Genomic DNA, 72,089 nt, shown 5'->3' with positions numbered 1-72,089 from the left:
GCAGCCAAGATGTCTTGGTCCTGCTTCGAGGACAGGGCCATGAATTGATGTGCAGTATTGCCTGTATGGACATTTTTCCCAGAACATAGTTATGGTTAAGAGGCCAAGGTCAAATCCAGCACCTATGATCTCATTTAGAACTACTTAATTTTTTTTTATAGTTCTGTAATTTTGATGTGGTTATTAACTTCAATATCTTATTGGTAGTGGTAACACGTTGCTTAATAACTTAAGCCAACCAAATATTTGACAGACATTTCCATTACAGTTCATAGAAATGTTGGCCCTCCTCTTTTGTAGACTATGTAGTTACTTTTAAAATGTTTGTGCAAAATCCAAGCACTGTTTGTAAGCTATGCCATGCTGTCATTGGTAGAAATTTTTCCAACTCATTGGATGGAAATATGGTTTCGTTGGAATGATTTATTGTGAACTATTGATTTTATGACTAATATACTAGCAATGGTATATTATTATTGATAGTAAATATATTAATAGAGAAACATCTGGTTGAATAGTGCTGTATACCAATAATACTATTTATTACCTACATAGTTGTAGTATTAATTTTAATATCATCTAATCTCACTTAAATATTACATAATAAAAATGATACAGTATAATGAATTAGTAAAGATATTTATCAAATCTATGCAGATCTTGTGATAAGCATGATAATGCAGTTAAATGTGTTCTCCTTAGCTGCACCTTTCACAAGTGCAATGGAAATTTGGTGAAGACTTTCCCCTAAATATGTTGTGTAAAACATTTAAATGCATATTTTGAATACCGGTACTGATAGCAATTTTGATGTAAAGAAGTTGAAAATAGTAAGCACAGTTCTGCATTACGGGGTAAATTAACTCTCAATTATCTGTCACAATATGTCTAGGGTACCTGATGTCACTGTAATTTGCAACTTGTCATTTCACGAGATTTAGAATTTTAAATTTGTTTAAACCGAGTGACCTAGAATACGTTAACTTTAGTTGGCACAGATTGTGATTGGATGTAGCCCACCTATTTTGTGGTCATATCTTTAAACATTATTGCCAGATCTTCACTGGTAACAAACTTTATTATTTTTAGTACCTATATATTAAGAAATAGACAATGCCAGTGGAGGTTAGTCTAGAAACAAGTTTCTGTCAGTCACAGTTGTACAAATTCCTGATTATTCAGAGGGCTGACTAATGTTTCTTTGATGCTCAGTATTATGGACTGTTTAAATAACTCAGACACACCTGAATGTTAACTGTCTTAATGCAAGTCACTGGTTTCCCTTACTTTTAGGTGTGGCTTTTTTGCAAGAGTTTATCATTAATTGTTTTCTTGTCAAATGTTATTCATAGGTTTTCTTGTCAGTATTTGTTTATTATTTAAAGAAGTTTGTTCAACCTTGCATAGTTGCATAATAAGTTCAAGCCCAAAAACATTATTTATATGAACTTTGAAAATATATGTCACTGGGATTCATTCATTCTTATGTGGAGTATGTACCAACAGCAGTTACGTCAGTTAGTTCACAAAGGCAATATTGTTTATTTGGTTTGAATTAATGTATTTGTAACTTTACTTGTAAAGTGAGTTTTAGTATTCGACTGTTGCTTCAAAGCCACTTGCCAATTTCTAAAGTATATCTAAATTGCAATTTTCTTATGAATAAATTGAATTATGATTTTCTCTTAGTACCGGTAATTCAAAGATTTTAAGAAATAGGTTTAAATCAATGCAGTATTCTTGGCTGCAAAATGAAAGATATCATCTTGAATACAGATCAGGGAGTTATTCTTGAAAAATTAACTTTTAAGTACTGGTACCGTATGATTTTAGTGTTCCTGTCAACTGATTGGTCAGTTACTAAAATTTATTTTAAATTTTGTTTCATTGTCTAATCTATAATACGATCTAAGCTTATAATTTGTAAATTCAGGATTTTATCTCATTTAAATTTTGAGAATAAGGCTCCATTATGATACAGACGTAATTTTGTGAACGAATGCTTTCATTATGAGGCATACACAAGCATAAAAAATGGTTATCTGCTGTAGCAAAGTACAAGGTTGTAGCAAGCTAATAAACATGTGAAATGGGTATCTTTGTTGACATCTTGTTAGTGGACAGTCTATACAAATGTGTAGTGGACCAGTTTGTATAGCCAGCTTCTCTTTTTGAGGTTTTGTTAGACAGTTTAATACAGGTAAACAACTTCTGGTCAACATGTAGAGAAAAGGTGGAGGCGAAAATGTAAATTTGCTGAAACAGTTTGTCAAATTAAAATAAAACTGATGAAAAGAACATAATGCTTTTATTGATGAAACACTGCCATTTTCTGCATGTTGATATGTAGCTTAAAATATTTGATAAAAATTACTGATTTCATACAAAAATATGGATGAGTTAGTGCAGGAAAGTAAAATCATGGTCTAGCTCAACTTCACAATGTCAGCTATAACGAATTGCTTCTTATACTTTAACTGCAATAGCCATCGGTAATGATGTACCAGTAACAATTTAGTTGAATTGTACACAGGTGAATACAGTTAACAAGAGCCTTCAACAGAAGGGCTGTAAACATTATGGCTTATGCTTTACAGACTTTCTGTCTATGACTTTGATAAGCCATATTCACGGCCATGCAATCCAATAGAATTGCTACAGTTACAAACATCTGTGATACAAGAAAGGAAAGGACCAGATAGAAAGTTTGTAAGAGCTTGACATTGTGAAAATGCTTGTAAAACTAAGAAGCCAGACTCCAAAATCTTCAAGCAAGTGTACTTTCTTGGTTCATTTATCCTGATCCTTATCCTGTAAAGCATACCTGACTTATCTATACAGTAGGCATACTGCTAATTAATTATGTTGAAATAAAGTAAAGGAGCCATTAGATATTATCAGGTCAGTAATTAGTCATTCCAGTAATTATTGAAAGATAACTGTTTAGGTTCCTGCCATTCTACTCATCAAGGAAACCATTATTGATGAGTATCAGTCGACACCTGACAACAATCATAGGTCAGTTGGTTTATACCATGTTATTGGTACTGGGAATGATGCTTATCAGTTGTTCGTGAAGTTGAAAATCCTGAATAAATATATTGAGATTTTTTGCTGATTTAGACCCATATTTACTTTCAAATTTTTGCATATCATAAGTTTGCAGTACCAAAATCATCAACATTGATTGCAAAATTTATTTTATGTGCTGACTTAATGTTGTGCTAGAACTCATGATTCTTTCATACACTTAACATTCAGAATTGAAAAGTTTACACTATGTCTACCTTTTATAATGAGGATCTTATATTCTGCTCTAAATGAGCTCTTTTCTATTAGAGATCAGTTATTGATTCAGATATATTATAGATCATACTGTAATGTTAATGTTTTTAAATTATATTATGAGCAAACTGTACTGCTGTGATTAAACCGTTATTATTATTTTTACTATTATTTAAATTTTTGTCTTTTATGTTACAGTTACAACTTATAAACCTTGACATTATCATCTTATTATACAGTTAACAGTCAAACATAGTAGTATTATAATAGCTATTTAAAGCTTGACTGAACAGTAGGGGTTCATGTTCAACTGGTTTGTTGAAGCAAGACTTAAAAGGTTCACTACTATAACATGTTTTTTCTTTGATGTGTAACAGCAAATAGATTACATACAAAAGTTTGTGACACCTCAGAAAGGTTACTTAGACTAAGCACCAAATTCTGATTCAGCTGTTGTAGTTCTATATTTTTCATACCTAGTGTTAGTTAAGCACTTCATAAACTGACCAATATTCCAAATGCATTAATGGATAATTCTGATATCATTTGGTAAGCTCTTATATGCTTTATAATGTTGTAGAACCTTAGAACAGAAAATTCAATTGATTCATTTCATTTTTGTTCAGACATGTAGGAGCCTACTTAGTTATAAGTTTGATTTAATCTTGGATTAACCTTTAAGAGCTTATAAAAGAATGTAAGGTTTTAACTGCACATTAACATTGATCACAAAACACTTAATGATGGAGGCAACTAAACTGTATTCTTAATATCTTCTTTGATGGCATTATCTTCTGACCAATTGACAATGTAAGGGTTGTTTAAACAATATTTATTGATAATTTACAAAATCATACATATGCTATAGATTAATGTTGGTTTCAGAAACAAGCCGAAGCTTATATAAATCTGTTACCAATACGAATATTTACAGATGATAAAAGTATAATTTACATAATATAGGAGTTGACAGCAGCGAAATGTACATTGGAAACAAAACAGGAAGTGACAAACATATTTACAAAAGGAAAGGGAATAGGGCCGAACAAATTCATTGGTGAATAAAATGTTATTGATAATGACAAATGAAAATAGTTGAGAGGGGATGAGGGTGTTTATCGTTAATCAAAATAAAATAATCTTCGTTTTAAAACGGAGGCCAAGGGTAATGTAAATGTAAGGGTGATATGAAAGGAAAATCACTGTAAAAAGAAGCCACGGCTTTGGTTGTGAAGTAATCGATACTGGTACAGAAAAAAATAAACGGTTCCGGTCCAGACACTGTGAGGACAAATTTGCTACTATTTGTTACTGTACCGGTATCGATAATTCTGCACTGTACACAGCATTTCATGTGAGCTCTTTCACTTATGGACACCTTTCAATGAATGAATAAGATGAGAATAAGTATGTAGATTAGCTTTGTACATATATATATGTATGATCTGATCTACATCAGTTAATATGGTCAAAGAGTCGAGCATGAACATTATGACTTTTTGACCCCAATATACATAATTCTATTACAAATAGCTCATTAGTGTACTGAATATAGTGTTGTTGTAGAATTATTGAACGGTCATCTATTGGTCATTCATTATAATAAAACTTAATCAGTGTATATTTAGTCATTCACTGTTAATTCTAGGTTATAAAACAATATATGTGGAACTTCTTTGCTTTTTCAGCAATATTGTTTTGAGATAAGATCTAGGTGACAGGATATGATGCAGCAGCAATTTCCTTCCAAAAATTTTCCTTTTAAACAGGCAGTTTTTTATTGAAAACTTGCTGTTGCAGATGGTAATGGCAGTGTCCATGGTCAAACCATTTTTACTCCATTCAGAATGTTAGTGGATTGTTTGTGTTGACAATTTGCTCTCTCCTTGACTTTTTGTTATAATGTATTCTTCTGAAGTTAGTAAAAACAGTTTCATTAAGAGACAGTGCAATAAAACCTTAAAACCTGTACTATTGGTCAGTTAGTAACTGACATAACTGATACATGTTACCTATTGCTATGTTTGATGTTAATATGTAGTTGACATTTGATGATTGATACATACATGCCATTTAGTATTAATGTAAAAAGCGGATATTTTTTTTTATTAGAATTATATTAATGGTTTCCTATAATCAGAAAGTAGAATAAGCTATATAAAAGTGCTGCCAGGTGTAGTTTAAATATTTTTAGTAACTATATTGATAGTAATAATAGTTACCTACATAGTAAGCTTACATTGATATTATATATTGATAGAACTAATCTATGCTGCCATTATTGGATCACATGGAGTATGCATTCTTCTGTCATCACAGAGCATCTGACTCAACTTCATCCACTACGCCCCTAGTAAAGCTGAAGGTACCGTAGCACAAAAACGTGTGTTGGGGGGTGGAGGAGGAGGGAAGTGGTTAACAATACAGTTCACAATATGGACCAAGCCTCATGTCGCAAAGGCTAAGTCAGAAAACTCCCTACAGTACCCTTTATGTATTATTTCCTAGCACTGCCTACTGTCTCAAGGCATATTACAGGTAAAAGGTTAATAAGAGATTATTTCTAAAGAGATTTAGTTAAAAAGGATATTGACATAAGATTTTATCACAGTAATAGGTCAATAGTTGAGATAAAAAAACATTGCCCTGACCTTCCTTATCACTCATATAGAATGAATGAATGAATGAATAGATATGAAATGAATAAAATTGGTTGTTAGTTAATTCTTATAAAAGTCTTTCCTTCTGTAACATTGACAAGCTCACACTCCCTCCTACACACAGCTTTCTTGAACTTTTGGAGGCATTTGGTAAATTTCCCTTGTTTGAATTTTGGTAAAGTGTGACAAGGGTACTAACACCAGTATCTGTGGAAATTTTATTGGGCTCTGATCTGGAATAAATATCCTATCTATTCGTAATTGTGATGTACCATGATCCTTTAAGACTATTTTGTTATTAAAGACCATCTAATCAAGATTCTTAACACAAACTCTTAGTGTTAGTCATACCTGAACAGTGTTTAGAATTCTAGAACTGTATACATTAAAGTATTTAAAATAGTCTTGATAAGTTAAAATAAGAATGTAAGATAGATAATATACTACATCTGGCAAGCTTCAATTTATCATCTTTTACTCTCAACAGTTTTTTTTTAACCTGTCATGTTACATGTACAGATTGTGTTTAATATGTTATTAAAATATTTTAACTTATGTCTATCTTTACTATGTCTAGATTTTGATATTTGAGACAAAAATGATGCCGTTTTCAACTTTTGCTGAAACCAGTTAGCATTTAGATTAATTACTATAAGTTGAGTCATATTAACTAGACTTGAGAACTGTATATTTTAAGATTTGCCAATAAGAACTCCTCTTCAGACTTTCATCTCCCATTTATATGTTGGCTTTATTTCTAAAGGGACACTACTATTTGTGTCTTTACAGACCACAAATAACTGTTATTTACATGGGATTAGAACTTAAAGTTGAATTCAAATGGATGGATATGATTTAAGGAGCTACAAACAAGCTCTAGTAACAAGCTGTAAAGTATTGTAAATAAAAAAAAGAATGGCAAATATATTTCATTGCACAGTGTGGTATTGCTGTCTTCATTTGTACCAACAGGAGATGATAAAATGAGCTCTGAGCTTAAATCATCACTGTTAACTAAAGCCTTCTGAAGACTAGATGTTCTGTTATGATGATTGATTGATAATCTGATGACAAACTTGAATAAACTGTTATTGAATTCCATTCTAAAAATATTCAGGTATAACAAATTCAGCTGTTATTGAATAGAGTAATATTTATCAATATAGACCAATATAGCCTACCTCTAACAGACAGCTGGAAAATATAGTAATAATAACTATAGAGGAAATATTTCAACATGTTAACTATTCCTTTTCAAATAACATTTATTTCATACCACAATGTTTTACAAACAGTTGTAAATTCTTTTGCTAATGGTGACACTATCTAATTTCATCAACATAACTTGGATATCTTGGTCACTTTGATGCACATGGATATCTGGATTGGGCAGAAAAGATGAATGATTAAAGAAGGGAATTGAGGAATAATAACAAACATGTGCATTCAACCTTGATAAGAAAATGTCTGACATAAGCTTAAATATTATAAAGAGTGCTGCAATTGAGGTAGAGCTTGCTCAAATCTGTTAACATTTGTCAGCTAAGCATTTCTTTGATAATGATTGCTTGGCCTACTTTTTCTTCTGAATTGACCTTGTCAACCCAGGGGTTCACATTGTTAGTGACATATTCTTGGTTAATTAAATAATAATTTGAAAGATATATTATGAGTTCTATAATGTACTAGTTATTTCTGCTACTTAATTTGGTTGTCCACCAACTTTCCATTATTCTGCTTGTCTAACTAGCCAATTGTGGACTAGAAATCAATGAGATAAATGGTATGTGATGAATCATGAAGTCAATATTAGTACAAGAGTTCTACAAACAACCCAGTCAGTGTGTTATACTAGTCTTTATTACAGCATTGATACCATTGTTTCATTTTCACTTCTACAGCCCTCAATATTGATCAGATAATGATAGAAATCAGTTTTATATTTCATTGTCACAAGATAGCTAAGCTACATCAACTCATCTACTTACCTACTGTCTGCCAAGAGATCATGTTACCAAGTTCCTCTCTTTTGTTTCCATGGTGGTTTATGACAGCGCCTTTTCCTTACAGACTCTTACTTGAACAAATTAATAATATGATTGAAATAAGGCGTTTAAGAACTAATGTTGTCTTTTTTATAACTATTTGGCTGATTGCTGTGCTGTGTAATGCTTATTGTCTTATAGTTATAAAGACATAAAAGATATAATATACACATCCAGTTTCCATTTGAATAGTTATTTTAATCTTTTTGTAATTTCTATCTATTCTCCATTGGAGTATAATTTGATCTTGCTGAACAACTGAATGTGCATAACTGTCTGACTAACATGCTGTAATGAAGCCCCTATGTTTACTTGTACCGGTATTGTATACAAAATAAGTCAATAAAACTTTTATATACCATATATACACATATACCAATATATTACACTATAGTATAGGGAGGAGCTATCTCTGCTGAACCAAAAAGGTCAGACCCACGCTTGCTTTATTCATAGCTATTTGAATAGAATTGGGGACAGCTTGGAGGTTTAACTGATAAATATATACTGTGTGAATACATATAACTCTAATACTGTTAATTAGGACTTATCAGCAGTTCAAAATGTCAGAAAGTTCTGTAAATGGACACAAGGTAAGGATCACTTGTCAATCTGAAGGGTTCATTGAGTAAAATTGGGGGACACTCTAATAAGGTGCAAGCTTGTACTTGCGGATTTCAAAAATGATATTCATGCTTAATAAAAGATTCTTATTTGATCTAGATTTTCTGAATCCTTTGGCCTCTTTGAAAAATACAGGCACAAAAAACTTTACATATTGATTGGGCATGATCCTGAAATTCAAAATTGTCAAAAACATTTTTAACCATTAATGCATATAATCTTATACCTTTACCTGTACAATGATTAAGATCAAAGGGTTTATAAAGAAAAGATGCAAAGCAAAAAAGGTCATTTTGTTGATTAAATTGTGTTTCAGTGCACAGGTTTTGGTCAAATATTTTGTTTGTTATGAAGAACATCTATTTTGATTGAAAAGGTAGCAATTATTTTGTGTAACGAATGTAGGATATGGGGCATGACACTGTATAAATAATTGGTCACAGTGAATAGTTTACCGGTATATCATTTATAACCTGTCCAGCCAGTAGGGCTTCTCTAGTGTTTAGATTAGACCATTTAAACCAACAATTCAACCTTGACCTTTCTTAACATAATAAAACTTTATGGTCAGCATTATTAACCTGCTCTTAAAGGTTGATTCCCGAATTCCAGTGAAATCCAGCTTAGTTATTGCCTGCTGTAAATTTATCATATTTAGATTGGTAAGTTCTGTACACATTGGTTGTTTCAGCATAATTTATATTGAAGGGACAGATCTGTTTGGCCAACCGTACCTTAGTCTCAGAAACGGGAATTTTAAGCTAATTAGTAATAGTAGTGTTCAAATTTCAAATTGGAACTTTTAAATCCATATAAGCTTATAGAACAGTCATGTATAGAAATGAAAAGTGAAATTCCTAGTTCGAGGTATTTAGGTACGCAAATCAGCTCCTAAAAATGGCTAAGCCTTCAAGCATGTAAGGTGCATTTAGAAGTGTCACAATGAAACTTTGAAAGCATTGGCTAAGGTGACAGATAAATTGTTAAATTTGCCTCTCCCGAAATCTTAAAGAAAACATTTGTGAAAACATTTGAATTACCGTCTGTTGAAGTTTGAATTTGAATGTTGACCTGATTGTTAAAACTTTACTTTATTTCTGGTAACAGCTGTTTGTACACTGCAGGTATTAGTAATTATATTGCATTAAATAATATTTGGTTATTAATAAACACAACAACAACAAATATACCAGGAAAGAATTCAAGTGAAAATTGATCTGTTTTCAAAATACATACATACATAATTATGATCTTCTTAATTTTCTCATTTACTAATATATCTTGGGTGTATAATACAATGTATAATATTGTAAACATCCATTGATCCATTCACATTTGGCTCATGCTCACTCTACAGGTAACAATTTTTATGGATTCTTTTGATTTTTATTTTGTAGGTCAATGTCATTATGAGGATGATTCCTATCAATTTTCATGATGAACTGATAATTTTTCTCTGAAATATTGTGTCCGACTTAAGGCTTTCACTCTATTAGCTATATTGTGTCTCCACTCAGTATGTCAGTCTGTCCATTCACATTTGGCCTGAGAACACAGACTTCTTGATGTATTCTTTTGATTTTTGTTTGTTTGTAAATATATCGAATTTCATCAAATGATTGATATTTGTTTAATGTTTTGCAGTGTGTTCAATATTCACAAATACACATATTAAATCTAAGTAAAAATAAAAATGCCAAAAACAATAAAGATTATCTTTGAACAGATGATGAAAGTGGACATGCAATGAAACTTTTGCTTGTTAAATTTCCCTGTTAACTTCAAGATTCTAAGTAACTTTAATACTAGGGTTATAATGGTACCATTATTAAATTTTTGAAGATGAAAGATAGTTATAACAGATTTAAAAGATAGTTACTGTATATAGTTAGTATTAATGGTTTATTATTATAGTAAGACCTAGAAGGAATGACTGTTCTAAATAAATAAAGTATAGTATGAACCTGGCTAGACTGTCTTTATTTCAATTTACTAGTATATTACTATTAGGACTTCATGCTGGGTAACAAATGCTGGAAATTATTCAGATCTTACTAAAAAATCAGAAATTCCAAGTGTTCGATAGCATGCCTCTTTGAGAAGTATTGAGATTTTTTTCTCATCCTAAAATCATCTTTAAATCATAACAAGGTCCAAATTATAGAAAATAAGAAACAACTATATTATTCAACTGAAGTTCACAAAGAATCCTTCTACCAGCTGGGCCTTGTCCAAACTTCTTGGCATTGATCTTTCCGTGTTTTTTTGTACCCATTAACAGCTAGGTCGACTGGAATTGACTTATTCAAGGTCATTGGTCAGGCACACACAGAACCCATAACCACCATTTGTTCAATGTAACCAAGCAAATGATGTCAGTTATAGGACCAATGCTCTAATCAATTACCCAATGTTCAAACACTGATAGTGAAAAACTTCATCTGAATTTAAAGTTTAAATAGGCATCTGTTGTTTGAGTTCATTGAGCAAGAAATGTCATTTCAGTAAGCTTCACTGCATCCTATATTTTCAACTTGTAGGCTTACTGTGTAGTGATATTTTAGAGCTGGTAAAAGTTTTTGTTAACAATTGATTATTAGTCATCATGAATCATTGTGTAATTCTCTATAATACACCCTTGCTTTTCTTCCTCACAGTATAAACACTAATAGTCTTATTTCATAGAAGAATACTTAGTACTTACTTATACATAACTGTATGTTACCGGCAAGTTCAATCTTAGTAAATGTCCAAAAAGTTGTAATGGGATACTCATATAAGTTTCACCTTTCATTTAAGACCTGAAGGGTCTTAAGTGGTGAAAAATCAGAGCAAGGGTTAAATTTGCAAATTCAAAAAAAAAATGTGGCTTAACATGTCCAATTGCACATATGCAGATGGTCTATGGTCTAATGTCATGCAATAAAAGTGCAGTTCCTTATGAAATGGCATTAAATTCTTTTAGCTTTTAACAAACATAAGAACAGTTGCATGGTAAATCAATTAACTTTGTTTTTTGGATGCCATACAAACTGTAGTACCCGGTTTTTATAGAGTCAAATGAAAATGATTGATTTTTTTTTAGAAAAGAGTAAAACCACATCTGTTACTATTACAATTGATTTTACTCTAATAATAAGGTCTACTATATTTCCATTGACATTTTTACACAGTCTGCAGATATTTGATGAATTGTAGAATTTATTATATTATTTTGGGGAATTGGTTATTTAAAGTCCTTATCTTGCTGTGTTCATTCCTGGATGAGACTGTCTTCATGATATCAAGCTATTACAAACTTCCTCCTATACTTTGACTGCAGTAGTCACTATTCTTGTATAATGGAGTTTTAAGTGAAGGATTGGATTGTACGCTAGCAAATACAAGAGGCCTTAATGTTTGCAGCCTATGAGTCAAGAGCTCTGATTGGCTTATTCGCTGGCTTAAAATCCAATTCATTTGCTACAATCTGTGATATTAGAATAGTGGCCATTGAAATCAAGGTATTAGACTAAGTTCGTAATATATATTGATATTGTGAAGAGGAGTGTAACTTGTAGGTTGTCTAGTTGTTGGGTTACAGGGATATAGTTCTTTAAATATTTGCCAATGAAATGTTTTTCAGATATCTGTTAGACATTTCAGAATCAAAATCTAATGCTAGCTTCACATACAATTATCCAGTGAGCTCTCTAGAATACATGTATACCAACATTTATACTGTTCCAGCTGAACTGAAATTTATCAAGTTTTATATGACCCACTGATAATAATTGATGCATTTAATGTTTTGATTACTCCTATAGGTAATACATACTATTAAATTTATACAACTTCTCAAGTATATCTTTCAAAATATACATTAAAAAGCTATTCTGCTTAAAATAACCTTTTTGGTGCATACTTAAAAAAATTTGGTTTTCATGGAATATTGGAAAATGCATGCGTTGCCTGAAACACATTTGAAATTGACACGAGATTCCATTTATTGAACTTATTTCATATTAATTGAAAATGCATGGTGGTTCAGATTGGCAGATGATATGGATGACCTTGATGACTATGCAATTTGAATAATAGGTTTAAAAATATATTTAAAAGAAATCATATTTGACAAATTGAATAAATGAAATTTCAATGACCTATGGTTATAATGATAATGCAAATAGATGTTTATAAATAAATATCAAATCTAACTGTACTGTAGAATATTGTTCAAAGTGAGAAACCAAATAGGGCTAGACATCTATTTAAAAACTTGAAATTGATTGTAGAGCCTAGAGCTGAATATTGATTTTTCAGAATGTAGAAATGATTCCTGAAAACCACTGAGGGAAGAAATATCAAGTATGTGGCTATAAGCCAACTATGTCACCTCTATTACTATTATATATTATATGTTTATAGGCTGGGTCTACAACATCAACTATTTCTTTAGTTTCTTGTTAACATCAAATATTGACAGCTTTCATCTTCTTTATCTCGAGAAAGCTTAAAGTAGTCATCCATGAGTATTCATAATTTAGGCCTTAAGAATGTTCATTCATACTCTTACAATATAAGCTTAAAAATAATGAAGATATCTTTACAGAGATGTAGTCTCCATCAATTACAGAAAAAATAGTTAATATAGTGTACTTAGTGCATAATTTATTTTTTGTGCATATTTACCTCATTTAAAAAAATTTTAAGAAACTTTTCTTTGAGTGTGCTTTATTATAAAACATATTAATGTATTTTCAGAGAAATCTTTAAATTAGCTTTTGAGGTTATATTTGAATCAACCATATTTGTTGCCAGGAAAATGTTATGTTGTAGGTCATCATTTTGACTTTGATTTTATCATGATGTCTATTTCGGTAGATCATGATATTTGGCAGTTAATAGTCGTTTTTTTTAAACAAACCATAATTGATTGCATTCATGAACTAAAGTACTATAAACAATAAAATGATTTTTCTGGGCTTTTATTTGTATTTTTGAAAATAGCATCTGGGGCAATCAGTTTATTTGTAAAATCGTATTAATAAAGAGAAGACTCATAGAAAATAACAGACCGATAGCTTGAGATGAAGAAACAGATTAAAGGGAGCTAACTGTTTTAGAATTTGCAAGATTTGTGTGGTTGTGTTTGTAAAGGGAAGGTGAAGCTGGATGCCAAGACTCTACCATCACTTTTTTTTAACTTTTTATAATTTACGGTCCAAAAAAATATAAGGTATTTTTGTAGCAGGTGAATCATGTAAAGAAGCCAAATTTAGGCCTCCTTATTAAATTATATTGGGGGATTGTAAAGAGATTTTTTTCTAAATCTTTTAAGTGTGTCTGGGACACCAATAGCATAAATTTGCACCATTCCAATTTTCAATCATAAGTCATATACAGCATATTTTGCGATTAGTGACCTCATAAAACGCTTAGTTTAGGTGGAATTGCAAGTACCACAGAAGTCTGAATGAAAATTGGAATGGTATAAATTGATGCTATCAGTGTCCCCTGATACACATATAAAATTTAGAAAACTTCTTAACAACCCCTTTAAGGTATTTTATCAAATTCAAAATGCTTGTCAGATGGTAAAGTAATTATTCATTCTGAATAGACTTATGTTTAGAAAGTAAAATATTCATCAAAATCTTTATAAAGACTTGAGTAAGATGTTGATTCAGTAATAACAAAAACAACGTTATGAAACTAAAGATTGATTCTATCTGTCAACATAAAGCCTTCATTATTCTTCAGTTTCCAATTATAATGTTCACTTCTGCTACAGATTACCCCATTCTTAAAGATATGGAATCTTAAGATTACCTTATTCTCTATTATCAATGTATTTAAAGTAGATACTTCTTACTTTAATTAAATACAGATGTTTCAATAGAAATTTCATCAAATTTGACTCATTGAAGATTAAATACAATTCAAAACTTCTTAACGCAAAAACTACCCTAAAGAATTAGATAAATTTGTAGGAAAAATTTAAGATAACAGAATGTCAAAATTTTAGATTTCTTGGAAACTTGAAATAAGTAGCATAAAGATAATTTATTTTCGGCAAAATTTCACACATTGCATGTCTGCATAACTCGAATTTGAATGAATGTACAATGTTATATTTCATTTCATGTGGACATCATGCATACTCAAGTGTTTTGAACGTGCTGTATCTTGGGATTGTTCAGAGGGTTCAGAAATGTTCAAGTATTAAACAGTATTTAGTCTGCTAGAATTAAATTTTACAATTCTATTTGTTTATAATTTCCAAGTGACTTCTGGCAAAATTTATACAAAATAATTGAGAATATCTGTACAGACCTGTCATCTGCTGTTGAAATAGATAAACAGATAGACCAGTAACTATTTCATTGTACCAATCCTCAATTGCAGATGTTGGCTTATTAGCTTGTGATACTGGTACTAGCTATTCAGGAATCAGAGCATGGCGTCTATTCTTTGGAACTTTGTCATGGATATGTAGAATTATCAGGAACTCTACAGAACTGTTATAGGTTGTGGCTTGATGCATTTCAGATAATTTCTGAATTCAATACCGCAGTATTATTGTTAATCCTATAAACAGGAATTTTTACATCAGTGAACAAACTGTAAAAATGAAGGTTTTATGGTGAAAATCTAAATGTTTTTGTTAACAATCATGTGCAAAGTTGTTAGACAGATCAGATACTTTAATCAAATTTTAGCATGAACTGTTCATCCACAGAAAATTAGTTGCATGAAAAACTCAGGATAATGGATGGATTATTTTATTACAATCATGATTTCATTTTGCACTAAGAATTTGGAAAAAATTAGTTATTTTCTGACAAAGACGAATTGAACCTATAATATGAACATGAGTGAATCAATTCAACACAATTATAATTAAATGTTTCAAGATCACCTTCAAAGTTCTTTAATCTCTTACATCTTGACTGAACTTTAGTTTGTCCCTTTAATATTTGATTTCTTATTAGATTTATCAGGGTTAATTTCAAACTAAGCCTAGAAAGTCCAATAACTTGCAACATCTGTGAGGTGAAATGAGCAATTCAAAGTACACTATAACATATACATGAATTTATGATGTTTTTCTGCCAGACGCCAATTTTAGATTTGATTTCTGAAGAGATATTGGTGGAGTTGATCTCTGAAAAAACATGCCAAAGAATTCACTGTTTTGTTGCAAGCTACATGTGCAGTTTGCAACCTACGGATTAGAGTCTTTAACTGTGTTAGATAACGTTAGGAAGTGAACATTTTTCAAGAATTTAAAAGATAATTCACCACAGGAATAAGAGATGGTTTGTGATTGAAAGTAGAAAACCATGAAAGTTTTATCTTCTGTATAAGAAGAGTATATTGTAAGAATTAGGTGTATAAAATGAGAGTTTATAATGTTTGTATGAAGGATCAGTGGTATTGTCAGTGTGTGGATCATATAGTAAGACTATGTTTTATTACTGGTATATTATTGTTTGAAATTAGCTTTAAGCTCTAAGATTTTAATATAATTGCATCTGCATGCAGCTTAATGCTTAAAAAGTGAGATTAATCCCAGTCTAGATTATTTGTTGAGTGTTTTTTTCAACTTACCATTCATGATCTAATGAAATTGTTATGCAACATCTTTTCGTGATCATAAAAGTATTTTACCTATTTCATTCTCCAAGGTTCAATTCTGGCATAGGTTGAGATGATACCTTTGGATTTTTCAACCCGGTTTCCCCCTGTCAGTGATGCAGGTAAGAGGGGCTGACATGGAAAAAAGCGTCTAGTCGTACAGATGGGACACACATGTGCCACGTTAAAGATCCTCGACAGTTGGAAATTGAAAAAGAACAGGCTAATGCCACTGTCCTGGCAAAATTTCCCTCATTATACAGTGTATGGCGTTGCATGTCTTCATTAGGTCACATGGTGCAGAAAAGTAGGACGTAAAATTGCATTCACTTCATTTCATTTATCACAAACCCAATATTATGGAATAAGCACGCTTCTTTAATAAAATATTAAACACAATGTTTCTACACAAATTACACATGTTGTGCTTATTCTTTCATATTGTCTTGTGTCTGTGATATGTACTCCTCACTTTCATTCAAGTCTTATAATTTCATTCTCTGTTCAATAAAAGATAAACTGATTATCGATGAGCAATTTTTTAATTCCAGTATTTATTGTTTATATTGTCAGCACCCTTTTACATTTGTTTCAAAAATTTGCCTTTTTTCTACTTGCACTTACAGAAGAGATGCCACTCTGCAATTGAGCTTTTCAAATAAGAATGTTTTATATTATATTTCAAGTTGATATAAGTGATAGGGAAGTAACAATATTGTAATGTTAATATGTGTCATGCTTCCTTGTATTTAGATTTGTTTTTATCACCATTATCAAGTGTATTACACCCATAAACAAAAGACTAATTTAATCATATCATTACTGTAAAAAAACTGTTTACTCCCTCTACATCTATATGTCAATTTTTAACACCTTACCAATCAGTGGTTAATAACTCATTAGTTAATTAATACCAGATATGATAATACCTCTTGTCTTGTTACTGTGACATCCTGAGTCATCTATATTCCTGTAAACCAATGATTGGTTAGGTCTCGATAGACTTTCCAGTCTGCCTGCCAGTACAACCTGGAATAGGTCGAGTAGACTTCATTGATCTAGTAATAATATAACCTCGCTGTGTCTGTTATTAAAACTGGTTGGAATCGTTCCTGACATTCTCGAGGTTAGGATCAGGATAACCTACCACTGTCTTAGGAATTATTCTGTGTCATTCCTGCAGTAAGTGTGGTCTACTGGTGGCTGGAATACAATTTGTTTGAGGATAAATTTTCAACATGGTATTATCTTATTTTATAGACTTTATTTTTTTTGCTGATCTTTCATTTTTTGAAGGTACAAAATTTTCCACGATGAAATGTCAGTATGGCTGTTTGATATAGGTTTTTCTACTCATTCAATGTAAAGGTTAATATCCTTATTGTAAAGTACATCAACATTGTGTAAACATTAATACTTGCCTCTGACTCTTGACTAGAACACTGTCTTTTTGTGGCAGTGGAATAGCTCAGTCAGTAGCGTGTTGGATTGTCGCCTGCCAGACGATTAGGTGCTGTGTGTTCAATTCCTCCTGTAGGTAAGAAAAATTCTAATTCTTGGCCAGTGCTTTCAAGAGTCCGCTAGGTGTAGGCTCTCACCCCCTAATACCACAAGACAATGCTGAAAAGGGTTAAAACTGCTCTATATGCAGACTTAAATGAAGCTTGACTTGACTTAATACGGAAGATTTTGTACTTTTCACTGGAAGGAACGTCTTAGATTGAATTGAAATATTTCTGGAATGTCATTTTCCCCAGACATTGAGCTTATATATCTAACCTTTCCTAGTCCTTGTCATTTGAGTGCTTATTCTAATTTCGATCTGACTCTGAGTCAAAAGTCTTAATGTTGGGCAGAGTCTGACTATAACCTGTTCTGGGTACCTGCATTGTTTATATAGTAGTTTATTAGGACTTCAGAACATGTTTGAAAATAATTTCTGCTACAATAACTACCGTACTAATGTCTACCTGCTTACTAACTAGTTGTTTACTATTTATTTGGTTTTATACATTGTATGATGCATTCAAAGGACTGTCATTGAAAATCCTTGAACTAAATCTAGACCCTCATTGTGAGGCTGAAGTATTATATTTGAGTCTATTATAGAATTATATAGTTATATACATAGCCTACATAGTAAATAGGATGCTGGATTTAGTATTGAGGCCATCATTAAAAACATATTTGTTTTAATGTCCAGTATTAGTATGAACAATTGTAATAATAGGCAATGGATTACATATATAAGTAATAGGTTAAGGTCACACAAAATTATGTTAGTATAGTAAACATGATTAAACATACTTTTGCTTACCATTGTGTTGAGTATGTATACAGAATACCAAATACCATCCTTCAATTAGTCAATGAGATGGGTGTTTGCTTAAAATATAATAATTGCATGAATAGAAGAGCTAAGACCTGGTATATCACATATTGTGCTCATTGGAAAACTGTTTGTCTTTTTCGTAAATTCACAAAAAATCGGTTGTCACAAAAACTCAAATGGTATAATTGTGTATCAGACCTGTGCTTCTGAAAGCCTAATATTGGATTTCACCAACTTTTGAAATGACTATTTAATGTAAAACACCAATTCATTTGATGAAAATCAAATAAGATATTAGCATGGCCTGTTTTGCCTTTTCAATCTCCACATTTCTATAAAAATAAGTAGAACAGCCTAACACATGGAATATTTCACAGTCTAACATTTACATTGATTACATTATACAGGAAATGCCTTTGGTAAGACTTGCAGAATTCCAGTAAAGTTCAAGTAATTCTATTTTGGAATATATTTTGTGAATACAGTTCTAATTGTGTGATATATTTGGATATTTTCAGAGTGCCCAGTCTCGACTCCTGCTGAAAGGTGGTAAAGTAGTCAATGATGACCAGTCATTTTATGCCGATATCTACATTGAAGATGGCATTATCAAGTAAGTAGAATTATAGTTGCATTTTTTGCTTGAGGTAGGTACAAGTACAACAATGGATCAACTCTTGGTCCACAGTAGCACACGTTTGGTAGTAATCCCCTAAACTTGTACTTGTGACCTAGGCCAGTGCTTCTATTCAGCAGAGTTATGTTACAATAATTGTATAGCTTGTTGGATTATACAATTCAAATTCAAATATTTGTTAGTATTATTATTGTTGTCACAGATGGTTAATGAATTTTTATCATTCTATATGAAATGAAATTGAGTTTTGATAATAGTGCCAATAGGAATAATTTGAAATATAACTTGGAATGGAAAAATTCTTAAATTTAATATATTATAATAGTTGATGGGAATTAAAAATCTCATAGAAACAATCAGTAAAATTTGATCTGTTGACAAAAGAAAGAAGACTATAGTAATGACAAAAAACTGATAAAGATTAGCTTGGTTTCAGCATTCGAGTGATAGATAACTTATTTCCTGTTAATTTAGAAAAAGAATTATGAGAATTGTTAAATATCTGTGTTCTATTAAACTCTTGATATATTATCACCATATGTATGTTATTAACATATATTTGATTAGTGGGCCAAATGTTAATCTAGACCAAGATCCAAGGATGGCTAGTAGCCAATCTGTACAGATAGCTTCAATTAAAATACTGTTTATTTGCCAACCTAGCATCACTATCTTTTCTTCAAAATCAAAGTCATAAGAGATTAAAAATACCATTAATTGATAAGAAAATTTCAGGATATTACACGCATTAGCAGGTTGATAAATTTGGCATTTTGTTAAGAATTTAAAAATCCTAGATTACAATATGCAGCTGCAGGTATCATTTAATTGTACAATGGCATTTTTTTGGTATTACACATGATAAAAGAGTAGGTTAATGCTGCAGTTCTGCCAAAATTTCAGTAATTGCACATCCTCATTAACCCAAACATGTCTTTTTTTATTAAGATTAATAAGAGTGCTGTATTGCAATGATACATCATGATATTAATACATTAAATTGGAAGAAGAGAACAGTTTTCCTTTTACATGTCTACATGAAAACCACCAGTTGATGGTATAACTAAAAGTCTGAGTTTTGTATAAAATACTTCAGAAATGTTGAATTGTGCTGAATAAATACAGTGAATAATCTTCGTATGGTTTTATATAGTTGAAATATTTGTTATTTTAAGACAAGTTGGTCAGAATTTGGTTATTCCTGGAGGAGCAAGAACAATTGATGCCCGAGGAAAACTTATCATACCTGGTTAGTATAATATATTATGTTGTATGGCAAAGATATTAACACATATAGAGGGAGACTGTCAGTCAGTTAAAGTAATAATGAAAGTTATTAAAACACAATATAGATTAAGCCATTTTTCTCATGAATTCCTTTTACTCACCTGTTGAAGCTGGAATATCTCTTCCACCAAATGCATTTCTTCAATAACAGTTGTCATTGTAAAATGTTCTTCATTACAGGTGGTATCGACCCCCATACTCACATGCAGTTACCCTTTATGGGAACACAAGCTGCAGATGATTTCTACAGTGGTACCAAAGCTGCCTTGGCTGGTGGAACTACTATGATCAGTAAGTATTTCATTGGACCATACTTAAAGCTGAATAGACAATATGACCTCAAGACTATCAGAAAAAAATGTAATCTTTGGATTGGTTAGTTCAATATATTATCTATAAATGGACAACTCAAATAGAAAATATGGATGAGAAATAAATACTATACATGTATTTAGATCTAAAAAGAATCTGTAATTATTTTGGATTATTCAAGCTAACACTAATATAATAATATTCTTTATTGACAGTTGATTTTGTGATGGATCAGAGAGGTGTATCATTATTAGATGCTTATGAGAAATGGAGGGGTTGGGCTGATGCTAAAGTATGTTGTGATTATGCTTTACATGTTGGTGTTACTTGGTGGAGTGATCAAGTAGCTAAAGATATGGAAGTTCTGTGTAAAGAAAAAGGTATGGTTGAATTGCTCATCATTTACCAAATATGTCTGAATGGAGATCCAAAATGACTAAATCTTTTAGAAATAGGATAGCACATTGGCCTGAATAAAACTTGTAGAACTATATGAGCATGATAGAGTCCTTAGCAAAACACAAAAATATACATGGTTTTAATTTGTTTATTTAAATTCATTTCAGGTGTTAACTCTTTTAAAGTATTTATGGCCTATAAAGATGTTTTTATGTTGGAAGATAATGAAATATACGAAGTTTTCCGAAAATGTAGTGAATTAGGAGCTTTACCTATGATACATGCTGAAAATGGTCATCTTATTGACATTGTAAGTATCAATTTAGTCATGAAGCCAATATAAGACAATTTTTGATGTTTTATGCTAGGACTTTTAATCTCAAATTGCCTTTGTGGTTACTGTTAAATATTAGAAGAATATATGTTAAAGAATTGATACTACATTTTTTGGGAGTGAATCAATCATGACCATGTTTTATCATATGTTTTATGTAATTTGATTTTAAAATTGGTATTAAAGTAACTGGAACCATCATGATTGTGTATTTGTAGAAATCTAAAGAATTGGTGAAGAATGGTATAACTGGACCTGAAGGTCATGAGATGTGCCGTCCTGAAGAAGTAAGTGTTGTCTTTGAATAGTTAGAATATCATATATTATCTTATTCAATGTTTCGAGGAATTTTTCATTCTTACATTTTTATCTAATCACATCTGACTGAAAATTGCATTGGTACAAACTCATCATATCAGTGTCACCATTATGTATAACAATTTAGAAAACGCCATTACAATCCTTTTACAACTGTTAAAAACATGAAATTCAACCATCTATATGAATATAAAGAAGATGATCTACATAGCTCATTGTATTTAACAATCAATGTATATCTAATGTGATTATTACAGGTTGAAGCTGAAGCGACACAGAGAGCTATAACAATAGCTAATCAAGCTAATTCACCACTCTATATTGTACATGTTATGAGTAAGAGTGCTGCTGATGTCGTTGCCAATGAAAGGAGAAAGGGTAAGGCCTGCACTTTTCTTAGTTATGTAAGATATTTACTTATCAAGGCTAATCCACTGTGCTTGTGGTTTTGTCAGTTCTGAAAAATTATACTGCTTTCTACCTCCCATTTAGTCTTATTATCTCTTTGTATGATAGATCTGTAGTGGAGGACAGTTGCTCACTGGACAGCCTCACCGGACAGATACTCACCAAATGAATGAGAAATAGGACAATTGACATTGTGTCCAGTAACCCACAAATCTGATAGCTGTTCCTCTATTTAATTTCACCAATTCTGTTATAGGAAGAGTAGTATTTGGAGAAACTCTAGCTGCTGGTCTAGGTACTGATGGTACACACTATTGGAATAAATGTTGGAGACATGCTTCAGGTCATGTTATGGGACCACCATTAAGACCTGACCCAACAACACCTGGATATCTCATGGATCTCTTATCGAAGTGAGTTGGTGCTTTTAATTATCTGCCCTCTCAAATTTTCCTATTTCCAATTTTTTGCTATTTATACAGCAATCCTACCTGAATATTTGATGCTAATGTATCCTACATGCAAATAGTTTATTTTGTACTGTTGTTACTAATTGTGCCTAGTTTTTTGGGTTTTTTTTATGTGAGGTTAATGACATATTAATAATTTGTTTAATGTTTTCAGCAATGATTTATCAACATCAGGATCAGATAACTGTACCTTCAATGCTGATCAGAAAGCTATTGGTAAAGATGATTTTAGAAGTATACCTAATGGTGTTAATGGTGTAGAAGATAGAATGTCTATTATTTGGGAGAAAGGAGTTGTACGTATATAACTTATATTTTTTGCTGCCCTTGTGACCATTCAAAGTGGTCAATATTATCTACTGATCATATACATTATCATATTTCATTATATTGAATTTTTATGTTCAACTAAAAGTGGTATTATATACCAATATTTGAAAGGTTTTTGGTTTTTTGAAGTTAGAATTAAATGCTATGCTAAAGAAAATGTGAAAAGTGGACTAGTATAATATTTCTAAAACATGGATTAATCCATCTATTGACATTAAAGATAAAATAATATTTGCAATATTGACAGATAAGTTTTATCTTTTTTTGTTTACTTGTAGAGAAGTGGTAAAATGGATCCATGTAGATTTGTAGCTGTAACTAGTACAAATACTGCCAAATTATTCAATCTTTACCCTCAAAAGGTTTGTTTATTTTTTTTTATCAATTTTTCTTGCTTACATCATATTTTCTACCAGAAAATAGTACAATAACCATTGTTTACCTTACAGTTCATACATTAGTGAAATGGAATGAATATCTTTCCTCTGTTGTTGCTAGGCTATTATGTGCTGTAGGTTTGAACCTGCCTTCAGATAAGAAAAATTCTGATGCCATTCAACTTTCAACTTCCAACTCTATATTTAATCAAATATTTCTTACCATTACAGGGTAGAATAGCAGTAGGCTCTGATGCTGATATTGTTATCTGGGATCCTAATGAGAAGAGAACTATTTCAGCTAAAACTCACCATCAAGCTGTAGATTTTAATATATTTGAAGGAATGACTGTACATGGTGTACCATTATTTGTTATAACTAATGGACAAGTTGTTTTAGATGAGGGGCAGGTAATTATTGTTTGAAATAAATGTAACACGAGAAATATACATCAACTATATAAAACTGAATATAACGCAGGCTGAAATGGATCAGTTGTGTGAGGATCACATAGCATGAAACTCTGAGTAACAACATATTTTTATATTGCTCTAGAATTGATGTATTGAGCACTATCTTAACAGTGAAAATATTGTAATATTTATATATTAGTATAAATTACCAGTTAAACTGGCTTGTTTGAACACTGCTGTAATTGGCAACCAATTATTGAATTGCATAGTAATTAGCATTCATTAGTTGCAAATGGATATTATCAGTACATTCTTTGAACTATCTTCAGGATGAGCAGTTTTAATGTCACATGATTACTGCAGTGTTCAACATAGCATCAGTCTGTATTTCACCATTTATATTTCTGACATGTTAAATGAGTATAATTCAGGTAGATCACAGTATGTATTTTCTATATATCTAGGCTAGTTTATATGTTAATATCATGTGTATTTTATATTGTAGTTAAAAGTAACTCAAGGTTTAGGAAGATTTATAGAAACACCATGTAATGCAGATTATGTTTATAATAAAATAAGAACTAGAGAACAGGTAAGATCATCATATTCTTTAGTTTTTTTATCTGTCCACCCATTAGTTGTCATGTTGATTCAAAAAAAGAAGAAACTCAATTGTGAATAAGATGCTTGTTAACGAATCATGATGTCATAACTGTGACTTTTTTTTAATTTGTTTCCCTCTGATGCAGCTAAAGGGGGCTGATATTGATAGAAATGTGGTTCATATCACTCAGCAGCTGGAAATCTTAGTTAAAATTCCTCATTGCACACTACAGAGTGTTGCATTTTTTCATTTCAGTTTTATGATCAGAAATACTCTCGGCTTTAATATTAGCTGATTATTATTGCATGAAATTTTCAAAATTAATGATTGATGTGTTTTATACTAAATCCAACATCACAACTGGTGTTTTGAGCTACAAGTTGAAATTCAACGTAAAGATTGATACAGTTTTCCAGGGAATAAAATATTGCTAGTAAACATAAGCCTTTGAAGACAAAGGTATCCATAACATAATATCTGTTATTTTGTAGGTTTGTCAACCACAGAAAGTTGAGAGAGAAGAATATACTGGCTCAGTAATAGAAGTTGTACAACAATCCTCAGTAAATAAACTACAATCTAATCCATTACAACCTACTGATTCTCAACAGACACCTCAGTTTACTAATCGTAGTAGAATTGATGGTGTCAGAAACATGCAGGATTCTAGCTTTAGTCTAAGTGGTGAGTTTTTTATTCTTTTTTCCTTGAGCTCCTTGTACTAAATGTCATACATTGTCTAAAGTTACATAGAAATTCTACTAGCTGGTCCTGGTTTATGATCATTATTGAAGTATCAGGTTAAAAATAAAGGCATTGGTTTGAATTTGAAAGAATTTTAATTGAAATTTAACAGAATAAAGGATAGCAAGGATAAGTTGGAAGCAATAAGAATTCATATAATAAAAATTCATTATTTTATTCCAGGTGCCCAATTTGATGATCAAAAGATACCAAGAGGGCATAGATCTTTAAATCCACCAGGAGGAAAATCAAGTGGTATATGGTAATTAATGGATCGATAGAAAATTTTAATTTAACCATCCTATTGTTTGGAGAATATTGATTCCGATGACACAAGGCTTTTGATGTTTTATATCTTCATTTTAAACAATAATAAATACGATTGTATACATTATATACACAGTAGATGTAGTGCTAAGGGAATCTCAAACTCAATGTAGTGCTCCTTACAGTAGTCTATCTTTCACATTTCTTGAAAACTTAATTTAAGATAATTTTTAAAGGAATCCAATCAATCAATGAAATTCGTATTTAAATTTTAGTTTTATTTACCAATCATATGACTGAAATTTATCTTAGTGAAGTTATTGTGAAATATTTCTCTAATGTCTTTATATTTTTTCAGAATCAGAATCTGATTTGAGTAATATTTTTATATCTGAATTCTAGAAATGACGATATCTGAATAGTTATCTTAATATTCAGAATCTGATTTGAATGATATTCTATTCTATTTGAATTCTAGAAATGATATCTAAAAAGTTATCTTAATATTAAGAATCTGATTTGAATGATATTCTTTTCTTTTTGAATTCTAGAAATGGTAATGTTTGATTAGTTATCTCAATATTCAGAATCTGATTTGAATGATAATTTACTATCTGAATTCTAGAAATGATATCTAAATAGTTTCTTAATAAACTCCTATTCTAAGCTGCTATGGTTATTTTGTACATGTACTTGTATCATTCCAATGTTGAATGATTTTACAATGGTCAAATTATTACCAAAGGCTTTTAATGTCCCTTTGTATAGTGTACATGTTTTTTCACTTAATTATTTGTCAAAGATCACTTTTGTTGATATAGTAATTGTCTAATGGAATAATTCATTTGAAATCCAAGCAAGTAATATGCGAGTAGAAGGTTTATTTTATATTTTCTGAATATAATTTATTTCAAGTTGAAATGATATAGTAGATGGTTTATGGTACAAGTAGATTTTTTATAGACATCTATTCATAATAGTCATATATTTCATTTTTGTAAAGATTTTCGTTTTATTACTAGATTCCTGTTTTAACATAGACATAATAAGGAACTGTTCAAGGTTAGTGGAAACGACAGATGTAAATTTACTCATTTAAGGGTATGGAATTCAAATACAAAGAATCTTTTCAAACTGTTGAAATGCTCGTTAGTAGCAAACTTAGTTTGATGAATATCCATTTTTGATGATGTGGTTTTTGTCTTAACGACATTGGCATCAACTGCTCCTTTCTCTTGAACAGTTCATCATTGTCTACCTCAATTTTAAAAGTTATGTTGGTCATTAGCTTAAAATACACAATAAAATTTTACCAGTCATAATCTAGAAATATTGTTTTAACCTTCAATAGAAGTGTATTGTCCGTTTCTATGTAAATGCGATTGATTTTAAACTTTTTTTTTGATATTTTAGAAACATTTGAGAATGCCTTACTTAAATATAGCATTTAATATTAATTATTTCTTGCATATTTTAAAACTTTGTACTTGCATTAATGTAGTCTGGAATTTTGGAACCTTGATTTTTAAATGTTCTGATTAAATTGTATTATTGAAATTGTTGCTTGTCTCTTTTCAAGTCAATAAAACATTTGTCTCGTATCAATTATTGTCTCTAATATGCTTTACAGTGTATATAACTATTATTACTAGTAACCTAAAAGCTCAGCTAGATTGAAAGAAGCTTTTTTGTGCTGAAATACTTTTTATGCTGGAGGTGCATTATTCAATGTACTTGATGTTAGTTTATATGCATATTAAGACTTTCATTTGTTAAATGTTTATATCTTATTCTCACAAAACAAAATGAGGAGAAATTATACTAAGATAAGCAACAGCCAGAATTTTTGTTGGCAAAGATGTAGCAAGTTATGTCGTCTTACTTTGTCCACTAAGCATAAAGTAAGGTTATGTACAATAAATCAGACCAGAGACAAATTCCTCATAAAAAGGTTTTTAATATGGTTTACCAATGAAAAAATATCCACAGTTCACATAATAATGAGCATACAAATATAAAATTTCTTAAAATGAGTTAACAATAAACAAATATATATCAACATAACAAGTCCCACAAAAAAACATTAAAAAATATTATGAATTCTTTCACTTTCCATCATATACATATCTTGTTTCATTTCTTCATCTCCTTTAGACAACTTTAAAAACCTTAATCCTGACAGCAAAGCTAAAAATAACAAGAAAACACAGATCACAAATATCATTCTGTTACCATGTTGGAACACATCCTCATGTAGCAACATTAAAACTGCACAAGATATTAAATTGAGTGGAATACGAAACCAGTTCATTATACTATAGCGAAAATTCTCAGGAATTATTTGAGTCCTTAGAAAACCCATTGCTGGGAAATAAACCCCAACACTAAACTGGAATAACAGGAATGCTAAATAAGATGAGATAATGTCTCTTTTATCAGGATGGCACGCTATAGCACAAATAATATTAGCCAATATGGCCAAACCTGTTGAACTTAACAACATGGTCACAACTGGTATTCTTCTGGACGCTAGGATATGAAACACAGCTTGACCAATCAATATACTGATCATAAAACTAGCAAAGATAAGTCCTAAAGCTGAATGACCAGTGTCCAGTATTGGTGTCCATAAAAATATGACAATGTAAATGACACTTTCAAACAGAGATTCAATAGCACCTATCATAAAAATCTTTTCACTTGATAAAATATTGCGTAGTCCTTCACAACATGATTTGCTAAAGTTTATTTTATGAGCTCCATAATTTTCATTCCAATGGGTAGAAATTATAATTCCCACAAAAATAAGAAAGGGTACAGCCATCATATAAGGTGCAACTGGACCTAAACCAAACCATTCTGAGAAGACATTGGTTGTCATTCCAGCTAAAACAGCTAACAATCCATTCCAAAATGATGCCTTTGCAAAAGTCACTGAAATCCATTCTTTAGGAAAGTCATGAGTTTCAATATGTTCATGGGCGTACCAAGCCTCAAAAGCTGAAAATAAAACCGAAGTGGCCACACCACCTAACACTCTTCCTATTATTAATAGACCATAGCTTCTAGATAACTTTAATAAACATGATAATGAATAGATCACAGTGAAAATAAGACAAAGTTTTTTTCGACCAAATTGATCAGCTGCTATTGGAGTCCATGTTCCTAATATAACAGTGGAGGCAAACCCAAAGACATATAAAATTGCTATTTGCTCTTCTTGGAATCCATAATAGCTATATAATTTGTACAAATATGGTCCTTGAAGCCAGTCAGCAAACATGGCAATGAGATAAACAATATAGTATCCTCGCTGAAATTTAAGAAATTGAGGATTGTTTCCAATAGCTTCATCCCGTCTTATTCTGTGAGCCCAGAACTGAAGAATTGCACACAGTATTGAGAATGCACCAAATATGGAGTAGACAATAGGCAGGAGATCTGGTACTTCTTTCTTGATGGCTGACATTTTCAGATCCTTTTCTGTACCTTTATATGATGAAACATCTACAAAAGAAATACAATAAAATACGTTTTGTCACCTGAGATCTATTGCATTGAGCTTTTGAGAATACAAAAGTATCTTTGGGCCTAATATTCTCCAGATTAAATCAGATTATCGGTTAAAAATGAAAAGAAAAGACATTATCTCCTTACTCTGTGTATATGCCATTGCATGATACTCATTTGACTTTATTATAAAAAAAATTAGCAAAAAAATTCCCCCTCCTCACCTCATATGCTCATTCCAAAAAATAAACTGACATTGCAATATTGATGTAACCCAATACAAATCAAGGAGCTAATATTTATCAAAACACAATGCCGTCGTCGTCAGTCAAACATACCTACTTAAAAATCAATAATTAATCGGAAAATTCTGATGAGTTTCTAAAATTCAGATTAACATCATAAAAATTGAAGCTGAGAAAAATTGTTTGACATGTCAACACCTAATCTCTAGTCCAATAAGTGTGATAATTTTTTACCAGAAATTAACATTGCCTAACATGTAGATTTGTAGAAATATATATTTACGGAATATAATCGTATTAGATCAAGTAGTTGGTCAATGTGCTGAGTTAATTAAGCTTGTGATTGATTAAATCTACACTTATTGGATTTAGTTAGAGAGTAGCAAGCACCTGCTTCCGGTTTGATAGTCTTGATTATTGAAACTGGAAAAAGTACGGATTTTCAAATGGGACAGATAAATCTGGATGATCACGTATCAAAACAAACATTATTACACATGTTCATTGAGTATTTCAAGTTACTGAACTATAAGATTTTACTTGATTAAAACGATGGAGGCAAAATTACCACAGAAAAAGTACTACAGGCAGAGGGCACATTCAAACCCGATTTCAGATCATAATTTGGATTAGTAAGTTATTTCCCCTTATTAAGGCTGCAGCATCAACTCTCAGCACTGGGCGGTGGCAAATAAAAAATGAGGGTGGCGAATATCCTCGGCACTGGCACTAAATCGGTGAATCAATTGACTTGTTTGAATTTCTCTTTCAGTTTCAGCTTTCACTGCATGTATGTGCTTTCAAATTGCAAAGGAAAGGCTATTCTTTTATTCCAGAATTCTTATTGAATCAATATTCTTAACAACAAAATTATTAGTATTACTCATAAGCTACTATATGCCTTTTATGGAGCCTTGTAAATAAGAAAAGTGTTTCTTATGCAGCTTAGGCCAAGTGTCTTCAATATGGTATATATAATCCAGTACTGCAGCATATATCATTCAGAGAAAACATTTGCAAAGAGATCAAAAAGGTTGCACTGCACCAAGGAATAAAGGATCAACTGAGAACTACATATATGTGTGTTCTTACAGAAGCTGACTTTTTGTTCCTTATTTTAGTTAATGAAATAAATTTTGTTTTCAGTCCTGTGCATCCTGATGCAATGGACTGGTCTGTTTATTATCCTCAGTTCTGTCAGCCTATCACATCAACTAATGATAAAGATAGGGAAGAAATAAAGACATCAAGTAGTAAACACCAAGTTAAATTTGCAGATATTGGTTGTGGCTATGGAGGCTTGTTAGGTAATTTCCATGGTTTATTTGATATTTTTTTTTGTTGAAAATCGACAAATGAGATGAAACATAATTGAAATTGTTAGGCCATCAATTTTTTCTGTTAGTGAGTCAAGGGCTGATATAGAAAAGTGTCTAGTCGTTCATATGGACTATAAAAACGAGACCCCATGTGCTAGGGGCTGTGCAATTTAAAGATCCTTCGACAGTTGGAAATCATAAAGGATTATTCAAATGCCGCTGTCTTTACCTCATTGACACTGAATTTGCTTAAAAAAAAAGTGCAGAAAAGTAGGATGTGAAACTCTATTTCAATGATTTTCAAATTTGAAATGTGAATGTTTTATATTTTCAGTTAAATTATCTCCCCTGTTTCCTGAAACTTTAATGTTAGGAATGGAGATCAGAGTAAAAGTATCAGATTTTGTAAAAGATAGAATAGAAGCCTTAAGACTACAACATCCTGGTGACTATCAGAATATAGCTTGTATTAGATCTAATGCCATGAAATATTTACCTAACTTCTTTCATAAAGGACAGGTAAGAATGCTTCTGTATTTCTTGATCTTGGGGCACACAAAGATATTTTTCGCCCCATCCTGGGGAATTGAAAATGGCTTAAAGGATTCACTACATGTGCCCCTTTACAAATGGGCTTAGAAATTGTTGGTAATTTTAATCGACATGATCAGGTTAAAAAACCTGTCTGACCCTAGCATTAGTTCTCTTCTATCCCCAGAATCTAACTAATTTCTTGAGCATGTTTATTTACATTGATAGACTACTGATTTTGGAACTTAAAACTTCATCACAGTGCTGTTCATTGAAATGGACATTTTCCTAATTGCTTCTTTATTGAATTTCAGTTGTCAAAGATGTTTTTCTTGTTCCCTGATCCACATTTTAAGAAAACTAAACATAAATGGAGGATTATCAGTACCACATTGTTAGCTGAATATGCTTATGTTTTACAAGAAGGGGTATGCTTGTTATTCATTTGAATCGGTCTCAGACTATTTCAATTTAATACAGGATTGTGATATGTGCTGCTTGCTTCGAAATGTTTAAAACAAAAAAGGTTTAGCCACAGACATTTTATAAGATTGTGGTTAAATTTTGAAACAGAAATTTGGCAGAAAATTAGAATTAACTGCCATAGGTAAGCTCTTTATGTTGGTCATGTTCTTCTGTTTTACATTATAAGAAGAATGTCTATATTTATAGGGTTTAGTTTATACTATAACTGATGTTAAAGATTTACATGATTGGATGGTAGAACATTTTATACAATTCCCCTTATTTCAACGAGTACCAGATGATGAGTTGGTAAGTTATTATTCCAAAATTTTATTCCAAACCTTTCCTCTGACTTCATAAAGTTATATTTATGATTATCTGTACAGTAAAAACAATCATTGAGGGATTTTATTAATGTTGAAGGATTTCAAAGTATTTTCCTATCTCTAATATCCTTTAACAATTTTCATATGAAATTCAGCTCATATAATTTCGTTTAGTAGAAATATTACCCAAAAGTTACATTGAGAATAAATATGAATATAACTGTGCTTAATTGATAATTGTCATTCAATGATAATTTCAGAGGACCTAGCGAGAAATTTGAAGTGTAGTCTTTAGAGCTCTTTTCTGTAGTGATAATATATAGCCAACATTAATTAATTTTTTTCTTCAGAAAAGTGACTTAGTGGTAGAGAAGCTTTATGATAGTACAGAGGAAGGACAGAAAGTAACAAGAAATAGTGGGGATAAATATTTAGCTGTATTTAAAAGATTGCCGGACAATTTTAATAGTCAAACTAGTTGATATTATTTCTTTAGTGGTATATTGTACAGTCTGTAAATAATTTAACAGTTTTAATGCACTTGCTTTTTTCACTGCAACAATTGAGAGAAAATACATATATATGTTTAAAGGGGAATTCCATTATTGTTTGGAAAAAGAATTTTGCTCAAATTTGTGAAAACTATACACCAAAATCAAGAGAAATGTATCCGAAAGTTAGAAAGTTGTAACTGTTAAAATCCAGCAGTTAATGCTTTTAAAACTTACGTAGCCAGTAATTAATAAAAAAAAATTGCAAACTGCCCCTTTAAGTACTGTTTGATCACTCTAAAATACTCCAATGAAATGAATCAAAAATTGAAATGAATTTTATGCTTATTGATTTAACAAATTCTCGAACACCAGCTGCGCATTGTTAAAACTTCTATATCGAACATTGTTCTGATTCTTCCTGGTTTATATATTTTATATAAATCTCTCCAGCTCATGGTGGGCAATAAGGTCAAACAAACAAAAAAGATTACATAGCAGTTTAATAATGTATATAGATAAATTTAAATAATTACAATTTTGATATTCCCACATCATTGCAAAATAGAAGTAAATAATATCTTGATTAAATAAACAAATACCAAGAAAAATTATTTAGAAAATACTGGTAATATACTATCATTTATTGTTATTATTTTAGATGGAAATTTTGTATAATTTGTGTTAGATACTGTCAAGTTATGAGATTAAAATGCACAAGACCTTTTTGAGGTACAAAATCTGTAAAAGGCGTTAGACATAGTATTGTATTGGCATGAACCATGAATACCAACAATTACAATGAAAATTACAAGACTGAGGTATGAGGACATAGATAGGATCAATTTGTACCATTCCAATCTGTGGTTCCTGTAATTCCACTAAAAACTAAGTGTTTGATGATGTCACTAATCGTGAAAGGGATATTTGATAAAGCATATTTTGCTATTAGTGACATCAAAGACTTAGTTTTAATGGAATTGCAGGAGCCAGAGATGTCTGACTGAAGATTCGAATAATGCAAATAGGTGCTATTATTGTCCCCAATACACATCATTATTTTTAACTAACCTCATAAACTATCTCTTTAACACACATCAACTGGTGTCCTGGATGAATAGACAAATGCTAGAAATGAAAATAGAATTACATAAATGTGGTTGTGGACACAAGAAATACAAGATTGAGATAATGGTAATGATTTAAGGCCCAATCATATATTGAGGTAGAGTGATTATAGTCCTTTCCTATCCACCATATCCACTTTTAATCTAAAAATGAATAGTTCATGACTATTCTTTGATCCACATCATGGCCCATATCTTTTACATTTTAAAATCTTAACAAGCAGTCATTCACAAAGAGTGAAATACCATGATTTGAATTTTTAATTCACTAGAAAATTGATGAGAGTTGAAAACTAAAAAAAAAGAATGATTCAGCAATCATGTAAATAGACAGAAAAAGAAAAATTGTATTGAAAATTGATTTAGAAACATCTTGGCAATTAAAATTGAAAATTGATAGGGAGCTGTTTAAAACAACTCTACAGATTGACATCTCAACAATCATCAGAAGATATAAATACTGTAGCTTCTAGTATGTTGACAAACAGATTTTAACATAGTCAAGTCACAAATTCAAAACTGTTACCACCATCTTATGTTGTGTAATGATCACACCAAATTAAGACAATTCAAAACTACTGTCCTCAAATACTCTAAATAGGCATTGAAACAAGGGTGAAAACCTCAAAACAATACTGTGGAATCATTTACATTTGTAGGCACCATTTTTCATTTATTTCAATTTTCTAATTTGCATACCTGAAATATGAATTCAAGGAAACGGAAATTGACTGCCCACAAATAATCATGTTTTCACCATACCAATGATCACAACTTTTACAAGGAATAATAAAAACTTATAAAGTTATATGTACATGATAATATTATATATAGGCACAATCTATTGAATATACAATTTAAAAACATAGATAAATCACCTCAATAAATTAACAAATAATCTTATATAACATTTCTATTTCAATCACATCCAAATTAATCTTAACAAACCTTGATTTCATATCTCAAAATAATAATAGATATATGTTGAAAGTTACATTTTTTAAACATGCTTCTGCCATTTCTGGTTTTAAATAAAAATGAAGACCCATATACCCTTCATAAAAAATCTAATGGGTAGCAATAAATGAATAGTTATCTTTCTTTGTTGAATTTAATTTCCAAATATACATTGATTAAAAAAAAATCAAAAATATTTAAATTCATGTACCTTATTAGATTAATAACAATTATGGAAAATGTTCAAGATTATAAAATAATGTATGATTGAACAAATTCACAAATACTAAGATTTCAGTTAAAAACAAAAACAAAATTATACTTCCTGTTCTCATCTTAGATTAAATATTTCAAAATAAATTTCAGAAAACCACAAAGAAATTTGCTGGAGGTAAAAATAAGGTAAAAAAATCAATCCAATACAATACAATGGTAAGAAACGAAAACAGAGTTTCTCAACTTACGGTGCTTACTATTCTAATGAGGAATCTTGCCTTAAAACATGGTACTAGACATTTGTGACTAGTAATGTATAAATATCAGTAGTTTACTGTCAGAAACATCTTCATTTTAAATTTATCATAAAGAAACAGTATATATATATATTATATATTTCTATAGAACACTGATTGGTTGATGTTATATTAACCGGTTTGTAGGAAACATTGTAAATTAGAAGGGTTGTAAACAAACAATTAGTTTGGGTGGAATTTCAAAATCCACCAGTTTCTGATTAGAAATTCAAATGGTGGAAATCAATTCCATTGGTGTCCCAGATACATAAAAAATGTTCAGAAAACCCATCTACAATCTCTTAATAATAATAATAAATGCACAAAAATAAGATTCAGATCTGTAGAAGTTACCTCAATATGTGAATCTAACGACAGATAAGTCATAACTGGCCGAATCCTTCAATACAATTCCAACTCAGTAAGGCTACGTATTGACTAAATAAGGCAATATAAGAGTGATATGAGAAATAATAACTGGAAATATTAGAATTAAAAATATGTTAGAGTCTATGTTGACTTTCAGCAATGTATTTTTCTTTTCTCGTGTAGAGGTTTGTTCAGTTGGAACCAAATACCAATTAGTTTACAATATTGCACACTGAAAATAGACATACAAATAATAACCATGAAAGGTTCTATTTTTTGGGGATTTCTTCATATGGGTGCAATTAATAACCCATTATTCTCATTAATAATAATAGCTCATAGACAGAAATTGACATGGAAGAGTCTAATTCTTCAAAAGAAACTCAAATCATGATTTGGGGTCCCACAGCTCATGCATTTTCAATATTCCTTGACAGCTAAAAACAAAAGGAGCAATATAGTCGCTGCTATCCTCGCCAACTTTTGCTCATTGATCACTGCATGATATTGTTCGTTGTCAAGACAAGATAAGCTCTTAATCAATAAGTCATCGAGCATATATATTATTCCCAGCAGTGGAAAAGCGAGGCAAAAATTAATTGACAGAAACTGTATTTCAACAGAAAAGACATATTATGATATGCAGGTTTACAGGATAAATATATCTTGTACTATACTTACACTGTCCTTATCTTTTGGTCTATCACGAGGTGAACGACGTGGAATGGAGGAGGAAGGAGAATGACTAGGATTAGAATGATTACTAGGTGCTGCTGCCCTCTGTTGAGAGTTTTCAGCTGCAGCTGCTGCCCTTCTATCTTCTTCTTCTTGTAGTCTTACAGCATACGCATGGCTGAAATTAATATACAGATATATTCATACTTTTCTCTTCATTATTCATACTTCTCTCTTCATTATATGTAGTGACAATTATTGCACTATATCCCTGGATGTGAACACTGATCAGACATCTAAATTTCCCCCTTAATATTAAACATGAATATCCTTATCAAAGAAATTACAAAAACATCATTCAATGGCAAAAATTGTTCAGAAAGCATAGGGAATATTCATTTTATACTTGTTAATACTATCAACATTGTACAGGTTTCCCAGGTCTTTGGAAAATGTCTGGTTGACAAATAAATAAACAGCCCTGCATTGTAGATTTATTCTCAAACTCCATTATTTTCAATTTATTTGACATGACACGTTAGGTCAGATATACTTACTCTGATTTAGCTATAGAAGCACTGTCTTTCTCATAACTATTCCATGCTGTACTCTCACTATCAACATTGGTAGCTTGTCCTTCTTGTTGTAATGATAGAGCTACTAGATAACTGTAAAATATATAGAAATTTGTTTTCTCAATGGCTGTAGCTTAGTGTGAAAAGTTTGAAATTTATAAATACAGTGTAACCTGCTAAATAACTATATGAACAATTTGAATACTAAACGTGGTTTGACTAATTTTTACATTTACTTTTTGGTCCAAACCTCCCAGGCCCTGTCTCTCACAGGGCAAAAGAGTACTATAAAACCAAGTTTGAAGTTTAAATATTGTTTTTCTTCGATTTCATGTTAATAAAGTGTAAATGTACATGGACTGACATGTAGCCAGTATTTGATTTTAACCAAGTTGATTTCTTCAACTTTACATAGGGAAGTTTTTTAATCCCAAATTATTTAAACTTATAGAAGAATGACAAACACACAACACGAGCCAAAAGTTGAAATGGATTTTTAGATTTTTTAGTGCAACCTGTTGATAGTCTTGTTCAAACAATGTCAAATTTTAGTTTGAGCAATTGTAGAGAAATATGTCTCCTACTTATTCTGAAAGTTTTAACTAATAAAATAGAACCAAACCTGAAATTTATGTCCAACTCCTAAATTAACAATTACTACACACCGTTTTTAATTAACCCTTAAAGTTTGATCAAGTAGATGCATAGATATAAATAGCATAGAAAAATCTTCAGGTATAATTTACGATTTTGCTAATGATAACTTTGCATACTGCCCCTTTAAATGAATTTTGTCAATTTGCGAAATCAAGTGATATGTTTAACAGAAGGACTATTTATTTAGTATTTTTAATCAATTGTAGCTGCTTAATTATATTTCTTCTACTTTGCCACTCTTTAAAAATAAAACATTTTCACGTTGGCTTGATTGTTGATTGTAAACAATGGTATTGAAGAAATGGTCATTTTCAACATTTTCTGTGTGTTTGTTGACTGGTCACCTTGAGAGATTAGTTTGTGGACGCTGGTCAAAACTTGAGATGTAAACGAAGAAGGAAAGGTCAATATTAGTACCTAGTCAATATATAATGGTGAAAATAGCACACAATCAATTCATACATTCTCTTACTAATAGGCTTTCTTTTAAATAACTGACAATTATTTTCCATTTCAAATCATCTACTTCACAAAATAACATGTTATATCTAAGCTCATAGTTAACTTTTCTTTTTTAAATATTGTAATACACCTCATCCTATCTTTCCAAGAAGGGCTGTAGCTCAAAGGGTTAAAGCGTTAGAATTGGTTGTCATAGGCCTGATCAGGTGTAAAAATGATGGTCGTACATCCTAATCTCACTCCACATGTGAAAGTCTGGTTGCTTTGAATAAGTCATCTTCTAACATTATTCTAGTCGGCCCAGCTATTAATGGGTACAGATAATCAGGGAAAGTTAAATGCCAAAAGGTTTGGTGAAGGATCAACTGGTGGACAGGATCCTTGTGAACCTTAGCTGATATTCTACAAAAGTGAATTGATACATCCTTTAAATATAAATCTCATCAAAACTCATTTCAGTTTTCAATTTATATGAGTTAAAAATATACACATAAATGTTAAGAAATTTGAAATCTTACTCATGATCTATCTGTTCTTCACTACCAATAGAGACATTGGTCGGGGGTGGAATGACATGAGTGGACGGTTCTGGTTTAGTATAGGTCCGAAAATTACCATCAACAAAATGACAGTCACCATCAACATTAGATAATGTCTCCCATACCACATTAGTTTCTGTTAAAAAACCTTGATCTGTTACCAGCAGGAATAATTCTTTCTAAAAAAATCAAAAATATAAAAATATGAAATATAATTTCATTTATTACAGCATATTCACAATGTCAAAAACCCGACATCATTTGGAATATTTTTTTAAATCACAGAAAATTGCAAATGCAGCCATTTGTTTGGTTTATATTCTAGCAAATACAGCCAATCAGCAGCCATGATCACACTCACAGTCATATTGTTTACAGTTTACCTAATCTAGGGCTCTGATTTGTTGTATTTGCTCGCGTACAATCCAATAAAATGTCAATATTTGAATATCTATGCCTTACAGTGATTACCTATACCTCCCACACATTTAAAGAATATGTCTCCAAAAAAAATATTAATAAATGTAAGCAAGATATCAAAGTCTATTGTTTAAAAAGGTGCCTTTAAGATAAAGGTTTGTTATTTGGTAATTGGCAACTCCCTCAGTCATATGATAACTTTTAAATAGGTTTAAGGAAAGTACTGAACGCCAACTGTTAAGATCATGGGCCAAAAACTGTTCTCAAAAAACAATGAATGGAAATAGCTACATAAAACCTATTTAGTCCCAGACAAAATTGCAGCCAAACATAGTTGAGATGAGAGAAATAACAGGAAATTTTAGACATAATATCAAACATTATTCTATTTTCAATCAATGAGAAAAGGAAAATATGGCTGCCAAATTGAATACATCTGTAACCTTGTCAACAAATCTTCTTAGAACATTTTATCTGTAATCAAATACATGGATTTAACAGAAAAACCAAAGAAAAACATCTACAATTGTTAGATGATTTCTGTTTAAGCTATATTCACTTTGTTTGTCTTAAACTGGATTCCTACTGTTTCTTCACTGGCTTAACTAGCTTTTATATATGAAGGTTGAAGAAAAGTCCTATGTCAATGTGACTTTCAAAATTTTGCTGAAGGATTTTGGCCATAGACAACTGCTGGAAGTCATAATGTATCGTAATTCCAATGAGCATTGTTGTCAAATTTTCAAGCAATTCTAAGTTTAACTTTTAGAATAAAAGAGAAAGCCGATAAGCTCTTGCAGTGATTTCCTTGTCCTGTCCTTAGCTGCCAACAAAATTAAAGGTCAAACTGGCCCTTTGATAAATTAAGTTATTCTTATAAAATATAAATCTTTTTCAGTTTTTTCTCAGACAGATAGACAATCATAAGTACCAATAATAACATATTGTTTTGGTTACTGATAAATAAAATGTTCTGTTATCTGTTTTTGGCCATTTCATCAATTAAACTAATTTACATCAATCATAACTTATATCAACAGACAGTCAGACAAATATGGCCACCAACTAAAATGGCCGACTACAAACATGGCTGCCTACAAAAATGTACTTTGATTACTGAGAAATTTGAATTCTAGTATTTGAAGATACTGACGACACTCCCAGACAATTTGATCTAAATATTGAATTAAATGTATTCCCAAAGATGAACCTAACATCTTCAATATTTATATTTGTGGTGCATCAACAATGTTGTCAATAAGTGTGGCCATTAATCATAAGATTACAATGGGAAAATAAAAGATACAACGCCTACAGACACAAGTACATGTACTTCAATGCACTTTTATAAAGATACCATCAATGATAGACAGTTCCATTTTGAAGGAAGGTAGTCCACAAGCTTTATGTAACTTGTAAGCAAAGAATCACAATACACAATACATTTGAAATTGAATTCAATTTTACAGCAGGCAGGAATGAATTTCTTGATGGAATTTTGGATTTTGAAATTGGATGGATTGGGAATTACTATATCAAGCTCCCTCTGTGTCCAAAATTTTAGAGGATGCCAGATAGACTACAGTGCAAAGTCCCCTAGTAAAGTACCCTTTGGATACCATTTGACATACTTCCAAGACATGAGAAATAGCTTCCTACACTCCTAAAATTTGATTAAAATGTAGCAGTTAGTTAGAACAGATTGATAATGACTATACGCAAATTAAAGACTTAAATTATGATCAGGTTTAGAATGAAAATCAAACAGCATATCAAATTAATTGATAGCAACATAATATACATGCAATAAAAATATAAAATACGCTACAGTGAGTTTACAGTTAGTGCCAATAAAAAATGTGTACTTAGATTGCCAGAAGAGAAATTGAATTTAAAGGAGAATATTTAATTAGGATAGCAGATGAAATGTGCCTGCTGGGTAATGATGCTGACATCTCTCTGAGGGTCAAGTACGCCAGACTATCAAATGTATCAATTTCTACTCCCTCAGTATATTCTACAAGTGCCAAATTTTGAAACTGCACTCGGGGAGTCTCAAATATGTACATTATCAGAAGTTGCTCTCATAAATTTGATGGGCAATGAGCGTATGACAGGATACATGCAATAAAGCTATCTATTTATTTTAAATTTATTAAGTACGACTAATGAATATATAACAGTTTAAAGTAATGTACTATTTTAGCTTCAACATGTAATAATATTTGCAATCTATATCAAAAGCAGGAAAATTCTAAACTAGCAAAATTAAATGTGACATAGTCCCTAAGTTGTGGTTTTTGAATAGGTCCCAACAATTTTTAAGTTTTGTTTCTAGTTACCAACAACCTTAAACACAGAAGATTATGAAATGAAGCATGTGTTTATGCTACTGAACATGGGCAAGGCGATGCAGTGTTCAATGAGGGAAAATATAATTTCTTTTTAATTTCCAACTGTCAAGGGATTTTTAAGGTGCATACTCTGTAGCGTATTTGGCCTCAGTTTACTGTACGTGTACGAATATCAATGATAAAAACAAAAATTTGATGGTAATAATAAGAATAGAAAATCATATCAAGTGCTTATTTAAATGGTTTGGGTTGTGTGGACAATATTGATCAGGCCAATATTTTAGATGTTGAACATCACACTGAGAGTGCAGCCATGATCTTAGGGTGTAAAATGGTCTAGATTTATTGAGGTATTTTGACATCCTCATTTTTTGTTGACAGTAATCTGTTTGATGACACACTATGTTTATGATTTTCCTACCTGCAAACAAACCACATCAATATTTATTTAGGCAGAATTCCATAAACTCAAAGATTTGTCAGGAAAAATCACAGAATAAAGAAAGTTTTAATCAATAAAGATTAAGCTGAGCAAAATTTAAATTCCATCAATTTTGAAAGTCTGATGAATGAGCAGCCATGTCTGTAGATTTCAAAGTTATTGGAATAAATTTAAAATATTTGCCTAAATAAAATCATCAATATATAATATAGCTCATTTAATTTATTATAGATGCTTCAAAATTCAGTAAGTTAATTTTATAATCATACTATCAAATTCTACAAATTCAGATATAGAGTTTAAAAAGAGACATAATTTGGATATGGTCCATTTAGTGCAACAACATGCAAAATTTAAAGTTGAATTTCTAAAAACGACATCCAATTTCAACAGTGAAATGTTTTTCTCTGTATATTTTTTCAAATATTCTTAACATTGTAAATTTCTTCATGGCAATGTGCCTTTAATTCAAATTTTTACTTTGATCAGATTTAAAATAAGTGCAGAAAAAATGTGCAAGAGGAAGAGTTACCTTCCTTTGAGTTTAAATTTAGCAGACGGGTTAGAAATGGGACAGTTGTATGTGAGTCAATAGACTGCTTGGCCAACCAACTAATCAACAGTCGACAGAGGGATTTTCTTCACCAAACTTAAGACTTACAAACATTCGACTTATTTCTAGGAGTAGCAGACTATCCAATCTTGCTCAACGAGGATTTTGGAGATTCTTAATGTAAATTTAAACTTATGTGATTACAAATAAGGAATATAATATTATAGAAGATGCGGATTACAGAGATAATGAAAGTTATAAGTGGAACTTGTTTTATATTTGTATGGATATTTACAGGTAAGCAGGATAATTTACTTCCAAAATTTAAAAATTAGTGCAAGCGTACCATGGTATGCAAATAATTGAATGAAATGAAGTTTAACATTCTTCTGTGTAGCATTTAGTTCAATCATTGAACATAGACAATATGATGATGTGTATAATGGCAGTAATTTTATAATGTACATAGCCAGTAGCTATGATCTAACACCAGAACTTTAGGTTAGTGAGTAAACATCTAAGCTACGACAGCAAATCAAAAATGAACACACACTACACAAGTCAATTTTCTGTATGATTTGTAGGCAAATGTAAACTTTAAACACTTTTTTTTATAGCCATCTTTTGAGATAACATGTATTTGAGGGCTGAGCGATCAGACACTTATCAATGTAGAACATTCAAAGAAATGTTAATTCTCAAAGTAAATCAAAAGATGTAGGAAAAACAGTTATCAGGCATAAAAAGTTAAAACAAAAATTAAACCCAATACCCAAATATTAAAAAAAATTATATAAAACAGTATAGACAGCCTTTAATGACCAATGTGAAGAGGCAAAAGTGTTTTACCAATGGTGATAACTTTCTGTCAAAGCACATCAACAATGAAAATTTGATGAAAAAAATTAATTCTAGTTTCAAGTGAAAAACTTTTCCAGCTTTCATTAAAATGCATACCAAGCACTGCCGATTACAGCTTCGTGTTTCCTTATCATAAGAGAATTCAATAGTGTCTGATTGTCAAGCAGAAAGCTCTACTACTGCTTACGGCCGCATTGAAAATTTGTAATTTTAAATTAGATGCAGTTTTGATCTGTTATAAAACTGTTATATATATTATAGATGTAGTCTATGGATGTGATGAAGAATCAGTATATGAAGCTTTACAAGCCTGTCAAAATCAACGTGAAGAATTATCAACAGCAAGTGGATCATCTTTCTCTGGAAATGAACCAAATTATGAACAATTATGCTTGTAAGTATCCTAATTGAACATGGTCAATTTTTGTAGTCATAAGATCTTTTTCATGTCAAAGTCACTAACCAGACTTCAAAAAGAAAGTTGAAAAACTGCAATGATTTGCTAAACAGACACAGAAATAGATTTTTTTTGTGGTAGCCTTTAAGGTATAAATCAAGAATTGACACAAAATTCTGTCTCTTTGGTACAGATATGTCTATTTTTTTTAACAATGTAACATTCTTGTTTTTTGCATGAAGTAAAATCAGAGTAAGCTTACTCATCGTTTTAAAAACTTGCTTGTAACTTTGCAAAAAATTATCCAATTTATTTCAAAAAAATGTTCAGATTTAATTCTGCTTTTGAACTATACTAAATATACTTTCAAATATATGTATACTAATGACTAACTAACTAACTTTAAATAGTTTTGAAATTAACCCTGTTATGTCTGTTATCCACTTCTACTTCAATTTACTCTCTGATGATGAAATATTGAACAATCTGGTAGCAAATTACTACTCTAGAAAGTTTCCATCCTTGAACATGAGTTAGCAAATTGCTACAAACTGTAGAACAGATGCTAGTTGTAAGTTAATGAGTGCAGTATCTATTTCATATTGAAACATTTGAAACAGATTGGATACTTGACAATTATAATTCAAATTCCTTTAGCACACCTTTATTCAATCTTTTTATAAAGAACTATCTTAATTGAATTAAAAGATGCAGCTAAGATTCTAGCATGGGGCAAAATAGTGTAGAAAAATATATTATAACTTCATTTAATAGTTTCCTATCAATGAATCTTGACTTTAATATGGACTTTGATCAATATCACTTTTAAGAAGCCATTGCTTCATTGTTACCACTTCAAAAACATTATGGCAATGAAATGATGAAATGTGGCCATCTATGCCGTGTCATGTAAAAGCTCAGTAACGATGTTTCTGCACATTAATTCACTCAATATAGCTTGCCTTGTTATTCTGTAATACAGAGATCTCTAATACCGGTAGTTTCAATCAGAACATCCTAATTTATCATCTTCTGATTTGAACTATGCAAAGAGGTCCTATTATTGTATTGTATTCTTGAACAACATAAGTGGGCTCAAAAATAGAACATCCACAGAATGTTTTAAATCTCCACAAATAGTTGACATGCTTTTGCCTCCATTAACTTCGTTTTAGCAGTCTGATGTTGAAAGACTCTTTCTCTCAGAATCAATATTGATTTGATTTTGACACCTCACCTTGACTGTTTATTTATTTATTTGTTGATTTTAGGGCCTTTGCTAACTATGTGAACTGTATGGATCCTCGTATAGGATATTGTAATGGTACAGCTACTTCAGCTTTCCAAATTATCAAGGACACTTATTCAGCTCATCCTTATAGTTGTGCAACAAATGGTAAACAACAGAATAAAACCGGTAAGTATCCTCATGACCACATTAGTAGGTTTTGTTTAACAATTTTGATGAGTAAATTCTGTACATTTCCACTCATTAAACCAGGCTAGCAAAAGACTAGGCTATTCAATTCCTCTATGAGACATTTATTTACCCAGTAAGGAAAAGTTATTCATGAAGACAAACAGCCACATTAAATTTTGGCCAAAAATCAAAATCGCCTGCCTAGTTTTTCTCTTAGTTGTTAAATTAAATTTGCTCAAATTAGACATTATTGAAAAGTGAAAATAAGAGATTATTGATACTAAATGATACTTAAACAACAAATCGTCTTGAAACTTCCAAACATTGAAAATATTGCAGAATTTAACATTACTCACTACAATGTTGCCAATGTTATAAAAGACTCCTTAAGATATTTTACTGGAAATCATAAAATGAGGAGTTGTTAGTTATATCAAAGACTGTTTGTAATAAAGTCAAGTAGCCATCTTTGATATTCTATAAACTATCTACTCATCTAGATGTAATTATATTTCAATTTTAATATAAAGACAGCCATAAGGAAAAGATACTAGAAATCATGGCAGACGTTTTTCCACTGATTAAATAAAATATATCTGATCATGAAATATATTACTTGAAATAAAATCCACAAAAAGAAACGGGGGATTATATCCTAAATCATCATCTTGGGTTAACAAAGGCATTCATCTCCATCTCCAAATTTCTCAGAATTACAACGAGAAGCATTGACTAAATGCTAAAAAAGGGACGAAATCACAAATATGCTTTTTGTTTACATTATTACAGGGATGTGTTTTTATATGGTCATATGCTAGATGTGATTGGTATATTTTTTAATGAAAATTGTATCACATTTGAATTAAGCCTGAATCATTTGTCAGATCATCATCAAAGTATATAAGATTCTGAATTGACTACCACCTACTTTGTATCCTGGGAAATTGAATATCATCCACACAACAATTTTGTGTATTAAACTTGTAAATATTGTTGTTTTTCAGAGAAACCTACAGAAGCAATATCAGTGAACATTCCAACTAAAACAACTAGAAATGATTATACAGTGAGAGATAATCCAGATAATTCATCAACTCAAAATATATTTCATATATTATCATTATTTATTTCATTGTTCATTTTTACACTATTACTATGAAACTATATCTCCTAAACTTTGCTAGTTTCAAAATAATACCATCCCTTGAAAATATTTTGTTTAGCAATGAATTTTCGTACAGAAAGGTACAACGATTGAGCCAAATACCCAAGCCATTACCAGTAATTGGATATTTGTGTAATTTCATTCAAATGTAGTCTGGTTTTTATAGTATTAATCATCAAATGTCTTATTAAGACATGGGTATAGACTATTCACTTAAAGACATAGTGATTTGCCATCTAACGACAGAAATAGAAAAAAATGTTGATATGTAGATAATTTTGAAGGGTCATTAGTTTATCAGTATAGTTATATTGTCAGTTATGTTACACACTTCAATCTAGTTGAAAAAACAGATTCAATGTTTTGTTTTCTTACCGTTCAAATGCTTTTACACTATAAACTTATTTTCAACAATTTATTTTGGCTACAATAAGTGTAAGTTATCTAAGGACCAAACTACCGGTACTCAAATAAGTTACTAGACCTACAGAAAAATATGTCACAAAATATCCAATGTAATCAGTCAGATTGAAGATAACCTTTTTCATTTTTATATAAACTACCTAATTGTGCCATGTATATTTTGTAAAATATAATTATTTTATATTGCATAGAAAGTTGATATATAACACACTAACAATTGATTCAAATGAAATTAATTCTAAATGGCATGTATTTTGAAAGTGATATCATTTTGTTAATCAAATTGGTCTAATCTCAACTTTAATAGTCTCATGCACAGAATTTTTTTGTAGTCTTATTCATGATAAATTAAGAATGGCATTTTGGAGGAACACTATTTTCAGAAACACTTAAACAAGTGCCACTTAATTTTCAGGGTAAAAAAACTCTTGTAATATATTGTAACTATTGACAACCCCATACTGAGTAGCACTTTGTTGCAGTAATACATTACAAATTATCTCCCCTTATCATGTTAAAAAAAACATGCCAGACACATGCATTATTTATACTAGATTTTCAGGATTGAACCATAAAATGAGTTGTACACAATATATATATTGTTAAGTTAGGATTTTGAGAAACCGGTCTGGTGTCTATGATTATTGAAATTTGAGAAAAGAAAATGAAAGAACCATATTGACAAGGTACTGAGCACACATTGGAAATGTATGGACAATTTCTATCAATGCTCTATCTATCTACTCACAGCTTCAGTATGCCTATGTATTTCATATAATGTATTGATTTTATTGATGTACAGAATTAGTCTGCTTATTTTATGTTATTTTTTCTAATATTTGAGGTAAAAAAATATAGAAGAGTATTGATATTTTTTCCACAGCAAAAGTGCAGAAACACACGAAGCTGATGTTAGCTACATGTTATACAACACCCCACAGTTTTATGCTATATAATATATTATGATCATATCCATGAATGATATGTTTAAGGCCCTGCAACAATCAAAGTGTTGCATAATCCTCATAAGCAAAGCTTGATTTCCATACATGTCTGAATCAAAGATACAAGATTTAAGCCTGCTTCTTAGGCTGCTTTGTAGGCACTGAGATGAGCGAAATCGCATTTGATTTGTCAGTTATCTATGTAACATAAACAGTCATGCATACTCATTAGGGGTTTGCACAAATTTAATATTGTGGTGCCAGTATTACTGTAAACATGTGTCTAAAAATCAGAGTTTAACACAAGGGACATAACTCATTAGCAAAAGGACTGCTTACATTGTCTGACATGGTTGATGAAACAACCCAGTCTCAAATTGCAATGATTATTTATATATCTAAGTATGAAGAATGCCAAAGTGAAGCAGGCATGTAAGAATTAGAATATTAATAAATTTACTCACATTGTGTTTATATAAAGTAGTAAAGTGGTTATTTCTGAAGAAAACACACAGTTCACCATCTTTAACTTTATGTCCTAATTCACACAAACCATGATATGTTAATTGAGAAGCTGTTCTATCTAGAAACTGTTCTGCGACTAAAGCTGAAATATAGAATTTTTCTTGCATCATTTTCACATGTAGTTTAAGTGTAGCATATCTATAAAGAAAGGATATATTGCAAATTTAAATTTACTTGAAGATATAGTTTAGCTTCAAAGCTTAATCAACTCTATAATAATTCTTTGGAGATCCGATTCAAATATAAACCTGCTGAAATTACAGAAAAAAAGCACAAAAGGATTGAAAAAAGCACAAGTGGACTAAGCTCAGAATAAGGTGGACTGGGTGCACGGACCATCGGATCCCTATTGAGTCAATCACCCTCACCTTACCTATGCTCATCTGATTTAAGCTTGTATATATGTAGTGTCCCTGACCTCTCAATCTGCATATGGTAATTAGAACATTTTTTGAATTAGTTACACAAATTTTTTTCTAAATTTTCAACCTTTTTCTATTTCTTACCTTCTCTTGCTGTCTCTTCATTATCTGAACTCTTCTGTGAGATTATCTTTTCAACAACTTGATTATAACTTAGTTTACCTAAAACAAATATAAACAGAAATCTAAATTACTAATGTAACTACCCAGTTTACATGCTATTTATGTATACCGGAACATGTAATTATGTAGAAGTAACTTATGAAGCAACTATTAGAAGTTTCTTTAAAACTGAATGGAATGAATACTTGTGTCTTCTGGTTTGAGACTGTTTCCTTTGACAGTTTACCCTCACTGTTCACATGAATATAGCTGTAGAGCCATTGGGAGATAATTCTTATTGCTATGCACTCAATGAGAAGTGGACAGTTCAGAAGTAACTATCTTAAATAGCCAAACTCTACCGAAAGTACAACTCATAATTTTTGAAGGAAAAGCTCAGGAGTCTGTATGCTCTTGACTTCAATTCTCCAAATCTCCAATGTCTAGGCTATATCAATTGTCAAATGATAACCATCTGCTTTAAAACTAAAAAAAAGCTCAAATATACTAACCTATGGCCTTTATACATTGTGAATCTTGGGGATCTATGAGCCAACCATGATATAGTGGTATTTCTAATAAATCAAATATAATACATTCTGGTGTATATTCAAAATCATCTACCCTACAATTGAATTGATTAACATTATGAAAGTGATTTTACATCTAATTTTCAGCTGTATGGGGATCTTAGAGATAAATGTACGATGCGAAAATTATTGTGAGAGTGCCAATATTTAAACACTTCAACCATTATCTTTTCAATACTTCTCCATGCAAAGACAGGAATAATGATGCAAACATATATAATGGGAGCTAACTCTTTTTAACAGAAGACTTCTCACATTCTGACTTGTGCTTAATTTTTACAATTTTGTATACTTTAAATCATTTTTGTTTTCATTAAACTATTTTAGGATCTGAGCTTACCCAGTAAATTTAACATTGACATCAAGACCAGTCTGTAATTTACACATAATATTAATACCATCTTGCATATTCTGTTCATAATTAGCTTGAATTGTTTCTGTTAAATTCTATAAGTACAAACAGAAGACACATTTAATGTCATCAATTGAAAACATAATAATTGGGTTGAGCAAAGATATTTAGCCATATCCTGGTCTTGTTCAAAACAAAACTTTTTATGATGGAAAGTTTCTAGGCACATTTATTAATACATGCAATCCGAATTTGGCTCGAATGCAGAAACAAGAACATGTATTTTAGTTAATTTTCAGTAACAGCTTGAAACTCTGGGCAACAACAAGTTGCAGGTTTTGTTTTAAGCAGATTGTATTATCAAATATTATTACAACTACAAAACATAGAATTACTAACCTTTGGTTTACTTTCTATGATATAATCCCCTAAATAGGTCATCAATTGTTCACTACTAATCATTTGAACCATTGACGCTAGCGTTAATTTACCTTTCAATAACAATACATTTACAATAGCTAACAACGGACATGGTCCATTTTCATTTTGAGTTATAATTGGCACTTGATTGTTTCCAAAATAGATCCATTTTATATAATAAGTATTCTGTCCATTTTCAGATTGAGATTTTTCAGCAGATGTACTTTCAGGTGCAGCAGTTGCACCCTCTGTCTCCATGGAAACAGGAGGAAGCTGTACTTGATTTGGTTGATCAAGGACAGAATCAGCAAGTTCAACTTTTATATCAGTCACATCACTTGCCTCTTTTGTTTCATTTGATTCACTTTGATGAGTGTCTGCCTTTTGTTCATTATCAACTAAAGGTTTACTGGTCTTGCTATTTGATGTAGTGTCAGCCATGTTGGTTTCTGAAGTTAAAACCAGTGATGCATTAGCAGACGTAGCACCATCCATACTAGGAATATCTTGGTCTTCTGTTAAACCTGGACTAGTTGTTTCTACATTATTGCCATTTGTACCTTGATTAACACTCTCAACTTCTTGTTCTGAAAAATATTGATAAATATTGATGAAGATGGATGTAAAATATTTTTTTTTTTCAAAAATAAGTGAAATAAGTTCTTTTGATACATAAAAATACACATCAGGTTTGCATGGTCTTAAAATGCACATACATTTACATGTATATTATTATGGCTTCATGATACATTCTGCTATCTCTTGTACCACCAAGACCATCATCCCATAATTTCACACTTCTAGGCATTGCACATCATCATAATATTCAAAAAGATGCAGAAAGCATAACCCTATTTCATTTCATACTACTGGACCCTTAACATTAATTCAAACACCTAAGACACCTAATGCTACTTTATTATTCAAAAGCTGAATAGAATTTTCCACATTCTCACAAGGTTTATTACATTATAGTTCATGGCATCCACATTCCATGCTAAATAACCATGATGATAACAGGAATTGAGCCAATTATTTCACATAAGAGTTTACCTTTACTGAAAGTTGACATATACATCAAAGATAACCTCAGTATATCAATAGGTAAGCTAATTGTAAACAGAAGATGTAATGATGATTTAAACGAACTATGACCTAATAATGACCTTTATACTGGGTGATCCATCAATAAATATCATCGAACTATCGGTCAGTCAATAATGGCTTAGACTAATTGTCTAGTATAGTATATATTATGATATATTGGCTTAGTCAGATATAAATATCTACCAATGACTCAAATCTTTCATAAGATACCTTAGGCCACAATAAAATGCATCATAATATCATAATTTTACTGTTCTCTCAACAAAACACAAGACCAAATCCAAAATAAAACACTGTCTATTAAATATGACTTTTATTTACACTATCACTAAACCAATTTCCATTATATGTCTGCATAATAATTGTATCATTTAAAATCCAGCTGTCCTCAGGCTACAAAATCCTATTGGCCTACCAGATTCTAGATGTCTTTTCACTACAGTTTACAGAAAATGATCAACTGTAATAGGTACCGCCAAGGAAATTCAAAATACATGTTACTGCCTATTCTTCCAAGATTGAGTGTCTTAACCTGATTTTCTAGCTGAGTTTGAAAATATTTTAGGCTAGTAGTAGTACAGCACTCCAATTTGAGACTTTAGGCCTACACAGTGTACACAAAAAGACTATTAATCATGAAAATGATAACTACTCAAAACTAAGATATCAAAATAAATACAGTCATCACTAACTAATATTCACGAGACATTGGTTGGGGTGACAAACCATCAGGCCTATCCAGGGTTTGAAAACTCTCCACAAAATGACTTCTTCATGATCATCAAATGATCACAGATTTTGTAAATTTACCCATTTTTTCCGATCCCTGAGCTTCAGTAGCCATTGGGGTGGTTTGAGTTGCAGGCTGATCCATATTGTCAGGTGACAACGACCATTACAGGCGACAAAATCAAATAAAATCTTCACACTTCACAGGATTGTTTTGATGACACCTTTCTTTCACTTCATTCTCAGATGAACCGGAAATGTCATGCCAAAATATGCGCATGAGCAGAACACTTATTCGCCATCTTGTTCGAAAATCGCGAATTTCCAAGGATTAAAGTTAGGAATTTCGATTTAAGATTATGTTACGCGAGTGTTTATTGTAATCCATATGTGCATTTCGTACCCAAACTATTTTTCTATGATATAGACTAGCTCACGTATAAACTGAACCTTTTGTATTGACTTTTTGAGGTCGGATTCCTTCACGGGTCTCGGTGATAATTTGTGATTTTCTTGCGAAGTTCTCAAAATAAGGACAACATCCATTCATATTATTTATTATCAGCTTTAAAAGTTCTGAAACGATTTGGTAAGTTTTATTTCATATGAAAAATTATTTCAAATAAAATGGTGATTCTGTCTAAATTCGGCAAAGATGAACCGTTATTAAAAAATAATAGATCTTGATCTAGTTGAATTAGTTTTCAGTAATTCAGACCAGTAAATATTCATAAACATTACAAACGAAAAAGCATTGGGAAAGCGTCTGTTCTGTTGTGAGCAGAATATTGCAATGAAATGAATGGGTTCCTAATAATTAGAAATAAATCAATTATCAACCACAAAGTTGATTTCATTGAATGTGATCTTTAGCCAGTTATACATGTATTTTAATGCAACATCTACTTTGCATTTTTATTCTTTGTTGTCGGCAAGTTTAATTGCGAAATAAAATGATCCTTTTTCCAGTTCAAAGTTATAGGCCTACTTCTGGTGATTTTTTTGCAGGAGCAATGCCCGATTGTCCTTGTGTCTGTTCAGTGGAGCAAGTCATTTGTCTGCTCGCTAACCGTGGGTCGTGGGAACACCTGCTAACCATATTTGGAAACTACCAATAAGCTTTGTCCCATAGTTGGTTTAATGGCTGTTCCCTTCTCCTCCTACGAGTTATATTTAAACATTTCGGGTAGAATAGCGTAATAAAGGACCGATATACGTCATTACTATGTATTAAAATGTTGCACAATGTCATAAGATTATATCAATATAGTTTTTTGGTTGTATTTGAGAATATTTTATATTTTCTCACACTGTGAATTGTAGGTTTATTTACGTTCAATTGTTGTAAGAGCCAAGCATCATTGTTCTCACGATGTCAGATGCAAATAGATTTTCCCACGAGTGCTCATTTCAAAGTCGGGAGTAAGACAGTGTTGCTCAATGTTTAAAACTTTGTAAAGGGTGGTGACTTTTTTTTCACAACATGTTCATGTGTATAATATGATTTAACTGTCACATTTGGATTGTATACTGTTAACAAATTTCTTTACAACTGATTGGAACTTCTTGTAGTCTTTCATCCCGCCGCCAATACAGTGGCGTAACTGCCGTGGGATTTGTTTTACGCACTGTGGTTTTTATATTTTAACAATGAATGAACATCACCTTTTTGGTTCCCAAGTAAGTAGAACAATAAAGAATAAACAAAGATTATGAATTTAAACCAAATTTTACAATATTTCTTGAAAATAAAGTCATATTTACGCATATACCGCCATGGGAAATATTACCGTTATATACTTGTTAATGGGAAATGATAAAAGGCCGTGAGAAAAGTTCCCACGCTCAGTATGTTTCTTTGTTTAAACCAACGGTCATTATTATTTCAACTGTGTCCACTTAATATTTAGACTGGTGGACAGCGTGAGTATCCTTGTGATTATAAAATACCAAGTTTTCCCAGTCACTTTAGAAACGATTCAAAGATTGTCTTATTTCAATAAAAAAAAAATCTGGCTAATCAAATAATGATTATTGACTTTTCTGTTGAATTGAAACAATTTACATTTCTTTGTTGAAGGAACAATATTTTCTCATATGAAAATATCATCTGAGACTTTTGACAGCAGTTTTTTTTAAACCAATGATTAATATTTTAATATAAAGATATGATTGTTTTCTTCTTTGTGAGTTTTGTATTTTAACTGTTTTTCTGAATTTTTAAGTTCCTGCTTGAAAACAGTTAATTCAATCAATTGTACTACATATTTGAATTATTTTAAAACTCAAATAATATTGACACCAGCTAATAAAGAAAAGACACTATTACAATAGTACAATAGTTTGTTGGTACTTCTGCAGTACATGCTAATTAATTATCATTTGCTGTTGTTCATTAATGATTACAGTAATAACTTAATTAGCAGTTTTGATGATATTATGTTAATATGTAATGACGTCACCTAATAACCTTGTAAAAGAGTTTAATTTGAATGTTGGATGTCATGGCCTCCAATAATTACCTAGTCTGTGATATCAGAGTCTGTTGGAACCTACCAACCTGTTATGACCTTTTGTTTAGCTGATGCAATTTGCTGTTCTCATCAACTTCACTTGTGCTTATTTTCATATTGAACTTTAGAAGAACTTGATGTCAGGTTTTCAGTTTGAAATGTGAGGCGAATGGTTTTTGATGAGCTCCAACTGCTTATAAAATACATTTTTAGGTGCAGTATGGACAATTTTCATAATAAAGCATGGGGTATATTATACTTGAAAAAATTTTTGCATCTATGTATTTTCTTGATCAAACTGAATTTGTTTGAAAAGGGTTAATTGAAAACAGAGTGTACTAGTTATTTAGTAAGCAGTAAACTAATTTGCAAAGAGAGATATTTTTCAGGACAGCAGCATTCACCTTCTCTGATTTCGATGAAATTTGTTGTGCAAATACAAGTTAAAAGTTGACTCTCAGATGAAGATTTTCTTTAAAATTTGCATCTTGTTTGAGGTTAAATTCATAGTCAAACAAATAATTTGCTGCCAAAAAAAACAATATCAATTCTGTACTGATGCTGTAAGTGTATGTTTCATTGTCTAGCAACTGCCAGGGCATCTGCTTGATAGATTGATGATAATATGTATATTAGCAATAAAACATTTTTTTACCAGCCATTTCTGAATTGTTGCCCTTGAGAGGTAAAAGTATTGAAAATGACTTAAGGAAGGCATTGTCCCTTTAAAGCCAATTAAAGCAATAGATATAATTTGTGTTGATGGGAAATAATTTGTGAGTATATAATATGTATGGGAAGGTTGTAGCAGGTTATCATATTATATAAGTAGTACAGAGATTAGAATTATTTAGATATATATTACTCAAGTAGTAGCATTCATATTATATTTCAACATTTCAAACCACTGTGAAGTATTTTTCCCATGGTTGGATTGAAGTTCTGTGAAAAAAAATTTAAAGAGGCATTAACCACTAAGTACTTTAAAACTACAAGTAATTTTCATAGAGGTTAGTATGGCTTAGCTAAATTTGATGCTTTCATTTCTTGGTACTCCCAAATAAATGAATTCCAAAAAGACAGAGCTTCTAAGGGTAAGAGTTTCACAAGGTCAGATTTGATGAAAATGAACTTTTGTGTCAAACTCGACTGTGAATCTCTTGAAAAAATAATTATGACATTTTGCGAACTTTTATATATGTTAATGTAGAATTTTGCACTTGTTCAATCTTAATTTTGTGAAGTTTGAACATGGTTTTCTAAGATGAAACAGAATTGCCTCTTAACAGGTGGGTCTGAAATGACCCTATTTTAAATTGACTCAAGGACTAATTGTAACTAAATGTAACTTTACCATATGTTATATTTCTGATAGCATTTCAAACATTAACAGGTGGCTGTTTCAAATTTTAAGTATCGTTTGATTACTTCTCCATGTTTTCTTTTATTTGTTTATCTTTCTCAATGACCACAAATAAATTTGTCTCAATAACTTTTTTATGTTGATACTTTTTTCTCACACTAAATTTTCTCATGAGATATCGTACTAGGCCAAGTTATAAAAACTACTTGTTACTCTACTTACATGGGATTGAACTCGGTAATGAGAATAATTTGAAATTCTAAAAAAAGAAAGAAAATTAAAATGAAAATTAAAATTTATTATTATCGATTCAAAATTTTATTGAAAATATTTTGATGAAACATTTATTCTTCATTTGGTAGATCATTGTGTTTAATTTGTATTTAAATTTTCTTATGGCCTGTGCGACTAAGATCATGCTGGCTAACTTAAATTTCATTTTAATTGAGAAAATAGTTGAAAATTAATGTCTCTTGATTTTTGTAAGAAAGTCCTTCACTTGATTTGAATTGAAGGAGACAAAGTTGACGTCAGGACAGACTCATTCACATTGTTTCTCATCACCATTGTTGTTCTGTTTAAAGTGAGTTTGAAAGGAAGTGATTGGCTAGATGAAGTGTCCGGCTGCTTCAATTGTATGTCTGCTGGTAAAGATTGTGACACTATATTTTAACTAAATCAGTTGGCCACTTGAACATGGTGAAACTTTCTCAGATCATGAGTGAAGAATAACCAAGAGCAGGTGGATTAGTTTGGAAAATAGAATTTAATTTTGATTTATACTTTGTGCCATCTGTGTTAGGACAATTTATGGACTATTTTAAGGAGAGTTTGTTTTGAAATGACAAGCTTTCAATGTTAATAGGATATCCTGATTCCTGAACCATAAACACTCATAACAAGGAGTGAAATGATCTTATTGGTATAATTCTGTAATGGTAAGAGGTCTTTTGTGTAATAATTCATATTTCTAAACTGGACTTTATCAGATATGAGGATTTGAGGTGGATGCTAGTTGCTTACTTACCTAGTGGTTGCAAGATTACAACTTGATTTTTTCAACCTAAAATCCCCTGCCAGTGATGCAGGTCTGGTTGACGTAGAAAGAGAGTCATGTCATCACATAGGATATCCAACTTCAAAGCTCTTTTCTGCAGGATGTCAAATGTTTGAAATCAACTAATGGGATAGACTATAGTCCTGTTGACATTAGGAAGCTACGAATTGTTCCGTTCTTGGACTTGACCTGGCCGCAATAAAATCACGAAATATTCCATGAAGGAGGTAATTATAGATATGAAGGCAATAACAATTTCTCTGGCAGCCATTTTATCTGCGCACAAAAACTGTGGGAAAAGAGCAAATCTCAGAACAGATAGCGTTACACTACAAAATGTTCTTTTATTCCGTTTTTAGAACTGTTCCAAGGTCATCTCGCCTCAGTACAGTCTCCGAACGCTCCACTGTTTATACTACTTTTTTCACATCCTTTTATTTCCATAATTGCACACTGCATGGCAAGCACATAAAAGCATATTGTATTGCATTGGACTTAATAAAAAAGTATTGTAAATTGACAATCGAATTTGTGCTAAATGCATTTTTTCATATTTTGAAGAAGTGTCAAATAATACTGATATTATGACTATTCTAATCAAACTGTCTAGTGATTAAAATGTAGGTTAGACCTAATGAATTTAACATATGTCATTAACTTTAAATATTTTCATGGTAATGGTGGACAAATAGTGCCAAATAATGCTTTATATTGAACATATTGGACTAGTTAATAGTTAGATTGGTCAAACAAAATGATTATTTAGCTCTATAAAAAAAACACACCCTGGTTCAGTAAATGTTCCCACGCAAGTTTTTTTTTTACAAAATAAAATGAAGGTTAAACATTTTGGTGGAAAATTAGTTGATCCATGAAATCTTTTTGTGGCTTTTAAATGTTTGTTGGTTTTATGTAATTGTCTTTTAAAGTATTTATTGCAAATATTTATTTAAAATGGCTAACTGTTAAAATAATTAAAGCTTTTCAAATTGGGTCAAGGTTTTGAAAAAGAAAATTGCCTTCAATTTGCATTGTACATTAAAGAAACCCTTTGAGACCAGTACTAGTAAGTGGGAAACCAAAGAAATGTGTGAAATAGGGTTTCAGTTGTGTCAAAATTTCCCTCATTGCACACTGCCCATCCTTGTCAGCCCACTCAGGTGCGAAAAGGAAAAACATAATTAAATTTTTTCTTAAGATAATCGAAATATGATTCTTGTATTTGTATTTTAGAAATTTTTAACTGATATAGTTAAGTTGTCCACTTTGATATTTGATCAGATTTCAACTACTCTGTTATTTATTTCAAATCTATAATCACTGGACTTGAAATCTAATTATAAACACATTTACATCAATAATCAAGCCTGAGAAACTGAAATCTCTCACAGGACAATGGTCACTTAGTCATGGCTATTTTATTTTCCCACAAATATGTTTGGGTGACCCAAAAAATGATTAACAAAATCAATGTTGTGGTAGTAGTGGTAGACTGACATAAGAAAGAGTTTGAAAGAAGTACTAGATATAATTATATTATATTATTAATTTGATTACTTAATTATGAGCTTTAATTTATATCTTGAGTTATAAAATGATAATAGCAAAATAATATTATAAGTTATATTGACTTTCTGTTAGAGATGCTAGGTGGATAGGTCTAATCATTGTATGCAGTAAGATTTTTCTGCTGGGTAAGCATTCCCCAACTGGCATAGACACTAAGTTCTTAGTGAAAAGCTCTAGACTGAACTCACCAGCCTATCTTTTGATAATTTTATGATCATATTGGGACATTATAAATAGTTTTTATGGTATGGTATTTATATCTGAAATTTGTTGACATTGAAAAATTTGAAAGTTTGCAAAATAAATTCACATATATTTTATTGTTTATTTATGATGAGAAAAGTGGCATATGCTAAGTTTTTAACACTTGGAAAATTTTTAATCAATCTTAAAAAGTGTCAAATATTTTATCTTCTTACCCTGAAAAAACTTTCAAATATTTGATAAAATCTGAGCTATTGTCAATCACCAAACTTGATTTCATTTTAACACTTTCATTTATTAGGAGATTTTAAATAGTTAAAATTTGTACATGAAGATTATCAAGGCTATCAGTGTCAAGAGAAAGTATTGAGGATCAAATGTAATAAGGGTTAAGGGTCAAGTCAGAGTTGAGAAAAGGTCAGTTAAATGTTGTGAGAATTTGTGTCTACCCATGACCTACATGGAAACTGGCGTAACTAGATTCTACCAGCCTATCTCATACAAAATGATTACCTTGGCTGTTTTTCTCACAGTTTTTTACACCCCCATTGATCCTGTCAGATACAGGGGAAAGATTTCGTGGTTGAATGACCACTGAAGAGAAGGGGGTAACTGAAATATGGGAAGTCTCGACCTCACCCTGACCTTGTCTTCTCCCCTGGATAAGAAAGGGCAGCCCCTTTCTTTCAGACACAAGAGACAATGTGAAAAGAAAGATTTTCAAGCCGTCTTCTTACAATATCTGCATGACCGATTTCATATTTTTATGGGCTTTTATTTGAATAGTGGCTGTGGTAAAGGTGTCTATTGTGCTGTTGAACAAGTCTGAATGAACTGGGGTCTATATAGAAATCAACCTCAAATGTTTTTACATATCCACCCTATACTTGCCTTATATATAGACCTGTTCTCCACTTGTTCAAATCTTTAAGCTAAATAGTTCTAGGGGCTGTTTTACATGTCTCTTTCGGTGTAGACGACATACTTTTATGTCTGAATGTTGGAAAAGGATTTTAAATACCTAGATTTTTTTTGGCAAGGCTTATTTTGAATGTTATAAATGGATTAGTAGTAGTGACAGGTAGGAAAAAGAGATTAAGACGATAAAAAAACTATTTCACCGTCATTATTAATTTAACATTTTTCTCACAGGTGTATAAGTGTATAGAAGGAAATTAAGGTGTTTTCAAACATCAATTATAGAAAATCATTGATAATGTGATAATAGTTTTATTGTGATTAATATCTCACTTATTTTAATTAGTGATCTCTTTATCAATATATACCTACCAATAAGAGGAGTGTTTAGATATATTTATTTCTTGAAATCAATGTGTGTGTGTCCATTTTGAATCATCTAGTTATTTGCTGTGTAAATGTGGATAAGAACACATGATTCCACTCTGTGATAGCTGTGATGAACTTGGATTTTCTGTAAAAGAAATCTATAAGATTTCTGTTAGCAAGCTTGTGAATTTTTCCTGAATATTTAAAGAAATTTACAAGAGTTTTCTGGTGTCTTAATGTGACTAATGGGCTGTTATTACTTCAGTTGTCCTGTCTTTTGTCTGTGGTTCCTGTTATTACAGAAAAATGTGATGTAAAAAAAACCTCTCTTGTGTCCATTTAAGGTGTTAGCTATCTTGTAGATTGTAACCGACATGAAATTTTTATGTCAGTTATTATGGTTAATACCTGTAAATTAAAAGATCACTTAAAATCAGAAATATAATCACATTCTTTACATTTTTTCTCTTTTCAGGATGGATATGGTGTTAATTTAGACGGTGCAAATTTATCACATCATGGAGTTCACTATGCTATACATAGTAACGGTAACTTTGTTAGTTCACAGCAAGGTCGTGGAATTAAAAGAACGAACCATGAATTGCCGCCACACTTAAATACTGTGCACTACCTCATAAATGGCCACATGGCTCAAGCTGGAGTTGAGAATCCTGTGGACTTATCAAATGGACGAATATCCATGACTGGATTGTCGAGTGATAGTGACAACCAATATGAACGACATAGTGACGATAGACAATCATCACAACAACAACAATCTCAATATAGACATAGTGGTGTGCGTGTAGGCATTCCAGATCAATCACATGGTAATATACCTTTACGTACGTACATTTTCTATTACAGTACAGTCTTTAATTTTGCATTTTTTTCATGTACTTTTTGACAGTTGTCAATTTTCAGTGAGACATTTTGTTTATCAGACAAACTTTTCGTATATTTCACCCCTTGTGTTATCTTTAGACAAATGATTTTCAAAACAGTCTCTTAACCAGTGTTAAGTCAGGAGAAACTATCCTCAGATTTTAGATTTTAGATTTTAGTTCTGATTTTTAAGAATAATTGATTCATTAAAATGAATTGTCACTTGTAGTTGTACATGGTAATTTTACATCCACTTGTAAATAGCTGTCATGGATGATTGAATCCTTATTTAAAATCTGTTTAGTTATTTATTGAAATTGTTATTGTGATATATATGAATCTGTTAAATGCCCATATTTAGACTTTTTGTAACATTCATATTATCGTTATCTGGATTTATCAGCTAGTGTTCAACATCAATTCTTATGTCAAGACTGACAGCATACATTATTATTTTTTTAATTTAAACTGGGGCCAATAAAGAACTGAAGTCAAGGCAAGATTTTCAGAAATACAGTAATCTGATTGGTTGATGTGACACAAGTTAAAGTTGATTTAAAGATTGATTGGAATCTTAAAATTACTCAGTCAGGGACTTAGTTCTCATGACCCAATTATAGTTTAGCCAATCTGCATTCCCTTATTCTGTGATCAACAAATCTTGCACTCAGAACGATTGTGTAACTGGAACAAGAAAATTGATTGATTTTGTTTGAATCAAGTCCAAGTAAATTGATAGATTATATTTATAATTGATCTTATTAGAGTTTGATTGATTGAAATAAGTTGTAGAGCAGGTTTGACTTGTCTTGGATTATAGAACATTAAATAGGTTATCTGTTTTAACGTACAACAACCTGAAATCCAATAACTCTTTTTATGTTTTTAATTTTGATTTGAAATCCAATACTTTATTTTTTCAATTTTTAATCTAATTATGTGAAGAAAAAATATTTCAGTTTATCAAGGGCACCTAGAAATTTTCCTTAGAAAAATTTCACCTCAACATTATCAGTTCATAAGTTCATTTAAACATATTTTTGTTGTCATCATCTTTTTATAAATCTTTTGTATTCATGTTGCTTTTCAAATGTCCCTGATCAGAAAAAAAATATTTAAAAAAAAAATGTTTTGTATTAAGCAGAAAAAAAGTTTGTTCAAATTTGCTGATATGGACATTTTTGTGTTTGATCATATATTATTCATGCTCTTATTACTAAACCTATAAAGATCCATCATCATCAAACTTGACAATCTTATCCTGCTGTAGGATCTTTTCTTACTTTCTACTGTGAGTAAACAATTTAAAATCAGAATACAGGTTCAGTATATAGTGTCTTTGCTTAATCATTTCATTTTTTAACCTTATGTCTGCTCAATTCTTAAAATGTGACAACAAACTTAATAAAGATAAGTTTAGATTCTTATATAAATTATAGAACCAATCAGTGGCTCACTCAATAGTAATTTTGAAAACTGTGCAAAATAAAACAAAAATTACTTTAATAATGGGTGTTACTGTTTCAAGGTGGAGCATCATTTGATGCTTCTTCCAAAAGCAGATGAACATTGTTTTTAATATGAACCATAAGTAAGTTGATGGTAAAAATAAAATAAAAAATAATTTGGTATCTTAATTTTATTGCTGCTTTTCCTGTCTTTTCTCTTGATAGAAATTTTCATGACATGGAGTAGGAATATGGAAGTAATTGTTTGTTCAGCTTTGATAATAAACAGTTGTTTGTATTATTAATAACAATCATTATTGTCAATCAATATAGCTGTATATTAATGATATTACCGACCTTCTCAAGTCTGCATTAAGTATGTAATCATGCAGTTACAGTTAAAGGGATTGTTAACAAGTTTGTCTAAACTTTTTATGTGTATACTGCCTTCATTGCTTTTCAACATTCCAATTTCCAATCATGTCTGTGGTTCTTGCAATTACACTAAAACTAAACGTTTGATGATGTCAGTATTGCAAAATTTGCTAATATTAATTAAAGTCCTTTGCAATAGTTATGTCATCAAACATTTAAGTTTAGTGGAATTGCACAGATGTCTGACTGAAAATTGAATGGTGCAAATCAATGCTAACAATGTCCCTGATACACATAAAGTTTTAAAAAACCTCCTTACAGTCCCTTTAAAAGGATATGATAATATAATATAATTGATTCCTTAAATAAAATTAATCTGAGATATTCTTCAGTAAACATTTTCACCTGATTAAAATAAGATTTTTCAGATATGTCCTTCATTTGGGTAGTAGATAATTGAAAAATATCAGCTGAAAAAACAACATTTCTGACGATTCTAAATTTTTATCGATTGACATTTCAAAAATAATTTGAAAATTAAAATTTTCCCATGGAACAATTGAGTCTGACCAATCAGAATAAAGAAAAACTAAACGTGGAGAAGAAATTGTAATTTATTGAAGTTTCTAGTGAGAAAACTACAGTAGACACTATTTAATTAGTCCATATAACACGACAATGTATTCATAGAACATTGCTTAAGAAGTGTGGGAAAATCTTGTAGTCTTGCAGATGGGACAAGTCTCTTATCAATAACGTGATAAGCGTTCTATATCATGCATGGCCTTTTACAGATAAACTTAGTCATTGGAAAAATCGAATGCCATGGAAAAATATTGACAGCGAATGTCTTGAAAATCTGTGCTTGTTGGAAATAGGTTATTTTGGACACAGACCAACACCATGTCACATTGTGCGGAGTACTGTTTCGACGATTTCAATCATTTTATATTTGAAGGTAATGATTAACAGTTTAGACCATATGGTAGTTCAGACATCTGGATTGAGCAGTAGGAGAAAAATTACAACACACGCAAACATGGACTCTTGCGATATCTTAGATTATTTTTCGACTGTTTATATGTTAAATCGTTAATATAAGTTTATTTTATCGAACTAAGTCAGTGATTCTAGCTGTTTATTCTTCATGATGGGAACTTCGCCATATTTTATCGATTTGCGAAACTATTTTTTCTATCAGTTGTCTGTTATTGTGGAATCGACATTTTCATGAGAATTGAAACATCTTAAGAAATCTTGTCTATGGTGTAGTAGTAACCGCAGTCAAATTTCCCATGAGAAATGGCACCATGGTGCGTTAGGTTCCCAATTCTTGCCCTAGAATTCAAGATCATTGATTAACTATAGTTTCATATGGCGCCATTCTCATCACAGAGATAATAGGATGAAGGTAGTGTAGGAATCTAAAGTGATTCTAAGCGCGTTTTTATCTGATTTATCAGGGTAGTGCCAATAGGTTTCAAGCCAGGCTTTTGATGTGCCAACATGCAAACTTGAGATAAGTAAAAGAGTTTGTTTGAGTGTAAAACAAGTGTTTTATGTGATTGAAATGATGATATTTTATATTGATATGTACATGTTAAGTTTCATATTCTCACACTGTTCTTGACAAGGAAGAAAAACTTCTTGTATAGTAGTCTGAATCTTACTGATTCTTTGACTGAATTTACTTACACATAGCTTCCTTTCTAATCAAACTTCTTATTGTTTTAAAATAAGGAAAGATGGAATTTTTGGTAATTTGAATATTCAATTTTAAAAACCATTTAGTTTTATAATTTGTATTTACTGTGTATGCAGTTTCAAAAACTATTTGATCATTAGGTATGGATTTACTAGAAATTGTTGTACAAAGGATTCTGGAAATTTAGCAAGTTTCAGACAGATATCAACAGACTAGAGTCTGTTTTCCAGGAAAATAATACATTGCTTTCTGACCGTCTTTAAGGTCAATATCATCTATTGGTACCTGTAATGTTTGAGTTTCTCAGACAAGGATAACTCTTTGTGTACATTACACTAAATGAGAATGTCTTATCATGGGTTTGGTTGTTTCTCACTTTTGATCAATAGATACTGCCTTAGACAGTGGTTAACATGTGATATTCTGTTGGATCTGTAAACATGTACAGTCAAAGAGATCACAACTTTTGATGATTGGTATTCCTTTTTTCTTGCATTCTATGCCTCTTAAGATCTATTAATTTTAATGCTCCGTATTTTATATAGATAGATCACGAGACCTTTAGCGAACGTTTTAGGACACACTTTTTTTTTAAAATTACAAAGTATCTTCTCATTCACAGAAACACTTGATTTTATGTTGTTTTTGTCTATTTCAGATGCAACTTCACATTTATTTACGGGTTCCCTTACACCTCCAGAAAAACCTAATGGAGACCTTGTACCAATGTCCACAACCAGTCCCCTCAGTATCACAACCATTGGTCCACCGATGCAAGCCCCCCCAAGCCCCCTACCCACACCCTCTCCACCTATGCGACACCCACCAGATGGCTCCGGATTAAGAGTTCCTCAATGTGATGCACCTCATCTCAGGTTTGTCTCTTTATTTTAATTTTTTGTTGTTCCAAAAATTTGATTTTGTTATGATTATTAATGTGCCTGGTCACCAATACTCATCTTCATCTTGGAAGATGAGGTCCAACTTGTAATTTTACTATAGTCTTCAATTGATTTGGTTATCAAAATCCAATGTCCAAAATGTAGATCAAAATGCGTGTTTATGTCATAAAGATAACTATGAAGGTTCTGTTTCTAACCATCAAACTTTTTAGCAAGTGTGAAAAGTTTATATTGGATAATTTAACTGTTGTACATTGATTGATGTGATAAAATACCTCCCAAAATTTTACAGATATTTGAATTTTAACTACATTCAGGCTAGAGGTTGTTGCCCTCTGCCTACAGGGTTGAAATCAGATGCTATCTATTAGTTCTTACAAGGAACGTAATAAAAGTAAAAGATAGAATGCACTAGAAATACCCTATATTATGTTATTAATTGAGTGTTAGAAGAGAAATAGTGAGAGACTGGGTTGTTCCACATGGTTAACTTTCTTTTCTTACAATTGTAGACTTAATGATATAAAGAAAATAGCAGTGACCGAATTACTAACATAGTCAACTTCAATTGCTTTTCACATTGAGCTCATGTTGATTTTTACCAATGTTTTTATAATTTTTAATATATTACCCACCCTAGTCTCTCTTCAATTATAGATTTTTCTATATACATGTATTATTGAACTGATAATTGGTTTAAAATTATTATCGTTATGATTTATAAATTTATTTGAAAGAATTTTTCGTGTGAATAGTAGTGCATTGTATACATCTTCCCAAAATAATTTAGATGTAAAAAATTTAAAACTAAAAAAATAGGATAGGTTGATAATTTAAAGGTAGAAATACTTTTAAAATATGAAATCAATGTTTAATGACAAAAGTTTTGTTTATTTTTCAGTATGAGAAAAGATCAACGATTAACAAAGTAAGTATTTTTGTCACTATTGTTCCACTTACTTGCATATCTTTTAAGCCTTTTTTCTGCTTATAATTTTATCAACATATTTTTGTAATTGTGTTTTTCTTATATATTTATACATATCAATGTTAAAGGAAAGATATTAGCTATATGAAGAATTTGATGCTCAGATGCTCTTGAAATTCAACAAAAACATAAAGTTTTTCGCTTTAGGTCTGTATGAGGCAGTTAGGTTTCTTATTGCTTTGGAAATGATGCCCGGTAAGAATATTAATAATACAGAATCTGATTGTGTAATTTTAAGCTATAACTTATTTCAGAGAAGCAATGAGAAAATATTTACGAGACAGAAGTGATCAAATATTAGTTATACTTCATGCTAAAGTCGCTCAAAAATCATATGGCAATGAAAAAAGGTAAGTTCTAATTACATATCCCAGGATTCTTACTACCAGCTGGTCATTGGCCAAACTGCTATCTAGCTTTAGAAGATCATGTATAAGATTTTCTCCAAATGCCAAGCCTCAAGTAATTAAACAAAGCAAATATCTTCTAATTCCGAAATTTAGATCCTTCATTGGTTTTGGAAATTCTTGGAAAATTCTAAACCACATCCCTCACCAGATTTGTTTCCAAATCGCTATTGTAGGACACATTTTTCATAATTTCAGATTTTTTTGTCCACCACCCTGTATATATTTATTTGGTAAAGGATGGAAAAGGAAACATGATCAAATGGAAGAGGAAGGTTCAACCAAAGATGAAGCTCAAGTTTGTGCATTTATGGGAATAGGGAATTCAGATCAAGAAATGGTGCAGCTTCATTTAGAAGATAAAGTGAGTTTATTTTTAGAATTTATGATAAAGATATTTTGTGAAAAATGATGAAAATCTTGAATGCAACCTGTGTTGGTTAGTCTACCCATAATTGTAGTCTACACCTGTAACTTTTGATAATCAAGACTAAACTGTTTTAAAGTGAAAGTAGAAGTATTGATATTAGTAAGTTCAAAGTCTGGCTGAAAATACTTTAGCATTAGTATAATGATAAAGCAAGCACACAACTCAAGCCAAACATGACTGGCAAATGTCTCCTAATCAACAGCCCTTGTCCACTAATCTACCTCCATTTATCCAACAATGAAGTACCAAATTTAATGTTATGCTTTTGTTTTTTTTTTTAGGATTATTGTGCTGCAAAGACATTGTACATATCTGATTCAGATAAACGAAAACATTTTATGTTATCTGTGAAAATGTTCTATGGAAATGGACAAGATATTGGTTTATTTTTAGGCAAAAGAATAAAAGTCATTTCCAAACCTTCCAAGAAAAAACAATCTTTAAAAAATGCTGAATGTAAGTGAACCATGTGGAAATTCCTATGTGTGTGTGTTTGAAATAGTTAGTGTCTGTTAGCATCAAAGATCTGGAATCTCCTTTTGTAGAGAGTTGATTAAGTTTCATTAGAGCAAATGAAAAGAAGAAAATTAATGAAAAAAACCTTAAAACTTTCATTTGAAATTTGGATGCATGTAGTGATGTGTTGTGGCTTCTTCTTGGTTCATTCCGAATCCAATATGTTACCTTTATTTATCTTCCCAAAACATATTGGAGGTTTCCTTCATGTAAGGATAATGCTTATCCTAGATTTTAACAACATCTTGGTACTTGCCCAATATAAGTAGACACTTGTGATATGTGTGTTAATTTTTTTTTCAGTATGCATTGCTTCTGGGACCAAAGTTGCACTGTTTAATAGGTTACGTTCTCAAACAGTGAGTACCAGATATTTACATGTTGAAAATTATAATGGTAAATGTAATTTTCATGCCAGCTCAACACAGTGGGGTGCCTTTACTATTCATTTATGTAAGTAGATATATAAACCTAGTGATTTAAATAAAATACACAACAAAATAATCAGTCAAATAAATGATAATTATATTAGTTCCGTGTTTGGCAACTTATATCCTGGAAAGAAAGCATACATTCAAAAGATATTTATGAAAGAAAAGAGCCGACATCTTTTGCAATTGAAATGCGCTGAACATTTGGCAAGTTAAAAAATCATACCACATGCTAAAAGATATGACATAATCTTATATGATTAGATTTAAATTTGAGCTGTATCTTTAAAGTGAAGATATATTTTCAAGGTTATTTATTTACTGTATTTACAGTGGATGATAATGAAGGAGAATCTGAAGAATTTACTGTTAGAGATGGTTATATACATTATGGCAGCACAGTAAAATTAGTTTGTTCTGTTACTGGCATGGCACTACCTCGTTTAGTAAGTTTACATTTTCAAGCATACAAAATACACATTGTGGCAGATTTTTATCTTACTAGTCTCGATGACATATTTAAACCCATTTTTCAAAGTAGGAGGTTTACAGATTCTTCCAGATGACCTTTGTCTGTTTACTTGAGGAAAATGTTGGGTGAATAGTTGACCCTGCTTAATTATTTCAGCTAATCTGTTAAACTTTACATAAATAAATTTTGCCAAGTGATACAACATCCATAGAACACATGCTTCCAATCCTCTTTCTTGTTTGTACCATACTATTAGTTAACTTATTTAAAGAATGTCTTTGTTTCAGGTGATAAGAAAAGTTGATAAACAAACAGCATTATTAGATGCTGATGACCCGGTGTCACAATTACATAAATGTGCATTTTTCCTCAAAGATACCGAACGTATGTACCTCTGTCTTTCTCAGGAGAGAATTATCCAATTTCAGGTAAGTTATCCAACTATTAGGATTTATTTCATTTTTGCAAATGGACACAGTATGTAGACAATCAGGATTGAGTTGTTTATTCATTATTCATTTTGTAGGCTACACCATGTCCTAAAGAACCTAATAAAGAAATGATCAATGATGGTGCTTCATGGACTATTATTAGTACTGATAAAGCTGAATATACATTTTATGAAGGAATGGGTCCTGTCAAAAATTCACTGACACCTGTTCCTGTGGTCAACAGTTTACATGTAAGATTAAATTTCTTAATAAATGATTTAATGTAAATAGTTTAGCAAGAAATCTATGTTATGGCAATCTAAAGCCTGAGCTTATTCCTGTCAAGTTAAATTGAATCTACACTTGATCTTATTACTAGATGATTTCATCGTTTCCAACAAGTGGGCGTGAAAAGGCTTTAAGGCTAGAAGGTGTATATAAAGCCTTAACATAGCTTTTGGTAATAGGGGATGAAAGCTTGAAGATACAGATTTATAAAACCAGCTATGATTAATAGGAAATTTTTTTCATTATTTTTAAACACAACAACCTGTTTTTCTTATGTCAATATTTATATCTAGTTATATTATAAATTATAATTTTTGTGTTTATTTTATTCTATAGTTAAATGGAGGAGGAGATGTGGCTATGTTAGAATTAAATGGAGAGAATTTTAATCCTTCATTAAAAGTGTGGTTTGGTGATGTCGAAGCTGAAACCATGTTTAGGTTAGTTTTATTACTTTCTGCAAAATAACTTTTAGTGAGCTAAAACTGATATTTTTACTGCCAGCAAAAGTTAACATTAAGGCATAATGTGGTTCTTTGATAAAATGAACATTATTTTGTTTTTAATCAATCATATTTCTGTTGTCAAGATATAATTTGGGTGAACTTGTGATAAATCTATTTGATAGGTTGTAAAATGTAGATCTTTTTTATACAGGGCAGAAGATAGTATGTTATGTGTTGTACCAGATATAGCAGCTTTTAGACCTGGTTGGAAATGGGTTCGACAACCATTGCAAGTATGTATTTTTATTCTTGTAACACATATTTCATTTTCATCAGAGTAATTGAGCAATGTCTTTTGAAAATCTGGGAAATGAAATGAAATAAAGACTTACATCCCATTTTCTGCACCTGTTGACGGGGAATGGCTATACCATGCAGTGTACCATAAGGGAAATTATGCCAGAACAGAAGCATTAGTTGACTCTTTTTCAATTTCAATTTGTTGATGGATCTTTAATGTGGATACTCTGTAGCACACAGAGCCTCGATTTATTGTTCCATCGAACATGATTCGATGCTTTGTCAGCAATGGAATAATAGCAAAATAAAATTTAGAAACCAAAGACAGTAGATAAATAAATTATTTTGTATTTTCAGGCCCCTGTATCATTGGTGCGATTAGATGGTGTAATATATGCTACAGGCCTTACATTCACATATACCCCGGAACCCGGTCCACGGCAGCATTGTAAAGATATGGACCGTATTGTAGGGAGAACTTCAACAGCCAGTCCTGACTCTACCTCACACACTACCTTGTGATTCAAACTTACCGAACTTACCTAAAAACTTACATTATAGTCCAACAACTATAGTACTTTCAAGTGATCGGATATTAACTCCAGAATATTTTCATATAGGATGTGAAATCTGCCATCTTTGATAAACTAAAACTAGTGGAAGTTCAACATTCCATCCAGGGCATTAGTGTTTTGACTGTGAATCAAACAGCCAGAAACTGGAAGTGAAAATCTTATCTGTGCTTGTAATGAAAATGATTGCTATCTTTTGTACCTTATTTATTAGAGAGTTCATTCAGTTTATGATGGATTGGTGCATTCTGTTCTGCTCAGCTTATAAACATAAAGCAGACATAACATGGCTAAATAAAGTGAAAAATCATCTGTCATTCAAACTAGTAAAAAATTTACACTAGAATAAATTACAAATGGATTTGGATTCTTTATGTTTTTTGTGAATTTGAATCCAGGGGCATTGAGCCATGTTATGAAAATGCAGCCAGTGATTATAAGCTGAAATGAGCTTTACCAATAAAATATGGTTACAATACAAGATAGTTAACAACAATAAAGTAAATAAAAACACCAGAAGAACATTCCATCAATGTTGATATTAGTGAACAGGATGAATAGTGAACGAACTAGAAGTTATAGATGTTGGACAACCTCCCGAGATGTGAACGTTTTAAACTATGAAGTCAACTTGGGTTTGAACAGTTATTTTAATTTACTTACAGATAGAGCAATTGTGAAACATTGCATTTACTCATATAATGGATTCCATAGGGCATTATACAAAAACTACCTTTACTTAATTTTTTTTGTAAAATTAGGAACTTTCAAGCAAATAGAAGATATTCTTGCCCTTGACTTTAGATTTTCACTTTGGATAAAAGGCTTAAAATTTATCACTGGTTTCAATATTTAGCAGGCTAACATTTCCAATTTGATATTTTGGGGCCTAGGTATTTCATTATATGGCGGTATGCATTTCATATATTGTTGTATAAGTTAAGTAAGATTGAAAAAAGAATCTTTGATCAGACACTAAGATGTGTGTACCAAGTTGGTAAAACCTCAAAATATATTAACATTGTACTATCTATCCAAAACTGATTTTCAAATTTTATTTTCAGGCATTTTTAGAATTATGAACTTTCATAAGATTTTAGACATGAATCATTTAATATATATAGAGTAAGATATTTTTAAAAATTGTGCATTTTATTTCTTTTAAACCTGTTTAGAATTTTAATGATCAGCTTTGATTTTTTAAAAACATGAAAGGAATTTTTAAAAGGTGTTCTAAAAGTGTGTTATCACAATTTCTAAAATGTCTTGAAATAAAGTTTGATGACAGATACAAGAAAATAATTTGTACAGTATCCATATTATGACACCACTGATTTGTAGAGTTTGACTCAAGTTAACCCTATAGACCGTTTGAGTTTGACTGATTTCATAGCTCTGTATATTTTGTACAGTACTCATAACAAGAAATATATAGATTTGCACAATAGGAATATATTTAATTTCATATAAGCTTTAAAGAAATTGTTCAAATTAAGACACTGTTCTATTTCTTAGGGAATGTGACTTGAATTATTGTTTTTTTTTACATGTTAGAGAAATTCAAAGCCTTATTTAAAACCAATTTCAAAAGATTTAAGTGATTATCTGTTAAAGAAAATTAACTTTAAATGATATTTTGAATCAATAAGCCGTTATTGGTATTAAAAAGTTTATTCATCATGTAAGAGAAACACTGAAAAAATGTTAACTTGTTACTTGTTTTTGTATTACTATTTCCTACATCTGAAAAAAATGTTGGTATATGTCACATTTTTGACCGACTTACTGGACTGACAAAAATATAAAAGTTATTTAATGCTGTATAATCATTTAGAACCTTGTAAAATGGAATATGAATTCATCCAACTTAGATTCAAGTCGCAATAGATAAGACTTCATCATATATCTGTTTCACTAAAATTATTTGTCTTTCTATAATATTCATATACTTATTTCATTTTCAAAACCAATTTAATGTGCCCTTGCACATGCTCTGACACCTAGGCCAGTGCTTTCATTGAGACTCAATACATCCTAATCCTTGCGT

At 31.0% G+C, this 72,089-nt stretch overlaps 6 protein-coding genes across 6 annotated transcripts; 4 read left to right on the top strand and 2 right to left on the bottom strand.

The window, feature by feature from the left end:
- The first annotated feature begins 18,930 nt into the window (after positions 1–18,930).
- Positions 18,931–26,340, top strand: LOTGIDRAFT_187839 (hypothetical protein). The gene is made up of 16 exons (XM_009053812.1): positions 18,931–18,985; positions 19,085–19,179; positions 20,379–20,452; positions 20,671–20,781; positions 21,018–21,182; positions 21,369–21,511; positions 21,754–21,822; positions 22,111–22,231; positions 22,518–22,674; positions 22,886–23,027; positions 23,340–23,423; positions 23,670–23,849; positions 24,358–24,444; positions 24,948–25,140; positions 25,384–25,461; positions 25,556–26,340. Exons 1-16 carry the CDS (start codon positions 18,977–18,979, stop codon positions 25,564–25,566), a joined length of 1,719 nt encoding a protein of 572 aa, XP_009052060.1. The 5' UTR covers positions 18,931–18,976; the 3' UTR covers positions 25,567–26,340.
- A 1,210-nt stretch (positions 26,341–27,550) lies between these two features.
- On the bottom strand, positions 27,551–28,936 carry LOTGIDRAFT_115058 (hypothetical protein; the record flags this gene model as incomplete). Its single annotated transcript, XM_009053811.1, has 1 exon — positions 27,551–28,936. The coding sequence occupies one exon, from the start codon at positions 28,934–28,936 to the stop codon at positions 27,551–27,553; it is 1,386 nt and encodes a 461-aa protein (XP_009052059.1).
- An 838-nt stretch (positions 28,937–29,774) lies between these two features.
- On the top strand, positions 29,775–32,451 carry LOTGIDRAFT_214330 (hypothetical protein; the record flags this gene model as incomplete). The annotated part of the gene is made up of 6 exons (XM_009053810.1): positions 29,775–29,854; positions 30,369–30,529; positions 30,876–31,060; positions 31,387–31,500; positions 31,745–31,846; positions 32,214–32,451. The coding sequence occupies 6 exons, from the start codon at positions 29,775–29,777 to the stop codon at positions 32,343–32,345; spliced, it is 774 nt and encodes a 257-aa protein (XP_009052058.1). The 3' UTR covers positions 32,346–32,451.
- A 3,516-nt stretch (positions 32,452–35,967) lies between these two features.
- Positions 35,968–49,875, bottom strand: LOTGIDRAFT_214327 (hypothetical protein; the record flags this gene model as incomplete). Its single annotated transcript, XM_009053809.1, has 8 exons — positions 35,968–36,154; positions 36,552–36,662; positions 38,207–38,406; positions 47,671–47,813; positions 48,238–48,315; positions 48,768–48,880; positions 49,186–49,292; positions 49,597–49,875. 8 exons carry the CDS (start codon positions 49,873–49,875, stop codon positions 35,968–35,970), a joined length of 1,218 nt encoding a protein of 405 aa, XP_009052057.1.
- Positions 49,876–57,795: 7,920 nt separating this feature from the next.
- Positions 57,796–60,353, top strand: LOTGIDRAFT_159506 (hypothetical protein; the record flags this gene model as incomplete). The annotated part of the gene is made up of 2 exons (XM_009053808.1): positions 57,796–57,873; positions 59,922–60,353. The coding sequence occupies 2 exons, from the start codon at positions 57,796–57,798 to the stop codon at positions 60,351–60,353; spliced, it is 510 nt and encodes a 169-aa protein (XP_009052056.1).
- Positions 60,354–63,057: 2,704 nt separating this feature from the next.
- On the top strand, positions 63,058–69,992 carry LOTGIDRAFT_159505 (hypothetical protein; the record flags this gene model as incomplete). Its single annotated transcript, XM_009053807.1, has 13 exons — positions 63,058–63,112; positions 64,518–64,734; positions 65,663–65,689; positions 66,004–66,099; positions 66,355–66,520; positions 66,868–67,042; positions 67,406–67,555; positions 67,867–67,979; positions 68,293–68,433; positions 68,532–68,687; positions 69,061–69,164; positions 69,382–69,463; positions 69,828–69,992. The coding sequence occupies 13 exons, from the start codon at positions 63,058–63,060 to the stop codon at positions 69,990–69,992; spliced, it is 1,647 nt and encodes a 548-aa protein (XP_009052055.1).
- Between the last annotated feature and the right edge of the window lie 2,097 nt (positions 69,993–72,089).

This window comes from Lottia gigantea, assembly GCF_000327385.1.
Source record: "Lottia gigantea unplaced genomic scaffold LOTGIsca_20, whole genome shotgun sequence".
Taxonomy (NCBI): domain Eukaryota; kingdom Metazoa; phylum Mollusca; class Gastropoda; family Lottiidae; genus Lottia; species Lottia gigantea.
Note: the sequence above shows the minus strand (reverse complement) of the source record. Positions and strands in the feature narration are given on the sequence as shown.

Bases quoted from the DNA above. Each gene is read 5' to 3' on its own strand.
- LOTGIDRAFT_187839 (XM_009053812.1), top strand. The intron at 19,180-20,378 runs GTAAGTAGAATT...TGTTATTTTAAG, and splicing joins ATTGAAGATGGCATTATCAA to ACAAGTTGGTCAGAATTTGG. The intron at 21,823-22,110 runs GTAAGTGTTGTC...TGATTATTACAG, and splicing joins AGATGTGCCGTCCTGAAGAA to GTTGAAGCTGAAGCGACACA.